The sequence below is a fragment of the Monomorium pharaonis genome, chromosome 5, assembly GCF_013373865.1.
Source record: "Monomorium pharaonis isolate MP-MQ-018 chromosome 5, ASM1337386v2, whole genome shotgun sequence".
Classification (NCBI taxonomy): Eukaryota; Metazoa; Arthropoda; class Insecta; order Hymenoptera; family Formicidae; genus Monomorium; species Monomorium pharaonis.
In genome coordinates, this window is record NC_050471.1 from 13,237,977 (window position 1) to 13,310,065 (window position 72,089).

At 35.1% G+C, this 72,089-nt stretch overlaps 3 protein-coding genes across 4 annotated transcripts in view; all 3 read right to left on the reverse strand.

Moving 5' to 3' along the window:
• LOC105832420 (dynein heavy chain 12, axonemal-like) overlaps positions 1-17,967 on the reverse strand; it is a 111,367-nt gene extending 93,400 nt beyond the window's left edge. Inside the window, exon 1 of one of the 2 annotated variants that reach the window (XM_036287042.1) lies at positions 17,243-17,964. In XM_036287042.1, coding sequence (XP_036142935.1) covers positions 17,243-17,664 — 422 coding nt within the window. In that variant the 5' untranslated portion in view covers positions 17,665-17,964. Of the gene's footprint in view, positions 1-17,242 lie in introns of both variants that reach the window. The other variant, XM_036287043.1, reaches the window with a different exon arrangement.
• Positions 17,968-35,380: 17,413 nt separating this feature from the next.
• LOC105830035 lies at positions 35,381-35,884 on the reverse strand. The gene is made up of 3 exons (XM_028192957.1): positions 35,719-35,884; positions 35,523-35,649; positions 35,381-35,441 (listed from the first exon to the last, which is right to left on the reverse strand). Exons 1-3 carry the CDS (start codon positions 35,882-35,884, stop codon positions 35,381-35,383), a joined length of 354 nt encoding a protein of 117 aa, XP_028048758.1.
• A 6,548-nt stretch (positions 35,885-42,432) lies between these two features.
• Positions 42,433-56,992, reverse strand: LOC118645721 (dynein heavy chain 12, axonemal-like). The gene is made up of 2 exons (XM_036287415.1): positions 54,344-56,992; positions 42,433-43,153 (listed from the first exon to the last, which is right to left on the reverse strand). Exons 1-2 carry the CDS (start codon positions 54,534-54,536, stop codon positions 42,825-42,827), a joined length of 522 nt encoding a protein of 173 aa, XP_036143308.1. The 5' UTR covers positions 54,537-56,992; the 3' UTR covers positions 42,433-42,824.
• Between the last annotated feature and the right edge of the window lie 15,097 nt (positions 56,993-72,089).

Here is a 72,089-nt window from a genome sequence, read left to right on the forward strand (position 1 = left end):
TGGATATAAGAACAATACTGAATTTATTAATTTATATTTATTTATTTATATTTTCATTTTTTCTAACTTTAACCCATCAATTTTATGTCGCTATTTGGTTAATGTGAAAACATTGGAAACAAACAGCATGGAAAGTCGCAACCCATGTGGTACAGTATAAGCGTGGACATAGTTTAATCAAATACAATTGAAAAATTGAATATTCGAGCTCAGAATTTTTCTTAGTTTTTGCCCTTTTATCAACTTTCTACACGAAGCAAACCCATTAGGCACTTTTACTGCAGTATTAATAAACTTGAATGTAAACGACGTCCACGCTTGTACTGTACCACATGGGTTTACGACTATCCACGCTGTTCGTTTTCAATGTTTTCACATTAACCAAATAGCGACATAAAATTGGTGGGTTAGAGTTAGGAAAAATTACGTGGAGGGGGTGCAGGGGGAGGGGCAAAGCCCCTTCCCCGCCCACGCGTTTTCTGAGAATACATTTTCTTTCCACACCAAATTTTGTGTGGAAAGTTTGTGTGACATACTTATTTCTCAAAAAAGTATCATACTTTTGCATATTTCTGTACAAGGCACTTTTATCAACGGAGTGGGTGCAGGAGGAGAAGGTTGAAGGCTCCTTCACTTGCACTCCCCCTGTGTGTGTGTGTGTGTATGTGTGTGTGTGTGTGTTGTTCTATTTTACATGAATATTTTTCAAACTCTTTTTGTTAATGACTCTTTAACGAACAATGACCGACGATTAAATTATGAGGAAAAGTTACTCAGGATCGTGTCTCTGATAACATATGTGAAGGACATTAAAATCGGAGGTGGCTCCGTATAAGTAAATAATTACCTAATTTTTTCCCCTTTCTTCTACTGTGACACTGAAGGAAATTATTTAAGAACACAAGACGTACCACATATTTAATATATTATAGATACAGTAGAATCATTTTAAGATAGTTAACATTTATGTAAGTAGTCATAGACCAAAGTTTGGTAATACGGCGGAATGTTAGTATACAATAAAAATAAATATAGACATATTACTATTAAACGAAAATTTATCAGAAAAGCGTAAAATCGTATATCATTCAACAAATTAGCCGCTATGTTTAAACTTAATAAATAATTTTGTTAATCGTAAAATTGTATATCATTCAACAAATTAGCCGGTATGTTTAAACTTAATAAATAATTTTGTTAATAGTAAAATCGTATATCATTCAACAAGTTAACCGCTATGTTTAAACTCAATAAATAATTTTGTTAATAGTAGATGAATCGATAGTTGTTTTAATTTCAATGACACCCTCGTTCCTGATTAAGACTGCATCGGGTCTTAATCCCGAGTCCAATCCCGAGTTATAACAATTTAATTTAAATTAGGACCAACGGACGCACAGCTCGGAGATCGGGGTTATAGTGAGCCTTCCGGTACACTAACCCACATTTCTAGCCATAAGTGCGTTCGCCCCTAAGGCACTTGACTTTCCCTTGAGCCGATGCCTTCGGGAGTAGTGTTTCGTTACGTCCTTCCTTGCGTTATTCCCCATTCATAAGATACTTATAAAATCACCCGATCCTACCCAACATTCCCATGAACTTGGACGTAACAACACATTAAAATACTTAAAATACTTATATTAAAATACTTTGGTACTTATCACAACAAGCAAAATGACAACAAGCGCCATGAACATTATTTAATATATCCTTTCACAACTGCTAACATATCCACGACACATGACACTTGTTCTTTTTCAGGCACCTTACTAAGCGCAACGGCTATAGAACCTAACATTGCTTCTACATCTGAAGACATATCGGGACGATTAGGACGGGGTGCTGGCTGCACTAGCTGTGATTGCCCGAACCTTTCAAGGGCCGTACTTAGAGATGTAGCTAGTATCGAAACATTTTTTGATGACTGAGAAAGTATATCATCTGTCTTCTCAGAATCCCGTTTCCTCTTTTTAATAGGATCCGTTGGAGGCACTGTTTTAGCCGGCTTAATAGAAGTCGCCATATATATAATAGTTTTCAAATTTTCTGCTGAGGTAGTATTCTTTGATTCCTCAATTGTACATTCCTGTCCTTCTGACTTACTTGCAAAATTACGGGTTAAAGTGAGGAAAAAGCAGTTTTTTGCTTGCGCCTCGTAAACTAAAAACGGAATCGAAAAAAGTTTTAAATAAAAGTTGTAAATATTAAGTAGACCTACAATAATAAGTTTGGTACATTAAGATCGATCGATTAGTTTGATTGTAAAGTAGAAAAAAACCATAAAAAATGGTCATTTCTTTAATTGTTTATAACTTTCTTAAAAATTAACTCAAGCATTTGAAATTGTAGCAAAATATAGCTTTTGTGACGATAAAAAAGTGTACCAAATTTCATAAAAAGATATTAACAACTTTTCGAGTAATGTCAATTGTTTAACCAAAACGCGCTCCACTAAAATTTAATTTCTACATTTTTGAGACCATGCACGAACATGAATTTATGTTTTTTCTCTTTTTAAAAAGTTGCAGTATTATATATCGGTATTGCGAAATGTGTGCAACGCAATTAAGTGCCTCAAATAAACGTGTAAAAAATAAGCTTAATTAACAATAAAATGATTTTTAAAATATTAACGCTATCAAAATGGGGTAAAATGCATTTAAAAGGTGCGATTTTTCTTTAAATTAAAAAAAAAAGAACATTGTCCTAGATTGCTCAGAAGCCGAGATAATTTTTTTTTTTTAAATCACTGTTGCTGCAGTTATGAATATTAAGAGCTGAAATTTTGACAGTGTCTTATTAAATAGTTAAAGTAGCTTTTCCCAAAATTTCGAAGCGATTCATAAAGATTAACCACTGTAAACGTGTTAACAAAGATAGTATCGAGAGCGGCGGCCGAAGGCGCGCGCGCGCGTGCACGTTGTCTGCTAGCGCGTGGCCAGGCGAGCGCGTACAAAATTGATCTAGCGCGTTCAAATTATTTCAATCGTTAATATCTCGGGAACTAAGCGTCCTAGAAAGATGATCTTTTTTTTAAACTGGGCTATCTCGTCGAGACAAGATTAATGAGCTAAACTATTTTCTTATATCTTTTCAAATAAACGGTCTAATTAATTTTTATCTTTCTTTAATTATTTATTTCACGCGTTAAATACGTATAAATAATTTATTTACTTATGCGGCGTGTGCATATGCTCTTTGTTATTATAACTTAATTTTTTTATTACTCTTATTACAAGGAATCTACGCTTTTTATTTCTTTTTTTGCGTAATTTAGTACAATTAACGAACATTTATATCTAAAAAAAAACTAATGTTATATTACTAATATTTAATTGTAGGTTAAGGTTAATTTAATAATAACATAAATGCAAAAATTATACTAAATTATGCAAAGAAATAAAAAACGTACACATTCCTTGCAATGAAAGTAATAAAAATTAAATTATAATACGAGTTAGTGTAATAGAAATGCTGATAGAGCCAAAGCTGGTTGGTATTTGCTATACAATATGTTTCTTCTACAGGAAAATCTTATTACAAACGTTTTGGCACATTTTCTTCGGCCATCCTCAGTGTATAATAATATTCATCTCATACGTGATTAAAATTTCAGTCCTATGCTTAAAATCTAGCGAGACATTTGTTGTTCCTTCTCATTTTACAATATTGTTAAAACCAGGGAGTATAAAAATTCGAGTCAACATTATTCAAGTTAATGGAATACATTATAGGTAAATTGTGAGAGTAATTCCTATGTATCTGTGGAAGTCCTTGGTTTACCTTCTTTATGTATGTCTGTCATTGTTCGTCTTCGTATTGTTATGAATATATTTAGATTAAGGGTTGCCTGATAAATATTAAAAGTAAAATTGTATAATTGTATTTGTTAATAATTAAAATAATAAATTAAAAAAATATAAATAAATAAATAAATAAAAAACTAAAGGAATACCAAATACAATATAAATTAAAAAGTAAAAGAAATATGATAATGATCTTGTCAAATTGTTAAAATTGTATTAGAAAGGAAAAAGAATTAAAATAATAAATTAAAAAATAAATCAATAAATAAAAAACTAAAGGAATACCAAATAAAATATAAATTAAAAAGTAAAAGAAATATGATAATGATCTTGTCAAATTGTTAAAATTGTATTAGAAAAGAAAAAAAGAAACAATAAGTGAAAAATAATTTATACGTTAAGAATTGAATTGAAATAAATAAGATATGATCAGATTTGTCAATAATTAAAAACTTTGTATAAACTAATTGCTACGAAATAATTCTTACTTTATGACTTGTCAGTATTCCTACTTCTTACATATTTATGTCTTTACGGATAACTGTCGACTGATGTGTGATCGTTTAAATATTCGGGAAGGAGTCAAAGATAGACATTGTTTCGTGGGAAATGAAAGATTAGTTTCATTCCGTGTTTTCGCGTTACTCAGTTTATTATAAAACTCACCTTAGTTACAATTTTACTTTTATTCTACTATCGAGCAAATTGCAGTTTGCGCAGATTATTATTCTGGAAGTCTTGACTTCTGATGCAAGCGCGTCTGTCAGGTAAACCGAAAATATTCGTAGCTCGATTTGACGGTTACTATCAAAATTATGTGTGAAGAACGAACGTTCCTTTTTGTTATTATTAGATTATCAAATGTTTCGAGACGTCGTCAAGCTTCAGTTAGTCGAACATGTTCGCACCTGAATGACGCGCCTACGTTCCCCCGCCGAACCTCCGCAGTATCGTATGTTCGTTACAGTTTAGATTCTAAACGAAATCTCAGATCTCAGGACGCGCGCCGGTTTCCACGCAACAAGCATATAAACACTTTCTAAGTGTTCTGTATCGTTGTGTATGTTGAGACCATCTTCTGTTTTTTTTATATGCAACATTTTAGATGTTAATCTTTTGATATAATTCGGTTTTTTATCTAAGATTCTAACCGTGTCCCAATTGAAGTCATGATCAAATTCCATTCTATGACATGAAATGGGAGATTTACATGTTCTTTTTATGTCGCTTTTATGCTCTTTGACTCTTGTTAGAGCGCACACACAGTGTTGCGCTTAGTTACTTAAAATTATCTAGATAAAAATAAGATAAATTACATGTATATGTAATTTATCTTATTTTTATGAATTTTTCTGCATATACATAAAAGTATTAAGTTAAAGTTAAAAAAAATAAATCACGAGATATTTTATATTTTATTATGTTGTTTTACTAGAAATATAAAATATTTCGTAAGCTATTCATTTTTTTTTGATAACCTAAATAAATCCATATCTAAATACATATTTTTATATGTAAAATGATTATAGAAATCATGTTTTATGTAAAAAAATCATATAATTCCATTCAACAAATGACAATAATCTTTATATAACTTTAAAGAGAGGGTTTAAAAAAAAATTATTTATTTATTTATTAATCTTTTAACATTGGCTATATTCAGTAAAAAAACAACTTTGCAATTGTTGTAAGATTTTTTAATGTGATTGGTTCTTGCCCTTAATTTCTCACTGAATTTAAAATTATAATAAAATTTTAAATTCAGAGATAAAATTTAAATTAAATGTCTAAACCACCCAGTGAACACAGTAATATAGTAGCAATGTAACAGCAATGTAACCGAATATAACAGGTTACATTACTCTGAAATTACACGTAATTTACATGTAAGTTACAATTTCCGACTCATCAATATAATATGTTATATAATATGTTATCTAACCGTCACACAACCGTTACAAAGAAAAATAAAATTTAAAAAAAATTTCATTTTTTTTAAATTATTTTTATCAACAGCACATACTAAATTTAGGATAAATTTTTATTAATTAATTAAATTTAAATTGTGATTTTTTATTTTATTCTTACTTGCCGCTGGTAGGTTTGAACCCGGGACCTTAGGATGACGAACCTTGTACTCTACCTGCTACGCCAATTTGACTCATCGATATGGGTATTTGTTATTGTCTACATATATCTATATGTTATAAACTGACGCAACTATATTATTTTTTATAAAAGCAATTAAATTTTGCAGAACATATAAAAAATAAATAGCATTAATTTATTTACTTATTAATTTTATTGTTAAATTTATCTTTTTCCATAACCTTAATAATTTGATGGAAATTGCGATCTATTTAGCATTAATCTTTGAAGCGTTCAAATGATTAATTAGATGGTTAACTATATAGATCGTAATTCTAAGAAAAATTGAATAGTATACATTTATTATTCTGTTTTTGTTCAGCACATGATGAATTTAGATTTTGTGCATTTTTTGTGCGCAGTAATTGTTGACAAACCGTTATTTTTGAAAACATTATCTTTATGATAATTTTTTTCATTATCAAATAGATCTGTCATTCAGGATGTTATAATGTTGTCTGATTTCTGAGTCAACTACGACGCATCGTTCCGTAATAACATTGATACAAGCGTGTTATGTTATGATTATACAATTTTTGTTGAATAACTGTAACGCCAAAACGATGTATAACAGCTATATCACTTGCGTATAACAAATGTTACGTAACAGGTTATTTCCATGTCATATAGCACCTACATATCACAAGAATAACAATGTTAAATTACATGTAACTTCCATGTTATATTGCCGCTATAAAATGTGTTCACTGGGCAACATTAAAAAATCGTTACAAGAGTTGCAAAGTAACTTTTTTTGCTAAACGTAGCCGTTATTTTACATCTCCAGACACAACTTACAATTTTTGCCTAAATATATTTTTTATTCTTCTTTACCTTGCAAAGACAAAAAGGATAACAGAGTTAAATGAGACATCTTGTATATGTCCGTATACATGATAGTATAGTTTAAATATTAAACAGTTCATAAGTGCGTTTTAATTTTACTTGTTTTTTTTAACAAACTACGGTACATTATATTATATTACAATAGTTATAATTTTAATAATCTTATTATTTGTTAAATTAAAAACATTAATGGTGATATAATTTTTTTTGTTTCAGGAACCCGAAGATAGTACAAGAACTTTAGTTTAGGAAGATCTTCTGTTAAATTATTATTATTATTGTAAATTAATATTATATAATAATATTATATTATATAATAATAATGATAGTTATTTGTGTTTAAATTATTGTGTTATTTATTATTACTATTAATATAAAATATTATATATTATAACATTAAATAAATTAATTATTATATAAATTTAATAATTGTATATATTAATATTATTTAAATAGTCTTATGCATATATTAGAATATAATATTGTATTAATAATATGTGTTTAAAAATAAATATTTAAAGAATTATATTTATGATTAATGTTGATGATGATAATGTTGATGATAATAATGATGATAATGATGATGTTGACGATGATGATGATAATGATGATGATGATTATTATTTAAACTAGCATTTAAATTAAATATAAATATATTGTTTTAAATAATAATAATAATAATAGCAATAATATATCGTATATTAACGATATATTAAAGTTTAAAAAGTAAAATATAAAAATTGTATTTTAACAACTGAATTATATTTATTTTTTAATTATTGTATGTCTATATTTTTGTAAAATGTCAAAACGTAAAGTAGAGCGTACCTTAGAAGAGAAAGAGGAGTTTCAGCAACGACGTTGTGAAAAACATGCGGAGCATCAACGTCGTCGTCGTTAGAATATGTCAAAAATAAATAATTGTAGAAATCATGTTTGTATCGCTGGTACAATACATAATAATCGTATAATAGAGTTGAATGATGAAGTTGGAGAAAATTCCTCAGATGTTACCTTAGCACACAAACGAGTTATTTGTACTTCCGATACAATACATGATAATCATGTTATAAAATTGAATGAAGAAATAATTGGCGAAAATTCTACAAATATTATACCATTAGATCGACCACTTGCAGAATATCAATTCCATTATCGATCACGACAAAAACAACAGTCTCGTTTAAATATTAATAGTGCAACATTAATTAATGAGATAGTTGAATATTATATTGGTCCTATGGACGTGTCTTGTGTTCATTGTAACGCAAAACATTTTGCATCTGAAAAAATATTTAACAAAGGAAATTTATTTCATGATTGTTGTAATCATGGTGCGGTGTATTTAGAACCTTTGTCTCAATTTCCACAATTCTTCGTTGTTTGTTTGACAACAGTCATGAAAAATCAAATAATTTTTTCCAACATATTCGTAGTTACAGCAGTTCATTTTCATTCGCGTCATTTAACGCTAATTTGATTAATTTTGGAAATAGGAGACCTGGTCTATATTGTTTCAAAATACATGGCCAAATTTATTATTAAATTAATACAGTATTGTATGCTGATCAAAATGAAAATCCTACTTACGGTCAACTTTTTATTATAGATTCTAATGAAGCAATAAATTATTGTCTTAATGAAAATTCAAATTTAGATTTTGAAATCATACAAAATCTTGAATATATAATGCGAAAATTGAATATATTTGCTCACTCTTATCAAATGATGAGTGAAGAATTAGAAAATCAACAACAATTAGTAATAGAATCTGGAGAATCGTTGCCAGAATTACAATTATTATTTATGTTAAAACTAGGTATGGATCGACGCCGATATAATGCTCAAAGAATTAATGAAGTTGCTGCTGTACAATTGCTGATGGAGAAATTCCAGAATCATACGTAACAGTACGCAATAGAAATACCAAAACTGCAAAATATTAGTAGTATGGATCCAAACATTAAACCATAAATATATCTATTCCCACAAAACATAAAAATATACTCAGTACATACATTGTACATACATTTATGTATATTACATATTCCAGGTATATACTTTCTTCATGTAATTTATATACATTGGATGTGAAAAGTATGTGCAAATGAAACCGGGTTAATGTACATAAAAGATCCATAGTATATACATATGTATATAATATGTATATTGTATGTATGTATATTCTGTATATACATTTTTATATGTAATATGTATATATTATGTATATACATAAAAATATACTCAGTACATACATTGTACATACATTTATGTATATTACATAATCCAGGTATATACTTTCTTAATGTAATGTATATACATTGAATGTGAAATGTATGTGCAAATAAAACCGGATGTGTATCTAAATATACCCCACAAAACAATTTGATATACAATGTATATATTATGTATATACATTTATGTGTGTTGTATATACTATGGTTCTGTATTACACCGTACATCCATTGCATATGAAATGTTACAAGGAAAATATCCATTGCAGATCGGAAGTATATACACATGTATATGATTCGTATATTACATGTATATACATAATGTATGTCCATTTATCATTCATTTTATATACATAACATGAACATAGAATGTACATAATACATGCATAATATTATACATATGTCCATAGTATATATACATAAGATGTACATAGAATATACATGATACAAATTTGTGGAGATTGTGTGTTGGTACGGTACCGTACTCGAGGCACGGTAGCTAATAAAAATGAGATTCGAGATCTGATTGCGGAATTGCAAGTAACCTCCTTATATATGCAAGAGAGAATCACTTGACTCCGGAGAAAGGGCTAAGTTGCACCGTCTAGCGGTGATTGCGAGAATTACTCCTTACACGTGAGCGTACAAGTTCATGTTATAAAGGAAAAATATCTTGCATATGAAATGTATATACATTTAACATTGTGCGCTGTATATACATACTAAATACATTAATGGATATGCACTTTATATACCATAATGTATATTCGAATCATGTATGTGAGATGTATATACATTTAACATTGTACGCTGTATATACATATCAAATACATTAATGGATATACACTTTATATACCATAATGTATATTCGAATCATGTATGTGAGATGTATATACATTTAACATTGTATGCTGTACATACATATCAAATACATTAATAGATATACACTTTATATACCATAATGTATATTCGAATCATGTATGTGAGATGTATATACATTTAACATTGTACGCTGTATATACATATCAAATACATTAATGGATATGCACTTTATATACCATAATGTATATTCGAATCATGTATGTAAGATGTATATACATTTAACATTGTGCGCTGTACATACATATCAAATACATTAATGGATATACACTTTATATACTATAATGTATATTCGAATCATGTATGTGAAATGTATATACATTTAACATTGTGCGCTGTATATACATATCAAATACATTAATGGATATACACTTTATATACTATAATGTATATTCGAATCATGTATGTGAGATGTATATACATTTAACATTGTGCGCTGTATATACATATCAAATACATTAATGGATATACACTTTATATACCATAATGTATATTCGAATCATGTATGTGAGATGTATATACGTTTAACATACAAGATATTTTTTTCACAATATGGAAAAAAATGCATATACATAGAATATCCGATGTTATATGGGTTGTTTTATCCATATAATACTCAAGAATGGCATCGTCATTTAACAAAATGAAATAATAATAAACGAATAACTCGGGGACAGTATATTAAATATCGCATGGCTATTCGTGATGAATTTAATGTTTTTTTATTAGGACGTCGTCTATTTCAACAGTAGCTTGTAGATAGTCATGTAAAAATTGAAAAGGATAGAACAGATTATTGCAAAGCTCATCAAAAGGAATTGCGCACTGAAACATATCAAGGATTAAGAGATTATATGCAAACTATGGCGAATAATTTAAATGGACGTATTGGGAAAATGGTTATACTTTTATCCACTCGTGGATAAAAGTCGGTGGCACTGTGCTGAGAGCAAAGTGGAGCGAGAGCAAAGAGCGGCAAATAAAGCACGAGACAGATAATCGTGCCATTTAAACAGCGGTGCTCATCCCGCCCTCCTCCGAATGCCAGGTAGCGCGCGAACGCCGCGCCAAGGGGGATAAACCTTTCATTCGCCTCGTAATCCGACTCGAGCGCGAATTACGACCGTGTCGTTTCGTAAGTCGAGTGGATGGTAGTACGCCATTTTATGAGGAATAAAAGAAAACCCTAATGTACCAATAATTAGACATTCCACGTACGCGGTGTGAAGCCGAAATTCGAATATCGCATTGCGTTAATTTGCGATTAATCAATTTTCCAGGTTTTCTTTTCAATTATAATTACAATAATAACTTTATTGGATCACCACGAAATATGTTACAAAATTATCAATGGCAATTGTTGATTTTGGAAAACCAGATCTTTTTATTACAATGACTTGCAATCCAAAATGGCGTGAAATCGAAGAAAATCTTTTGCATGGTCAACAAGTTTTAGATAGACCTGACATTTGTGCACGTGTATTTAACATTAAAAAAGATTATTTAATTGATTTGATTGTAAAACAAAAATTTTTTTGTGAAATAGCAGCTTTTGTATATGTCATTGAATTTTAAAAACGCGGTTTGCTACATGTCCACATGTTGATTACTTTAAAACACAATTTCAAAATAACAATTCCACAGATTGTTGACAAATATATCTTTGCTGAAATTCCTGATCCTTATGAAAATGTACTTTACATGACATAGTTATGAGACACGTAATTCATAGACCTTGTGGCGATTGGTGTTTGATAGATGGAAAATGTTCGAAACATTATCCAAAATCCTATTGCGAAGAAACCAGAATGGATGAAGATGCTTATCCCTATTATCGTCGACGAAACAACGGTAGAAGTTTTGAACGCCCTGGTGGATATATAGTTGATAATCGTTATGTAGTTCCATATTGCCCTATCTTATCGATTATATTTAATTGTCATATTAATGTTGAAGTTGTTTCAAGTATCAAATCGGTTAAATATCTGTATAAATATATTTATAAAGGACATAATACTGCTGCTATTACAATTAAACCAGTAACAGAAAATATAATTATAGATCATGATGAAATACGTGATTTTATAGAAGCTCGTTATGTTGGACCTGTAGAAGCGAGCTGGCGTATTCTTGAAAAAAAATTACAAGATAAAAGTCATACTATAATGCGTTTACTTGTCCATCTTCTTAATGAACAAAATATTATAATTGAAAATGGATTCGATGAAGATACAATAACTTCTGCTTTAGATTAAGCTACTATGTTAATAGATTATTTTGCATTGAATTCTCGTGATGAAGAAACTGTAACGAACCCGTCCACCGGCTTCCATCGTCCGCGCACGGCCCGACCGAACACCGCTATATGGGCACCGGCCCGTCATAAAGAGCTACACGTCGTTGAGATGAAAAGCATCTCCGACGATCCGCGCACCCTTCCCGCTGCTCGCTCGATCAGCGGAGGGGATCGAGTGCGGAGGGACCCGAGCGTTCTCGGAACCTTACGAACCTCCACCCGGACGGGTATAAAAGGCCGTCCCGGTGGAGGAATAAGTCACTTCTCGACCGACCGTATTCCGGCAATCTTTTCCGCCCGATACGACGAGAAGCCCTGCGATCAAGAGACAGAGTGGAGAGTCTCCGCTTTCGTCAAGTGCTCTTGGCCACTCATCTCCTTATCCTGAGCTCATCAGTTGAGAGTAGAGTGTTCTCCGCCTTCGCCGAGGCAGTCTCGGCCGCAGCTCACACTATCCCAGCACACGGCCCGGATACACGAGATCGAGAGTTCTCCGTCTCTTCCGAGCATTCTCGGGACCGATGCCGTTCCTAAACACCCGTCTATCCAGCATCACCGACGCGAGACGGGAAATCTTACACCGCGCGGACCAGCGATCACCCAAACACCGCGTGAACACGGCTTAGTGCCCACCGCGTCGCGCGCTCCCGCACCCAAGAACTCAAGCTCGGCACAGCGGGATACCACCCGACCTCGCGCCGCGTACCCCGCCGGCTTCATCGAACGCCGCACGCGGGACAACGAAAACAGCTGACGCCGAAACGTCACGCAATCCTGTACATAGTATTGTAAATACACCTGTATATATTAGAATATAATTGTAATAGTCAAAGATACCACCGGTTACGATTCATTGCCTCAGGACTCTTCCTATCCTAGATCCCGGCGAGCTACGTCCGTGGAGGAAAACGGTCGTTACAAAAGAAAACAATATTTGTATATTGAAATTCCATGCCATTATACTTTTAAAAAAGAAAATATTAACAATAGAAATGTATCGCGTTGGAGCAAACGCAAGAGTCATTATAATTGTACAGAACGAATGTATTCCATTAGTCTAACACAAACTGAATTATATCATTTACGACTATTATTACTCATCGTAAAGGAAGCTACGAGTTTTGAGAATTTAAGAACTGTACATGGAGAAATTTGTCAATCGTTTTCAGCAGCATGTTTGGCTTTAGGTTTGATTGAAGATGATGATGAATGGAAATGAAGCTGTTGGATGGATGATGCCAAGACAACTTCGTAGATTATTTGTACGTATATTATTACATTGTCAACCGTTGCATCTCGAAGAGCTTTGGGAAAGTTTTAAAGTAGCAATGTCTGAAGATTATATTCGACATTTTGGAATGATACAAGGACAAAAGAAAGCATATGCGCAAATCAATGCCATGCTGTGTGCTGAAGGCAAAAGTCTTGCTGATTTTCTACAAATGGAACAATTGCAAGAAAATAACGAAGAAGATGATTTTATGACACTTGAACAAGTTATGGAAATTGGTACCAGACAATATAATCAATTAAATAAAAAGCAAAAAGAAATAATAGATTTAATATTAAACAAATTAGACAATAATAGTCATAACAATAATTGTTTTTATATTGATGGTCCAGGTGGTTCAGGTAAAACGTTTATATACACAACTATTTATTATTTAGCCAAAATTCAAAATAAACATGTATGTACGATAGCTTTTACGGGCATTGCAGCGACGTTACTGCCTGCAGGAAAAACAGTTCATAAGAATTTGGATTGTTAGTTCCATTATTTGCGGATTCATCATCCAGCATTAAAATACAATCAAAAGAAGCTCAATATTTAAAAGAAACAAATATTTATATTTGAGATGAAGCGCCAATGGCACCCAGATATGCTTTAAAGATTATAGATCGAACGTTGCGTGACATTATGAATAACGACTTACCTTTTGAAGGAAAAATTATCGTACTGGGTAGTGATTTCAGGCAACTTCTTTCTATTAAGATACATAGTATCCGATGTGAAATCGTGAATCTTTCTATAAAGTTTAGTTATACTTGGAAAAATTTTGTAAGTTTTTCTTTAACGGAAAATATGCAAGTTCTTCCAAAGGAAACTGATTTTGCAAAGTTTTTATTAGATATGGGAGATGGCTTATTAAATGATTCAAATGATAATATACAACTTCCAGATTGTTGTATTGCAACCATTAATGCTGATATTGTAGAGGATATATATGGTGATCTAATACAAAATAAAGAATTTAATAAAATGGCTAAGTGCGCGATACTTTCTGCAAGAAATATTAAATGCTGCTGATGTAGATGAAATTAATAAACGAGTTGTCGAATTATTAGATATATCTGAAGAACGAATTTATACAAGTATAGATAGTACTGAAAATTGTGGTGATAACGGTGACATTGGAAAAGATTTATTACCAGAATATTTAAATACTTTGTCTCCGTCATCTCTTCCTCCTTACGAATTGCGTTTAAGACCGAATTGTGTCATTATTTTGATTAGAAATCTTAGTAATCAATGAAGGTCTTTGCAACGTCACTAGATTAATGATTATAGAACTTGCAGATCATTTATTAAAATGCAAAATCTTAACAGGTGATAAAGTAGGATATCGTTTTCTTAAATCGTATAACGTTGTATTGCGAAAATGTCTATCCTTTTACTTTTAAAAGAAGACAGTTTCCGATAAAATTAGCTTCTGCTATGACAATTAATAAATCACAGGGTCAGACATTTTATAGAGTAGGAATAGATCTTCGCAAAGAAGTTTTTAATCATGGACAACTTTATGTTACTTTTTCACGAGTTAGATCTTGGGAAGCATTAAAAGTTTATCTTGGTAGTCAGAAAAATAATAAACAAGTTAAAAACTATGTATATAAAGAAATATATGTGTAATTTCTCTTTCTTTAAATTTTTACACATTTATTATAGTCTTTGATATAATTATTATATGTGCGTATATCATTAAAAATGTAGTGTAAGAGAATAAATGGCGCGCGCGAAGCGCGCGCTTTGTATTGTTCTAGTTATGCATAAGATCCAAGATGCATATACAGTGTCAGAAACGAAAATCGCTCCAAGTCCATACGATGACAAAAAATACCTCATAACCGATTCGGTTGAAACGTTACCGTGGGGACATTATCGAATACCGTTATAATATATTTATATTTATATTTCATGAGTATTTTACATTATTTTTAAAATATATTAAAATAAGAATGTATTACGGATGATGGAAGAATAATAATAAACCTCACATAATATAAAATTAATATAAAATGTATTTAATATAAAACATATTTTATCTTTATATGGTTACGTAGTACTTTTATGTGAATATAATAAAATCAATTTTATATAGAATAAATAACAGTGTCTTTATGTGTCTTTATGTATCCATAAATTGTATGTTCGATCAAATCCCAACCACTTGACATAAACTTCATCTCCTTTTCTGCGTAATATTTTTTCAACAAGATACACATCATGATTGGCAACATGTTGCAGGTCATATTCGTAGAATGCTTCAGCAATAGATTTTCCACAGGAATCTTCCAGTAGATATGTCACAGGATTGGTACGCTGTATTTTAATAATTTTAGATATCTCCGTAGTCCAATTTGGTGTATAGACCTTCTCAAAAACAGTTTTGAATTTTCTGACGCGTACCGAATCACCTACTTTAAATCACGCGGGTGCCGCAATTTTTACGTGACTATACACTGTGGTTAAGAGTTTTTTTTTAGAGATTGCATGCTTAACATTAATGGGTCGCATGCCGATAGTTCAATGCTTTCGTGCGCTGTACTCTGACACGAGACGTGGTAGCAGAACGATCTATTTATCATTTCCATTGAGTGTAAATTGTTTCCACATAACGTTCTTTAATGTGCGGTTAAAACGTTTGACAATTGATGCTTTCATTATAGAATACGTAGAATAATGATTGATATTATGTTTTTTTAATAGTTTCTGCACGTTTGCGTTATAAAATACCTTTCCTTCGTCTGTTTGCAAATTTTTCGGACATTTTCCATCTTTCCGAATTATCTTTGCAATCGCAATAGCAACTTCGCTACCACTCTCCCAGCGAGAAACGATAATGAATTCGACATCAATTCGACGTCGAATCGACATCGAAATGATGATTTCGATGTCGAATCAATGTCGATTCGATGTACTATTTCTCACTGGGCTTGGTCTTGAGCGGAACGGCCGATGCATGTTTGCTGAACACGTCGATAACAGTGAATATGTAGTTATAACCTCAATTAAATCGCGTGTAAGGACGCATCTCAACCACATCCGCCTGCTATAGGTCATCGTATCCATGAACTATGACATAGTTGGTTCTCAACAAAATATGCACCGTACTTTTGTGCACTTCTGTCCAGGGTACACTTACTTACGGAATGAGTGTGGGAGAGAGGGGCCGAAGGCTCCACTTGTACCCCCCCCGTGTGTGTGTGTGTGTGTGTGGCCACGATTACGGTGTAGAAATGTACGGTGTACATTATTTTGTGTTTATTTGAAATGTGTCCATTTGCACTGTATCCGAGTAAAGGCCACTCGAGAATTCTCCCGTGTTCGAGAGATTAGATTCCGAGCAATCGCCTATTCGTCGCGCGCGTGAATTGTGGTCGCCGCTCGACCGAGCGTTAAGAGCCTGTAATTATTTGAGTCGTTAAATATACTTGTTATTCCTGTTTGTTTAATTAATATTGTTAAATACGACTAAAATGTAGTTTTTATAACAATACAAAAAACATTCACGACTAATAACCATGTTATAACTTCTAAACAGTATATAAAGAAGCAGTTTAAACGGTTATTCCCAAACATTGAACACAAAGTATGTACAAAATATCGTGAATCCCATGACTCCACATGGGACTCTAGTCCATAATCACCTTCTCTCCCCTATTGTTAAATACTTTTGTAAAAAAATCAATTTTAAGTTTTTCTTAATATTTATAAATAAAAAGTGATTTGTTAAATTGTAACATTTTATTACCTGTAGGGATAGTTAATTGCAAGTTGCAGCTTGATTCTTGTCTTATACTGCTTACTGATTTTGGCGAAATCAATTAGATATTCATTCAATTTGTTTTCAATGTGCTGAACATCAAGATATTCGAAAGGACCATCTAACCAAATTTTGCGATCTCTTTGCCACTGATAGCCTCGATAAATGAGAATGTAAAACGGTAAAATGAGTTCTTTCAATTCCTTGATACGGGGATACAAAGTTAATGGAAATTGAAACAACGTTTCTTCAGCATTAATCCATTTCGCTTTCTGCTCCATACGTTCCAATTGTCGTACCATTTTTCGCATATCCTCTATATATTCTTTTATACGCTTGGCGTCATCCATAGCGTTCATTATAATTAATCTGTAAATTAATAATGAACAAATATTATTACACAAGTACATTCATTTTATTACATACATAAATATCTTTTTATAAAAAAGATAAAATTACAAAATAAAATTAACTTTATAAAATTCTCAATTATCAAGAAAGTTGAGCAAGTTAGTGAAGGATCCCTGTCAAGCTAGCCCTCCCCCCCATGTAAAAATAAAAAATCAATAACGCAAAATTATGAACTATTTATTAGCTCTTACATGCCACAAATAAAAATTTTTGAGCTTATTATTCTGAGTAGGAATTTAACATTTTTTGTGGGAGGGGGGCTGAGTCGATGTTGGTTTTTTTTTTATTTTTGCATGGTGGGAGAGCCAGCTCGACAGGGGTATAACGCGTTACAATTTTTACAGCACATATTTTGTAGACAATATTATTCCTTAGATTTATGTCGATTATATTCTGCACGTCAATAAACATGTTTAATTTGTTGAGGCAACGAAAACCAACCATGAACAAATTTTTATTAACAAAAAAGAAGGCGGTTTCAGATATTTGCTTAATATAAGGTAGTACGAAATATTTTTTCTTTATGTGTTGACTTTTAGTTGTACCCTGATTAGTTTAGGAGTCTGTGAGTTTTACTTGATTATTGAAATGTTTCTTAAGTCTGTTATTAATTTCATGAAAAATAAGATCCAATGGATAACCGTTGTCTAGTAATATAATGATGCAAATTTCGTGGTTTTTTTTGACAAAAAGATGGATCCGACAACAAAACTGCTCTATCTATTAAGCTATAGATCGTTCCTATTTTGTGGCAGTAAGGATGATGCGAGAAAAACGACAATCTTCCTAAAAACGTATCTTTATGGAACCAATTAATTATAATCTTGTTGTCCTCCACTCTCAACAAAAGATTTAAAAAACTGAGACAAGGATCTTTTTCAAGTTCTAAAGTGAACTGAAGTCTACAATAGAAGCTGTTAAACATGTTGACAATTTCAGTGGTTTGTGTCAGCGGTACAGATAATCGAATATCATCTACATATCGATAATAAATCGGAATTTCAATTTTTAATGCTTTTAACCTGCTTTTGTCCTGCAACATTAAATCATAATAAGTGACAGAAATAAGGCCATCGGAGTTCCAAATGTTTGCTTATATATTTTATTATTAAACGTAAAAAAGGTCGAAAGAATGAAATTAATGTATAGAATTGTCTAACGGAATGGGGATAGTAGCATGCTTTTACGACGTTTATTCGGTAAATATACTTCGCTGAACTAAGTTTTGAAACATTTAGATGTAAGTTTTCCTGATTTTGAAGCTTGGATGTAAATATTAACTGGAGTAAATATGAAAGAGTTTCTTTTAAAATTATGTACAGTGGTGAAAGCGTCTGCTTGCCGAAATAATCGGCATTATAGTTTAACTATGTCGCAGAAGATATTAATTGAACCGTTGCTTCAACTATTTTTGCACCTAATTACGTTAATGTTTGTCCAGAATGTATTTCAAGGTTGAAGCCACTCTCATCTGCATTATAAACTTCTTTAACTCCGATGGTTGAGATGTTAGATCTTACGTTTGAAACAAACGATTCTGCAATATCTTGTAGATTATTAATATTTTCAAGCATAAATCGCGTTCTGAATGTTGTTATTTTGTGGGAAACAATTCCATGCACATTCTTGAATTTCCAAATCCAATATTTACTTAAATTTCCTTAAATTCAGATAGATCTATTTGGCTTTTTGCTTCCAAAGCCCATGATCTTAAATTCGTGTCATGAACAATAGATCTTTTTTTCACGAGCTTCTTCGAATTTTTGCAGTACGTATTCCGTAATAAATACAACTTTATCTGCATTTGTTCCACCTTTCTTTATACTCGCTTCCTACCTGTATAGTTGATGTATGGATTTAACCTTACGAAAACGGTTTCGTACAGTAGTTAAAGGTCGACTTGCTTTCTTTCCGGTTTTCCAAAACTCCACAGCTTTTCTCTTATAATTAAAATTGACCTTCCCACCTTCATCATCAACAATGCATTCTTCAGGTTCAAAACTGTCTTCTTCTTTTTCTGCAGGCATAATATATTCTTGTGGTTCACAACTTGTGGTTCATGCGGTTCTGATAAATCATCAAAATCAAATACATAATCATGTTTAAATAATGATACCGATCGTACGTCTTGACATTTTTCTAGAATATCGCGAATTTCATTATGCACTTCAATTTCAAACGATGTTATAGGTGTCTGTGTTATACTTGCAATTTAAAACGTAGTCGCACATGTTTATTACGTTTGCGACATTTAACGGCGTTATTTTGAAAAGAATTATATGAAGATTATATGAATCACAAAGTCTTGGAAGAGGTTTAGTAGCGCACAGTACAATTGGAGACGTTGCAATTGCCCACTGTGCTATTAGACACGAAACATTGCGTACCGTTCAATTGGACACCGGTCGATTGGACACCGTTCGATTGGACATCGTTCTATTGGACACAGTTCGATTGGACGCTGTTCGATTGCGGACCGTTCAATTGCGCACCGTGCAGTTGCACACCGTTCAATTGCACACCGTTCAGTTGCACACCGTTCCAAAGTCTTCACTAAAATAATTGATTGCCGCCGTAAGTAAAACCGAAAATAATATTTTCTCGAGCATATTTGTATGAATAAAAAGACGCAATTACATATTATTTTATTTTTTTGCAATAGTAGTTTAATTTATCACTTATAAAACATTAATCTTATCTTATTTTTCGTATAATAAATAAATAAAGTAATATATACAATTCTATTTTGATGTTAAATGATGCAAAATCACATGTTGCGCCGATAATCTTGTCGACTTTTTTAATTGATATAAAGCGGATGTGTCCTATTTTTGCAATAATATTTGTTAAATAATTTTAAACGGCACAATAAATAAGATATTAGATAAAACTTTATTTTTATATTAAATGACGCAAAATCACATGTTGCGCCAATAATTTTATCAACCTTTTCTATTTATATATAAAATGAATCCGATTTATATGTGTCTAATAGTTTCTAACGGATAAACAAAAATTATTCCTAATGGACACATTTCTAATAAAAAAAAGATAACGCGAGTGTGAGAGAAAGAACGCTGGATCCCTTTATCAAGGAACCAGAAAAGGTATTTTCTTTTAAAATTAAAATTATTGTTAACAAATTTTAATTTAATTGTTTTAAAAGATGAAACTACTAACTGACAACGAGGAAAGGACGAAGGAGTGGTAAATGGAAAACTGCAGACCCATCGATGGAGTATGACCCATCGATTGCCCGGAGACATATTATATAAAATACTCTTGAGGAGTATTTGTGTAAAAATTCTGGAAATATGTTGGACAGAAATTATATATCCTTGGCACCGCCAGTGTATGAGGTGTCGCCCAGGAAGATTTTCAAGTGACCTTAAGAATATTGAATCTCACGCTTTCTGGAGTTATTTAACTGAAGACGAAGGATTCGAGACTGGTAGAATGCTTTTTATGCAACAAAGAAATCACGTGGTTGCGACCGACCAAAGATTGTCGAGTTTATGTGGAAGAATTTATTTCATCAAAAGATAAAATTGTTGAGGAGATAGAGGATTTGAAAAGCATCGAAATATTTGGACCGATTCGTAGTTATGAGTAGACTAGTGTTAGTGCAATAAAAAAATAAATTTTTAATTATAAGTTTTTTGTTGTTGATTAAATACACTTTTAACATAAAATAAACATGTTACTACCTTATAACATCTATGGCTATTCTATTCACAGCTCATCTTATTTAAAATACATAACTCTATTTTGTTCGAATATGGCAATATATGTATATAGGGTGTTACAAAAGCATCGAATTTGCTTAGCACCATGCGATAGAAAATGAAAATGTAAGAAGAAATGTCTAATACTATTTTTCGATGCGGTAAATACACTTCTCGCAAAAATTAAAGGAACAAAAAAATTTTCTAAATTTTTTGCCAATTTTCAACAGGCTGTATTTTAGTGAAAAATGGTCGTACAGGAAATAAAAAAACATAGCTTTTGAAGCTTGAAGACTCTAGTTTTAGAATTTTTTGGTTAAAAATTTTTCTGAGCACCGGTAGCCATGCAATTCTTGGATAAAGCACGAAGAAAAAATTTTCAAAATTTTTTACATTTTTTTTTCGCTCTACGGGCATGAAAAAAATTTTTCGAGCCAAACCAATGCATAGGTCGCATAGCCTGTTCATTCAGCTTCAATTTGCTTTTTTCGGAAGTCAGATACGACTATTTGTCTTCGAGATATCGAATTTTGAATGCAAAAGGACCCTTTTTCACTCAACTGCCGATATCTCTGAAACTACTGGTCGCCTAGCGAGCTGACGAGCGGTTTCGTTTTCTGCAGAAAATTTCCTACAAAAATCTGTCATGGTTGATTGAAAAAAAAATTTTGTCCTACCTCAAACGGTAACGTGAAAAAAGAGCAAAAAAATGCCATTTTCCCCTTTTTTGGTAAATCGACTGTGTCTTCGACAAGTCCAAGTCATATCCAAAAATTTTTTGGAAATTTTCGAAATTTTTGAAAAAATTTTTTTGGATTTTTTTTTGTTACTCAATCTTCAAAAAACTCAAAATTGAGTAAAAAGTAAAAAAAAATGAAATTATTGAATTTTAAAAAGATTAAGTCAAATTTAAGGAACAAAGTCTTGTTCCCTTAATTTTTTCAAAATTTCAATCAATCGGTCCGGGGAAACCGCTGAACCGATCGATCTAAAAATTTAGGGGGGTCTTTGGGGTACATTAGACTGTAAAATTTTCTTCTAACCTAAGCTTTTGCCCCAATATTGTCGAAGACACAGTCGATTTACCAAAAAAGGGGAAAATGGCATTTTTTTGCTCTTTTTTCACGTTACCGTTTCAGGTGGGACAAAATTTTTTTTTCAATCAACCATGACAGATTTTTGTAGGAAATTTTCTGCAGAAAACGAAACCGCTCGTCAGCTCGCTAGGCGACCAGTAGTTTCAGAGATATCGGCAGTTGAGTGAAAAAGGGTCCTTTTGCATTCAAAATTCGATATCTCGAAGACAAATAGTCGTATCTGACTTCCGAAAAAAGCAAATTGAAGCTGAATGAACAGGCTATGCGACCTATGCATTGGTTTAGCTCGAAAAATTGTTTTCATGCCCGTAGAGCGAAAAAAAGATGTAAAAAATTTTGAAAATTTTTTCTTCGTGCTTTATCCAAGAATTGCATGGCTACCGGTGCTCAGAAAAATTTTTAACCAAAAAATTCTAAAACTAGAGTCTTCAAGCTTCAAAAGCTATGTTTTTTTATTTCCTGTATGACCATTTTTCACTAAAATACAGCCTGTTGAAAATTGGCAAAAAATTTAGAAAATTTTTTTGTTCCTTTAATTTTTGCGAGAAGTGTAGTACATAAAGCCATAAAAAAACGATGGATAGATATCTCCAATGTAAAACTTATCCTATGTAAAATTTGATCTTTCTCAATTTTTACATGCGATAGACCTCGTCTTGAGCAACACAAGTTTCAGTTTTGATGGGGTGTTTCACGAGCAGATTGTCGGCAGTCTCATGGAGTCACCACTGTCTCCGATATTAGCGGACATAGTACTGGACGATCTCGAAACAGAATGTTTAAGCAAACTCAACTTTAATGTATCACTGTATGTCAGATATGTGGATGATATTTTTACTATTTTACCAAGAGAATACATAGATCAGGTTCTTGACATTTTTATTAACTATCACCGAGACTAAAATTTACATGTGAACGAGAATCATCTGGTTCGATTTGTTTTTTAAATATGACTATTATAAAAGATAATAATAAGTTAATCACAAATTGGTTTAATAAACCGACGTTCTGCGGACGTTATGTAAATTTCTATTCTAGTCATCCTGCAAAGTACAAAACTAATATTATTATCAGTTTAGTCGATCACGCGATACTGTTGTCCGACGATAGATTTTATGAAGCGAATATTAAAAAAGTCAAAAACATCCTATTGAACAATTGCTTCCCCTCGGACTTAATACGCCGTCATGTCAAAAATAGACTAAAATTTTTAAAACAGCGGAAGAATAATTTGCCTAACGTTTCGAGAACAAAATTTGACTTTAAAAAATGCATAGTACTATCATATGTCAAGGGCAGTAGTGAAAATGTCAGCCACTTTTTAAATAAGTTCGGTTTATATTTAAACAGTATTCTGTATATATAGTTCCAAAAAGCTCAACGAAATAATCAGACGCGGAAAATACAAAATCGAACTTAAAGAAAACAAACGTAGTGTATCGCATTAAATGTAAAAATTATTCGGCGTCTTACATTGGACAAACTAAACGTCATTTAGGAAAACGCATTAATGAACATATGAACAACATTAAAAAACATGAAAGTAGTCAGTCCGTTGTAAGCCTACATCAATGTTCCAAAGATCATGACTTTAATTGGTCGACATCTACATTACTACATAACGAAAAACATACTCAGAAAAGAGAAATCGCTGAAATGTTTCTCATAAAAAAAAACGACTGATACTTTAAATTTGCAAAAAGACACTGAAAACTTAAATCCGATTTACAACAGAGTCATTAGACACACATGAATGTTTGTCTTTGCTTGCGCCTTGATATTTTTGTTTTTGTCTACCAATTCAGTCTGACGGTTACTGCTCACCAGTAAAGACTTATATTATCAACTTTAATAATCATGTTATTATCTCTATAATTTAAACACGCAGTGGTTTCATTAACTGTAGTATTATTAATTGACACGAATGTTTAATATAAAAACACGTAAGTTTTTTGGTCGTTTTTCTTTATTATTATATGTTTAATTTAATTATAATTCTGTACTAAAAAAGTTTTTATACAATATTCTTTTATACAATTCACAGCTGTAATCATGATTCGCTGACACGACTCACAAATTTATGTGTGATTGTATTACTTGATAAGGGCCCAAAACTGGGGTCGAAACGTTGTATCTGTAATTATCTAATAAAATTTGCCAGTTGTGTCAACTTAAAGAAGAAATTAGTCTCACTTTTTAAAAAAGGTAAAAAAAAGCGCCAAGTGTTTCGTTTTTTCTTTAAGCAAAAAAATTATTGGATAGTTCAACCTAAGTAATATAAGAAAAAAAACAAATTTAAGATAAAACTTTTAATCAAATTCAACCTAAGTGCTATATACTTTTAGATAATTCAACCTAAGTATTATATACTAAGTGTGTCAAATTCAACCTAAGTAATATATACTAAGTGTGTCAAATTTAACCTAAATAATATATATTCCTGAAATTTTATACTCACACACACAAATTAACTTCTCTACAAAAATAGTGATATCTAAATATTTTACGCCAATTATAAGAACAAATATTTTTATAGAAACTAAATCATTATTACTATTCTTTAGCCAGTTTTTATAATACAAAACAATTTTTTAGATTTGACACTATAAAATGAAAGTATTACGTTTTTTTTCTCTACAAAAATAATGATATATATACACTACTCAAAAAAATTATGGCATCACTAAATTTCGGCCAAAAATTGGCAAAATTTGAAAAAGTATAACTTAGCGAAAAATCATCATAGGATCATGAACTTTTTTCCAAATTAAAGCCTGAAATCTCTACTTTAAGAAACTATTGTTCAATTTTAGATATAATGCATCCCTACCACTGTAAACCCTAAAAATTTGAGAACATGTTTGACATATTGAAAATTGCAAAGTTTGGCGGACTGCACGGATTTCCTAGAATTTTTCTCGCGGTTTCCACTTGCAGGGAAATAAAGTTTGAACTTTTCCCTACAATTAAAAAAAAAAAAAGTTTCTGCAATTTTTTTTCCGCGAAGTTACGGCGTTTCAAAGATACCAGTGCATTTTTGATCTACCGTCAGCATTAGCATTATCCGATGTACACCACGGGGAGGTTGCTGATCGTGCATTTTGCACATCGTGTGTGTGTGTGTGTGTGTGTGTGTGTGTGCGTGCGCGCGTGTGTACCTGTGTGTGTGGTGTGTGGGTCAGCAGAGATAAAGACCCCATGGTTCGTCACTCCCACGGTATTTAACAACTCCAAACCCTCTTTGCTCTATGTGTGTGTGTGTATGTGTGTGCGCGCGCGCGCGCGCGTGTGTGTGTGTGTGTGTGATGTGTGGGTCAGCAGAGATAAGGACCCCATGGTTCGTCACTTCCACGGTATTTAACGACTCCAAACCCTCTCTGCTGTGTGTGTGTGTGTGTGTGTGTGTGTGCGCGCGCGCGCGCGTGTATGTGGTGTGTGGGTCAGCAGAGATAAGGACCCCATGGTTCGTCACTCCCACGGTATTTAACGACTCCAAACCCTCTCTGCTGTGTGTGTGTGTGTGTGTGTGTGTGTGTGTGTGTGCGTGCGCGCGCGCACGTGTGTGTGTGGTGTGTGTGTGCGTGCGCGCGCGCATGTACATGTGTATTGGTGTATGTATTGTAGCACTAAAAAGAAATTTAGAAACTCGTATTACCTCCTCTTCGTGCGATCACTTCTCGCAGCTGCGTGCGCATGTTTATGCATGCTATAATTTCCTCTTGAGGAATTTCATTCCAAATTCTGATTAGAGCTTCTGATAAATTTTGAAGATTAGTTGGTGGTCGGACCAAACTTTTTAACCTACGATCCATAATGTCCCAGATATGCTCTATGGGGTTTAAATCTGGACTGACCGCAGGATGTGGTAGCACTTGGATTTCATTTTCTCGTAAAAACTCGCGAGTAACTGCTGCGGTGTGAGGTCTCGCGTTGTCGTGCATAAGTGTTTAGTACAACACGATGCAAAGACAAATTGGAAAATGTGTCTCGGATTTAATTTGGGATCATTCTCGGGATTATTTTCCACTGTCTTTGCATCGTGGAATCGTTAAATACCGTGGGAGTAACGAACCATGGGGTCCTTATCTCTGCTGACCCACACACCACACACACACACACACGCACACATACACAGCTCTAATCAGAATTTGGAATGAAATTCCTCAAGAGGAAATTATAGCATGCATAAACATGCGCACGCGGCTGCGAGAATTGATCGCACGAAGAGGAGGTAATACAAGTTTCTAAATTTCTTTTTAGTGCTACAATACATACACCAATACACATGTACATGCGCGCGCGCACGCACACACACCACACACACACACGTACACACGCGCGCGCACACACACACACACACACATACATACACGATGTGCAAAATCCGATCAGCAATCTCCCCGTGGTGTACATCGGATAATGCTAATGCTGGCGGTAGATCAAAAATGCACTGGTATCTTTGAAACGCCGTAACTTCGTTTAAAAAAATTGCAGAAACTTTTTTTTTTTAATTGTAGGGAAAAGTTCAAACTTTATATCCCTGCAAGTGGAAACCGCGAGAAAAATTCTAGGAAATCCGTGCAGTCCGCCAAACTTTGCAATTTTCAATATGTCAAACATGTCCTCAAATTTTAAGTGTTTACAGTGGTAGGGATGCATTATTCCTAAAATTGAACAATAGTTTCTTAAAGTAGAGATTTCAGGCTTTAATTTGGAAAAAAGTTCATGATCCTACGATAATTTTTCGCTGAGTTATACTTTTTCAAATTTTGCCAATTTTTGGCCGAAATTTAGTGATGCCATAATTTTTTTGAGTAGTGTAGAACATGCGCCAACTATAAAGTAGATGTTTATACGAATTGGAACATCTACTTTGTTATTCTTCGGTTGGCATTTATAGTTTGATTTTTCATTAAGTCCGTATCAGACTAGAGATTGATATTGAGATTGAATTGAAATGTAACCAATTAGTTGATCAAATTCTAATTTAATCTCAATCTCAATCTCTAGTCTGATATGGCTTTGATTGTTTTAAGTTTGTCTTTAGATACAATTTCGTTAATTACGAAGTATTTTAACGATATTTTAATAAACTTAAGAAGATTCTTAAATATAAGATTAAACTATAAATATTACCGTTTTGTATTAAATTATTGGCTGCTGTGCGCCTGCAAAAAACAATTGTCAGGAAGGATATTGGCAAGAAATAAAGGAGATAATATTGAGCTGGCAAATAAGTTTTACTACAAATAAATTGTAACGGACCGTATTTCCTACGCGGACTTTAGCTCGCCGGGATCAGGTGTTGGAAAGGTAGGTCCCTGAGACAATAGACACGATTCAGTAGATTTTAATAAAACGTTATAATATAATTTATTTTTAAGAATGTATATACAAGTATTTACAGATGATATATACGTCGCTCAGCTAAAACAACTGTTCTCCGTGGATATTTTGCTGGGAGTCGCGGTGTGCGGAGACGAGCCGGCGGGCAATGTCCTGAGACGAGAAGCGGAACTTCGTGACGCGGTGAAACGAGCGGCGCGGTGGACGGTAATCGCCGGATAGTCCAGTAGAATTAGCGTTTTTTCAAAGAAAAATTGATAACTCAGGTTTGTCTCTGCGTAAAGCACAATTAATATGTGTAGATTAAGATAGGTACGTTTGCAACTCGCAAAAAGCTGGGGGTTATTGCAAAATTACGGGTTAAGTGAGGAAAAAGCAGTTTTTTGCTTGCGCCTCGTAAATTAAAATCGGAATCGAAAAAAGTTTCAAATAAAAGTTGCAGATATTAAGTAGACCTACAATAATAAGTTTGGTACATTAAGATCGGTCGATTAGTTTGATTGTAAAGTAGAAAAAACCATAAAAAATTGTCATTTCTTTAATTATTTATAACTTTCTCAAAAATTAACTCAAGCATTTGAAATTGCAGGAAAATATAGCTTTTATGACGATAAAAAAGTGTACCAAATTTCATAAAAAAATATTAACAACTTTTCGAATAATATGAATTGTTTAACCAAAACGCGCTACACAAAAATTTAATTTCTACATTTTTGAGATCATGCACGAACATGAACCAAAGTTTTTTCTCTTCTTAAAAAGTTGCAGTATTATATATCGGTATTGCGAAATGTGTGCAATGCAACTAAGTGCCTCAAATAAACGTGTAAAAAATAAGCCTAATTAACAATAAAATGATTTTTAAAATATTAACGCTATCAAAATGGGGTAAAATGCATTTAAAAGGTGCAATTTTTCTTAAAATTTTGAAAAAAAGAACATTGTCCTCGGTTGCTCAGAAGCCAAGATAATTTTTTTTCTTTGAAAAATCACTGTTGCTACAGTTATTAATATTAAGAGTTGAAATTTTGACAGCGTTTTATCAAATAATTAAAGTAGCCTTTCCCAAAATTTCGAAGCGATTTATGAAGATTAGCCGCTGTAAACGTATTAACAAAGGCAGTATCACTCGAGAGCGGCGGCCAAAGGCGCACGCGCGCGCGCGCACGTTGTCTGCTAGCGCATGGCCAGGCAAGCGCGTACATGTTCTTTTTTTCAAAATTTAAAGAAAAATCGCACCTTTTAAATGCATTTTACCCCATTTTGATAGGGTTAATATTTTAAAAATTATTTTATTGTAAATTAGACTTATTTTTACACGTTTATTTGAGGCACTTAGTTGCATTGCACACATTTCGCAATACCGATATATAATACTGCAACTTTTTAAGAAGAGAAAAAACTTTGGTTCATGTTCGTGCATGATCTCAAAAATGTAGAAATTAAATTTTTGTGTAGCGCGTTTTAGTTAAACAATTCATATTACTCGAAAAGTTGTTAATATTTTTTTATGAAATTTGGTACACTTTTTTATCGTCATAAAAGCTATATTTTCCTGCAATTTTAAATGCTTGAGTTAATTTTTGAGAAAGTTATAAACAATTAAAAAAATGGCCATTTTTTATGGTTTTTTCTACTTTACAGCCAAACTAATCGACCGATCTTAATGAACCAAACTTATTATTGTAGGTCTACTTAATATCTACAATTTTTATTTGAAACTTTTTTTGATTCCGTTTTTAGTTTACGAGGCGCAAGCAAAAAACTGCTTTTTCCTTACTTAACCCGTAATTTTGCAATAACCCCCATTTTTTTGCGAGTTGCAAACGTACCTATCTTAATCTACACATATTAATTGTGCTTTACGCATAATCAAACCTGAGTTATCAATTTTTTCTACAAAACGGCTCTTTTTAAAGCTAATTCTACTGGACTAGGAACCTCGAGGTCGGTGGCGAGCGGTATGAGGCGTGAAGCGCGGGGTATTTTGACGTCTCGCGCGGTGATTTTGAATCGTTGCGGTGATCGAGGAAACGCCGGTATCGATCTCGAGAATTCTCGAGGGAGACGGAGAACACTCCACCCCCGTTGTGTTCGAGTCGGGTAGTCGGGCGCTGAGGATCCGTAGCCGAAATCTCTCGGCGAAGGCGGAGACGCTCTACCCTCGGATACGGATTAGTTATCAAGAGTTTTAGATGCGAGCGACGCTAAGAGCGCTTGGCTAAAGCAGAGAACACTCTACCCAAATTGCCGTGTCGCAGCAAGCTTTTCTTGATATCGATGTGAACTTAGCACCCAAATAAATAAATAAAAATCCGACAATACAGTTCGTTTGTACCTTGTTTGTACCTGTTCGTACCGCCTTCATTCCGTTTGTACCTTAAAGGAAAAAAAATGCAGGTTAATTAAAAATGGTCAGCACCCAACATTAAGATATTTTAATTTCACTAATGCCATTTGAAAGAGATTCGTTTGTACCCGTTTGTACCTCCGTTAAAATCCTTTGTACCTCAAAGGAACCGGAAGTACAACCTTTTCAAAATTCGCTCAAGAGGTAATTTTGACATTTCTTGAGATATCGCAAAGCGGCCAACGCCATTTGAAAGAGTTCACATAGCACCCGTTTGTACCTCCTTCGTTTTCGTTTGTCAAAGGGACCCCTCGTCCTCCTCCCGTGGAGGCTGAGAGAGTGCGGGGAAATACGCGGAGCGGAGACGATAGTCTCGACGCTCTTTTTAGGTGGTGATTAGGACGGGCCGGTGGCCGTTTGGCGGCCCGGCGGGTGTTCGGCCGGGCCGTGCGCGATCGATAATGCCGGCGGACGGGAGGTTCGTTACAAAATTATAAGTATTACGAATAAATACTTTAATACAAGTAAATATTTTACTACAAAAACTTGGCGCTGCTAAACCGAATAATTTGTCAACTCTTTCTTTTTTTTGTATGTGCATCTGAATGTGTGTGTGTGTGTGTGTGTGTGTGTGTGTGTGTGTGTGTGTGTGTGTGTGCGCGCGCGCGCGCGCGCGCGTGTTTAGTATGTAACTTGTTAGTTTATAACAGTGCTTGAACCTAGTTGCCCTTTTCGAGCCGATTCCCGAACGCGCCGCCTCCTATGCCCCCACTACCGCGCGCGGCCTTGACGGTCGAGCCGCCGATCTCGCCCGTACGCTTTGTCTCAGGAGCAGCTCTGTATAAGAAATGGTGCCCTGCACCACAAAATTCATTAAAATTACTCTAAGTAAATAATTTTTGTTTTTATAAACAAAAAAGTACTAATTTTTTTATTTCTAATTTATTTTATATGTAGTATAACAATATGTAAAAACATAATATATAAATTAGAATTTTGACAATAGTTTAATTTTTACATCACCCGTGAGGTATTATTATTGATGCTTTTTTTTAAGTGGTTTTCTCAGTAGGCCTAATCCACTAAAAGATGAAATATAATGTATAGCTTGGCATTCTTCTAATTTTCCTGTCGTTTTTATATATCTTACAATATATAAAATTTTGTTTTCCTGCCAAGCTGTATATTATATTTCATCTTTTAGTGAATTAGGCCTACTGGGGAAACCACTTAAAAAAGAAAGCATCAATAATAATACCTCACGGGTGATGTAAAAATTAAACTATTGTCAAAATTCTAATTTATATTATATGTTTTTACATATTGTTATACTACATATAAAATAAATTAGAAATAAAAAAATTAGTACTTTTTTGTTTATAAAAACAAAAATTATTTACTTAAAGTAATTTTAATGAATTTTGTGGTGCAGGGCACCATTTCTTATACAGAGCTGCTCCTGAGACAAAGCGTACGGGCGAGATCGGCGGCTCGGCCGTCAAGGCCGCGCGCGGTAGTGGGGGCATAGGAGGCGGCGCGTTCGGGAATCGGCTCGAAAAGGGCAACTAGGCTCAAGCACTGGTTTATAAGGAAGCGATTTACTTAAGTTTAGTATATAAACTTAATTTATAAGTAAGCGATTTATCTTTAAGGAAGCGGTTAATATCTGTCTCTTAAGCCCGTGTCACACTACGTATTGCGGACGCGGATTGGATTGGGATTGCGGATCGCGGATCGAAATTCAACCAATCAAGGCGAGGCAGCCTCGGATCCGAATTGCAGATCACAGAATAGGTAGCTCTCTATTTTTGCGATCTATAATCTGCAATCCGAACCAATAAAATGCCGAGTTTCAATCACGTGACCAGTTGTTTATGGATGGGTGAGCAGAAAACATACCGATCGTCTGTCGTGACAACCTGTAGCTGCCTGAAATTCATAATGGGTCTAAAAAGTGATCTTTTTACCAAAGATATAGAGTGTATAATAATTCAAATGGTGAGGGACCGTCCTTTGTTGTGGGATACAACTAAAGAAGCATATCGCCGAACAGACTTAAAGCGAATGCATTGGGATCAAATAGCCCAAGCTCTAGGTCCTAAATTTACAGTATATATCAGATTTATTTATTTATTTAATGTGTTTTTTATTTCATTGTGTTTTATGTTAGTGCTTTTAAAATAAAAATACAAATAATTAGGTTATCTAATTCTAAAAAAAATTAGTAATTTGAACATATATTACACATTATTAGTTACTGAATAAGAGGTTATGCAATATTGTTGCAAAATATTGTTAAATGAAAATCATATTATCAATTAACATTTTTGTTTTCTTTATTAATTGCAGGAGATATGGTTCACAAGCGGTTTCAAAATATGGAAAGCACTTTCCGTGCGAACGAGAGGAAAATAAGAGAATCGAAATCTCGATGCAGTGGCAAAGGAACCGACGAAATTTACAAATCAAAATGGGAATATTATATGTTCTTATTTAAAAAAAAAACTTGCGCACAGATTAACAGTATTGATAGCCTTTCCTTACAAAGTCATATTTCTCCCCAAGTAGCAAGCTCACGTCATTTTGACGTCCCAAAATGGTCATTTACTGACTATTCTTGACGTCACGAAATGACGCCCTTATGACGTTAAAATGACGGTCAAATGTCACAAATTTCTGACGTCATGAAATGTACCGTATTTTGACGTCATGGAATGACGTGAACAATATGTTGTCAAAAAGATCTCTAAAAGATATCCTGTTTCTGAAAATAATAACATAAAGAGACTTTTAAAAGATAACATATAATGTCAGAATGTTAACCAATGCGTCGTTTTTTTGAGAACAGAAAGATATCATGAAACTGATATCTAAAAGATTTCTTAAATCGGATATCTTTAAACTGCAAGTAGAGAAAAATAAAATAAAATAAAAATTTCATTTTTTTTTAATTATTTTTATCAACAGCACATACTAAATTTAGGACAAATTTTTATTAATTAATTAAATTTAAATTATATTATTTTATTTTATTCTTACTTGCCGCTGGTAGATTTGAACCCGGGACCTTAGGATTACGAACCTTGTACTCTAGCTGCTACGCCAATTTGACTCATCGATATGGGTACTTGTTATTGTCTACATATACCTATATGTTATAAACTGACGCAATTATATTATTTTTTATAAAAGCAATTAAATTTTGCAAAACATATTAAAAATAAATAGCATTAATTTATTTACTTATTAATTTCATTGTTAAATTTATCTTTTTCCATAACCTTAATAATAAAGGATAACATTTTCAAGAAACTTAAATGAAATTCTTCAATGAGATATCTCAAAGACCGCTCTTAGTAGACGTCTCTGATAAATGTTACCATTTTGACATCATTTCCAAGATATCTAATGTTTTCTTAAAAACGTTCTCTTAAAGTTAAATATAATATGCTTATATAATATGCTTATGCCTTACGCCTTAAATCTCATTGTAGACACTGCTTTAGACCGTGTCTAAAATATGTCTTAATGACGTCTTTATGTCCCGATTTTGGATGCGTGCTGTCTGGGAAAATAATCGTCAGATCATGACTGAAATATGACTACGAAATGACGTCACATCATGACGTCAATTTTAGGTCATGTAAAAAAATGGTCATTTTGACGACATATGACCAGATATGACCATTTTAGAACGTCAAAATGACGTAGGCTTGTTACCTGGGTCTATTCAACCAAGAGATGGTGAATTCACCTGTTCCTGTTCCTCATCCTTGTAGCGATGTGCAAAATTCATCAATGACTATAAATATTTATTATAATAAAAATACAGAAGTAAGTAAAACTTTAATTGTTTAATTTTTATGTTATTCTATTGATTTGTTTTTTAATACTATATATTTCAATAACTTTTATTTATCTATTGAATATCTGTGTTCAATATAAGAATGCTTTCCTTTTACAAGCATTTAATGTACTTTTATTTTTAGTTTTAGAAATTCATGCTTATTCCACCTGATTTAAATGAATCCAATAGTATAGCAAATACAAACATCACAACAAATGATCAAACATCACCAATGTATGATTCAGAATGTACATCTGTATGTACATTTGAAAAATCTGAATCATACATCTAATTTGAATCTAATCCAGATTCTGCTTCAATTGTAACTACATCCGCCAGCACCACTCAACACCAATTGACAATAAATGATACGTCAGGTTCTTCATCTCGAATAGTTACCTGTTCACCTAAATCCGTATCTGCTCCATTAAATAATAAACACTCGACTGAGAATTCATTGTACGTAAAACGAGGAAGTGTAAAAAAATTTAAAATAATGGAAGAAGCTCTGAATACTATAAAAAATATATCCCAAGAAAATGTACCTCCTCCAACAATGGATGCTTTTGATATGCTTGGTTCTTACATTGCATCTAGGCTTCGATCGATGGTTCCTAAAGATCGAGAATATTATAAAAGAGAAATTTTAAAATATTGTCTTAACCAACACTATAAGCAATAATTTGGTATCTTACTAAAATTAATTATATACTATTATTGTCACATATATATTATGTATTCAGCGTTTGTGATATTAATTTAATATTTGTATTAGAGTAATATTTAGGAAGCACTCAAGTATAAGAACATTTTAACTTGTAATAAGTTATTGAATTACGTTATTACGTTTATTTTTATTTGTTGACAAAGAAAAGAGTATATATGTTGATTTCAATTTATTTTATTACATATATTAGGTCGACAAACTTATTTTATACAGGAATCCGTCTTTTTGGAAGACTGTATTTGCAATAAGAAAAAAACAAAATAATGAATAAATAAATTACAGTTGCATTGATTCTATTATAAACAGTTCACTGTACCATTCTCTCTTGCCAGGAAACTGCACCAACAGTATTAAAATAGTCACACCACCTGTCCCTAAGTGCAATAGCTCGATTTGCGTGACGATTGCCGCCTTGATGAGTTGAATTTACATGCCTCTTGCGTTTTCGATTCTCCAATCTCCACGATGAAATTCACCTAAGATTTCATTTTCTTGATCAAGAAATGAAGGTGGTGTATACATGGCCCGTCCAATAGACTTTGTAGCATGTTATGTAAACAACATATAGCTAAGATGATTTTGCTTGCGTCATCAGGATCATAGCGCATTGCGGAACGAAAAATTTAAAAACGCGCAGCCATCACACCAAAAGCGTTCTCCGAACAAGGCCGAGCTCTAGACAATCTACAACACACAAGTAAACAAGTATTTTAGTACTGTCATTTTAACACAAAATTTAAAAAATGATATAAATAGTTCACATACCTGTAATTAAATATTCTCCGGCTTATCATTTCACTACACTGAGGTCCTGGATAAGGGATTAAAAGTTTTTCTGATAATGGAAATCCCTCAGCTCTAATAATCACAAACGGAAAATTTTCTTGTGTATCTGGCAATGGAGCAAGAAAAGGAATGTTCAAAGTATTTCTATTTAGGTGATTTTTGAGAGAGCACTTACTCCAGACGCCAGAGTTGCTGACTCTGCCACTTATGCCCACATTAACATAAATAAAACGTAATTGAGCATCCACTAAAGCCAAAGCTACACTATAATCTCCTTTATAATTGTAAAACATAGACCCAGATTGTAATGAAGGATCAATAACGCAATGTTTTCCATCCATTGCTCCTATTACATGATGGAAATTTCATCGTTCTCCAAAGTCACTGCTAACCACACGCCATTCATCCTCAGTGTGGGGAAAGCGAAGAAATTCTTCTTTTAAAACTGTAATTATTGCTGCTGTTACCTTTTTTATAATTTTCGAAATAGTACTTCTACCAATTCTGAATGTGAGGGCTAACGATTCTTGAGTTTCTCCTTTGGAATAACATATACAAAAGAAAGATTTAAGAAAGAAAAATTACAAAATACATAACTATTATTAATTGATTTTATTCTAATTTTTTACCTGTTGCTAAATGTCGCAAAGTAACCGAGAGTCTCTCATTAGGTGGAATTGCTTTTTCGTAAATGAATATTTTGCTTTTTAATAAGAGGCGTAACTTTTTTCAAGAGAAATTCTAAAGTGTCTGCATCCATTCTAAGACACCTAAATAATAAATTTCTTTGAAATAAAAATTTTAAGTTGTAAATTATATTTTTTAATTTATTATTTGTATTTATAACAAACCTTTTGAACCGATCAGGGTCTTCCAATGAAAGTTCCAAAAAAAGGTTATGATGGAAACCTTTTTCTTTTCTTCTTCCTATCCATTTATGAACCCATATTCTGCGTTTACGCGATTCATACTCAGCCATTATTAATAATAAAAGGCATGAACACAATTTTTCTTCATATACTGATTAAAATTATAATTTTGTAGCTTGAACATATTGTCACACAGCAGACGAATAAATGCGCTCACAGCAAAGTGAATCTGTAGTGTGAACGCGGAATCCAAATCCGGTGATCAGCAATTCCAATCCAATCCGCGTCCGCAATACGTAGTGTGACACGAGCTTTATGCCTCTCCCTCCCTCCATCCTCCCTCCCTCCCTCCCACCCTCCCTCCCTCCCACCCTCCCTCCCTCCCACCCTCCCTCCTCCCTCCCTCCCTCCCTCCCTCCCTCCCTCCCTCCCTCCCTCCTCCCTCTCACCTCCCTCCCTCCCTCCCTCCTTCTCTCTCTCTCTCTTTCTCTCTCTCTCTCTCTCTCTCTCTCTCTCTCTCTCTCTCTCTCTCTCTCTCTCTCTCTCTCTCTCTCTCTCTCTCTCTCTCTCTGTAAGAGACGATATCAAGTATGAAATAGTAGTATTGAAAAAATTAGAAAGGATTGTGTTGTGCGTTGATAAAACAGAAGTAAAAGAAAAATTGTTTAAAGGAGTGTTAATGGTAATATATCATTCACCGAGTGCGTCACATGGAGAGTTTATAGGATTCTTAGAGGAGATAGTAGAAGAATTAACGATAAAAGAAGAGTGTATAATATTAGGAGACTTTAATATAGATTGTATGACAGACTCTTATTATACAAATAAACTACTAACGACTATGCAAAGTCTAGGTATGAAGTAATATGTGGATAAACCAACGAGAGTTACCGAAAATAGTAAAACAATTATAGATCTAGTATTTGCGAATAAAGATATAAATGTAGAAGTCAAGTACGAACCTAAGATATACGAACGGATCATGCGTGGATAAAAGTCGTGATAAATACGAACAAGATTGTAAATAAATATAAAGGATTCAGTGGCAGGGATTATAGTAGATATAATGCAGATGTGTTTGTTAAGCTAGTGGAGAGTAATTTAGAAAAAGGATATGATTTAGATATTAATGAGTTAGATATTAATGTAAGGGCAAAGAATTTAATTAATAGTATTGTAGATGCGCTAAACATATTAGCACCTAAGGAAATTTTTAGAATACCGAAAATATGGGAAGGAAAAAAATGGTATTCAAAGGAAATAGAAGAGCTAGCGACTAGAAGAGAGAGGCTTATAGAAAAGCGCTGTATGATAGCACGGAACAAAACTGGCAACAATTTAAAATAAAAATAAATGCAGTAGTTAATTTAATTAGAATAAAGAAAAAAGAATATTATGAAAACATGATCGATCATAATAGTAACAATCCCACAACTATGTGGAAATCATTAAAAGAAATTATTAGAGGAGGACCAATAGGCGCGAAAGTTGTAGGAAAAATAGATTTTGAAATATTAGACAATAATATAGAGTGTGATATAGCTGATAAATTTAACTTATATTATATACAAAGTATTAAAGACATAATAAAATCTATAGATAAAAATTATACAACGAGCACAAATAAGAGAACTATTTATTGTATTGAAAAGAAGGGAGAGCTAGAAAAATTTGAGTCAATTACGACAGAACAAGTAAGAAAAATCATTAGGGAATTACCAAAAAAGAAGGAACAGAAGAAGGAATAACTAGCGATATATTAAAAACGGTGTTTTGTATTATGGAAGAGGAATATTGTGATATAATAAATAAGTCATTGAGTGAGGGTTGTTTTCTGAAAGAATAGAAAACATCCACGATAATTCCAATACCAAAAGTAGAGAAACCTAAGAGGGCAAGTGATTATAGGCCTATTAATATATTACCAATATATGAAAAAGTATTAGAGATAATAGTTAAAAAGCAAATTGAGGTCTACCTAGAAAGTAATAATATTATAACGGAACATCAGTCGGGCTTTAGGAAAAATTATTCGTGTGAAACAGCAATTCAAACAGTTATAGATGAATGGAAATTGATTATTAGTGAGAGACAAATAGTAGGAATTATTTTTGTAGATCTTAAACGGGCCTTCGAGACAATTGATAGAAGAAGATTATTAGAGAAATTATACCAGTATGGTATTACAGGAACAGTTCTAGAATGATTTAGGTACTTAAAAGATAGAATGCAACAAGTTCAATTTAATGATAGATGGTCTAAGATACTGACTATGGAATACGGAGTGCCACAGGGTTCGGTATTGAGCCCATTGTTGTTTATAATATATATGAATGATATTGTTAACGTTTGCTCGGATGTGTGTAATATAAAAATGTTTGCGGACGATACCTTAATATATGTAACAGGTGAGAGTAGTGTGGAGGTAGAGAGGAAATTGAATATTGTATTTAACGTAGTGGAGGAATGGATGAATATTAATAAACTGGAGATGAATGCGGGGAAAACAAAATATATGTTAGTTAGAAGTATAAGGAAAGAATTGAGAGTCAATACTATTGTGAGATGTTTGGATGGAAATAAGATTGAGCGCGTAGAAATAATAAAGTACTTGGGCATAATTATTGATGATAGACTTAGATTCAGCGGTCACTGTGATTACATGCTAAAGAAAATAGGGAAGAAAATAAGTTTTTTAAATAGAATAGGGAACTTTATTTCGGCTTACACTATAGATGTACGATATACAAGACAATTATAGCACCTCACTTTGAGTATTGTGCGACGCTACTAATAGATATGGGAGATACACAGTTAATTAGGCTCCAAATAGCGCAAAATAGAGCTATGAGAGTCATATTGCAATGTGACAAACGTACCAAAGTTAAATGTATGCACCAAGCGTTGCAATTTATGACCATAAGACAAAGGCTGTATTACAATATGTGCATGTTTATTTTTAAGATCTTAAATAATATGATGCCGGAGCAATTTAGTAATAGACTTAGAATAGTAGAGAGAGAACGCGAAACTAGGCAGACAGGGGATATTGTTATTGAATTTCGAAAAACAAGCGCGCAAAATAGTTTATTTTATGAGGGTGTGTTAATGTACAACGCATTACCACCCGAAGTTAAACATTGTAATCGTTTAGAAATGTTTAAACGAATGCTAAAAGAGTTTGTTTTTAATGATGTAGCATAAAATTGTATATATATGTATTGAAAATAGCTGAGAAAGCTAATAAAAGATCAATCAAAAAAAATCTCTCATGAGTGCGTGTGTTATATATATTAATTTAGTATGTAAGTTAGATTGTAAGAAAATGATTTTATATTAAAACAAATTATTCGGTTTAGCAGCGCCAAGTTTTTGTAGTAAAATATTTATTTGTATTAAAGTATTTATTTGTAATATTTATAATTTATTTATATTAAAACTTATTTGCCAGCTCAATATTATCTCCTTTACTTCTTGCCAATATGCTTCCTGACAATTGTTTTTTGCAGGCGCACAGCAGTCTCGTATCAGCGCATAGCAGCCAATAATTTAATACAAAAGGCTAATATTTATAGTTTAATCTTATATTTAAGAATCTTCTTAAATTTATTAAAATATCGTTAAAATACTTCGTAATTAACGAAATTGTATCTAAAGACAAATTTAAAACAATCAAAGCCATATCAGACTAGAGATTGAGATTGAGATTAAATTAGAATTTGACCAACTAATTGGTTACATTTCAATTCAATCTCAATATCAATCTCTAGTCTGATACGAACTTAATGAAAAATCAAACTATAAATGCCAGCCAAAGAATAACAAAGTAGATGTTCCAATTTGTATAAACATCTACTTTATAGTTGGTACATGTTTTATATATATCATTACTTTTGTAGAGAAAGAAACGTAATACTCTCATTTTATAGAGTCAAATCTAAAAAATTGTTTTGTATTGTAAAAACTGGCTAAAGAATAGTAATAATGTTTTAGTTACTATAAAAATATTTGTTCTTATAATTGGCGCAAAATATTTAGATATCACTATTTTGTAGAAAAGTTAATTTGTGTGTGTGAGTATAAACTTTAAAAATTTCAGGAATATATATTACTTAGGTTAAATTTGACACACTTCCCAAATAGCACTGGATGCTCCAAGGACGTCCAATTTAAGTCCAATTCAGGTTCGCATGTCCATGGACATAAAATAGACATTCATAGGATGTCCATTATTGGAATTGAAACGGATATTCTATTGAGAACACTTGGATCTTACTTTTATATAATTTATCTTTATTATTTTTATTATAAATGTACATATATTATTTACAATATTTATAATTAACATTAACTTATAAATAATAATAAATTATATTATTTTTAATTTTTAAAAGGTTCATTTTAATTGTTCTACTTTTAGATATAATATAAAATAATGTAAAATAATACGTATTATTTTTTTATTTATTATTAACATAATTAATTATTGGTATTTTTTAAAATGTTTGTTGTAATATATTATTGTTTCTTTTTTGTTTTTTATCGTTTCGTTTTTTATTTTTGTTTCTTTTTCTTTTTCGTTTTTTTAGTTTCTTTTTCCAACCAAAAGAGGGACAAAACAATTGGTCCGGGTCAAGCGCTGTCTCTGTCTAACCAGTAGCATAATGGGCGCTAGACAGAGAAAGAAACCCGGATCACGTCTCCTCTTTGTCTTTTTGCCGGACACTTTTCAAGAGCTTTTTGCAGGAAATGCGCAGTTCATGCTTTATGTCGATGGTTTTTACAAAATGTGGATTAACCCACTATTGCAACAAGCCCTTTAATTGAAAAAGGCCTAAAAGAAATAATCAAACCATAATAGGTCCAAAATTTGGTTTATTTCAGACTTTCTATGAATATCCGAAATTGTGACAAATGTATATCTCATGGACGTCCATTATAGGACTTTCTATGAATGTACAAAGTTGTGCCAAACGTATATCCTATGGACGTCCATCGAATGGACGGACCTTATTTGGACTCTTAATGGACGCCCGAATGTCCAGAAGCGGATATCCATTGGACGTACAGTGGATGTCCTTGTACTATCTGGGTTAGTATATATTACTTAGGTTGATATATATTACTTAGGTTGAATTTGACATACTTAGTATATAATACTTAGGTTGAACCATACAAAAGTATATACTACTTAAGTTGAATTTTTGGGGTTGCTGATTACGAATCCAAAATCAGATTTTAAAAATTTAAGATGGCGCATTTAATGTGGCAAACAAAAATTCAAAAATTTATTTAACTTAAGCGAAAATTTGTAATAAAAGGTTTTCGGGATCGCTAATTACAAATCTAAAATCAGAGTTTAAAAATTTAAGTGGCGGATTCAATATGGCAGATAAAAATTACAAAATTCGTAATTTTCGTAATTTCATAAATTTTTAAAATCTGACTTCGGATTTGTAATTAACGACTCCAAAAACTTCTTTTTACAAATTCTCGCTTAAATTGAACAAATTTTTGAATTTTTGTTCGCTATATTGAATCCGCCATTTTTAATTTTTAAAATTTGATTTCGGATTCGTAATCAGCGACTCCAAAAACCCCTTATTACAAATTCTCGCTTAAATTGAACGAATTTTTGAATTTTCGTTCGCTATATTAGATCCACTATCTTAAACTTTGAAAATTTGACTTCAGATTCATAATCAGCGACATGTAAAGACAACATTAAAAAAAGAAGTGAATCTCGAACAATAATGCGCCATATAAAAAGTTAATGATAAACTGGAAATTCTTGCTGTGACACAATGTAATATTTCAAAAACTTTAAACGCGTTTTTATCCGAACTGCATTTTCCGAAACGGTGGGTCTGATAACTCAAAAAGTTTTCATCCGATTAATTTTAAATTTCAACTGAATATTTTTAGCAACATTTTTTGTCGGTTCACTAAGATTTTTGTAAAATATTTTGTAGTTCTTTTTAATCAACAAAAAGACGATTTTTAAAAATGTAACTTTTTTTAAACTATCGCGATTTCAAGAGAAATTAATATTTAAAAAAATTCCTATGTGACCCGATAACTACAACACTGGAAATAATGACATTTTTTTGTATTTGCCTAGGTTAAATTGTTCTGTTGAAATCAGTTCTACCGCTTGAGCCCGGCTTACGAAAGGTGTTCCCATAATTGGAGCACGAAGCCGCCATTTTGTGGTTCAAATGTAATAAAAAAGAATATTTTTTGCATTAGAAAAGATGTAAAATAAAACCCTTAAATTGATTTGTTTAATCAAGGTATTCACTTTCCCCTTAAAAATTCACAAACTTAGGACTGATTTCTGAGTCCTAGTGGTGGGTCCCTTCTTAAATCGGAATTGAATTGGGCTGGGATGTTTTATACCCCACAATGCCAGTTAAGAATTATACATGTCGTTTATACACAGCTTACGTACATACGTAAACACATACCTAGGGAACATTTTTTCGACACGTACATTCAAGATAGCAACTTCCTCTTGAAGTTTTTCTTCTAACTCAAACTTCATTTGTTCATATAATGCAAAACTGCGCTGCAAGACTGGTTTGATACGTCTTAACCATTGAATTGTTGTATTGTTTAATTCGATATGATGCTTTCCCAAAGTAGTCATTTCAGTTAATGAACTCATCATACGAACTGAAAAAATTATCTTGTCTTGTAGTTCTCTCATTAATGTAGATGTCGCTGTCAACATATATTGACCTGCATCAAAGTGCACAATTATTAGTTCAATTTTGCTTAACAAATATAAGGAAAATTTAAAAAATATTTTTAAGTGATAAAAAAAATATATTAAGTTTTAAATTTTTATTTAGAAATTTTTATTTAGAAATCAAAAGAAGAATGGGTAAAATCATTGCATTTTAGTCTCCAATAGAACCTTTTTTTATGCATGTTTCTTATATTTTCTCATATTTTCAGATATATGCTGAACCTAGATCAAACATTATTTTCAAAACAGTAACATGGGAAAGTATTAAAAATCGCATTTAAATCTTTAATATTTAAATAAAAACTCAAGAGTACATATTTTTTTATACTACAGAATTTGTCACAAACCATAAGCACTGAGGAGAGGGGGATTATATTTCGCGTAGAAAGTCGAATACTTATGTGGAACAATTACAGGCTTTGAAACAACCTGACATCTGAGCACGGATAAGCTCGTGAGTCCGGGATCGGAAGAGATTCGAGCAAGAGGGAGAAAGATTAATTATACTAGCCGATTCTCTTTTATGTTAACAGAGATACTAAAGAGTAACTTTATTACTAATCTAATTTATGTCGGTTATACAAATAACATTTAATATTTAACATTGGACTATATACATTGTCAATGCTTGATCCTTTGAGTGTCGAGCGCTTCACGTGGGTATCAAGTGGACGAATCGGCTACTAGAAACGAGTGAGTCTCAGATGCGAACAGTAATAAACAGACACAGCAGGCTGAGTGAAACGGACACAGACCAAATGCGCACAGTCGCAAACCCATGTGGTGCTGAGAATGCTTTGCGCGCGCGCGCACGCACACACACACACACACACACACACGGGGGTGCAAGGGGGGCTTGGCCCCCCTCCCGCAACCACCCCGTCGGTAGAGGTGCCCGAAAAGTTGCAACCCATGTGGTAAGTCTGTTGGTATTGTGTCCGTTTGGTCTGTGCGCATTTGGTCCGTGCGCATTTGGTCTGTGTCCGTTTTACTCAGCCTGCTGTGTCCGTTTGTTACTGTGCGCATCTAGGACGCTCCTCTAGAAACACTTTGCAGAGGCCAGACGCTTGACCTCAATTTCGATACCGTTGGGCAAATGGGAAAGGTCCCGTTACCGCACAGTGCAATAGCGCACATCCCGATAGCACTTATAAAGTTTTAATTAATTTCCAATAGCTCCGATATCGCATAATGAAAAAGGCATATTATCTTAATAGTGCACAGAGTAAAAACCGTATTATCTCAATAGCTCACATCCCGGTAGTGCACATCCCGATAGCGCACATCCCAATAGCGTACATTCCGATGGCGTACATCATGTGTCCGCGTCATGCGTGTGGGGAGAAGGTCGGAGAGAGAGGGTGTCTGGGCGTGTGCTCTAAAGGAGCTGGGAGATGTGATTAGGAGATTGAGGAACAGTATATTGATATATCGAAGATAAACGGATCGATGGTGAGGAAAAAGCAAGGAGGAAGACGACGAGCCGGGAGAGGGCAGCAATACGTGGTGATAGTGAAAATCGGAGCACGTGCGATTAATCAATATGTCGATAGGAGATCGATGGTCGTGTAAAAAGTAAGGGAGCGTGGGCACAGCGGATCATTGGTTATAACTGCACTACTATTAGTTCCAGAAACATCGCTCTTAAAGTACATAGGTTATAATTCATGTCACTACTTGTCAAACTAATGACCGATACGCTATCGACGGATGTATATGTGTGACAAAGTTCCTGTAGTAAAGTAAATAAAAAACCTTTTTTCGATATGGTTTGTTTTGTACTTTTATATTATTTTTGTGTGAATTCTGATGTAGTTTAGCATTTTTAGTGTCTTTACATATTTGTTTACAAATATGTGTATGTAACTTTGCTAGATGTTTCATGTTTTCGTATTTTTATTTATAAATTCTGTAAGTATTTTTATTTATAAGTTCTGTAACTAATGGGGCACATTGGATCAACAATCGATGGGGCTTAGTAAATCACGATCCATTGCTCCACCTATGAACCAATGTAAATTTGTACATTTTATATCGATTTGGAGTTAAGATTAATGCTTTCTTTTACTTTTTAGGAGAGATGCTACAGAATAGAGTTATTCAGTAGAGAGATCTTTTACGTTTTCAAGTACTTAAAATGCTATTAATAAATAATTAATAAAACTATTTTTTATATTAGATGTATTCATCTTTATTCAAAATCATATGATTACGGTATCCCGTAATGATTCACTATAATCCATGCCCTGATCCACTGTGACCCATGCCGGGGGATCATTTGACATAGTTTCGAAAAAATATATATAGTAAAAAGTAGCTGAGGTAGTAGATGAGGTATTGGTTGAGCTAAGAGTGATAAGGAGGTGCATGAAAGAGTTAAAACAGATAAGGAGGTATATGGAGGAGGTGGTGATGATGGTGAGAGAAAGGAACGTGAAGGTTGGAAGTGAAAGAGGGAGTGAAGATGAAGATAGAAGAGGAAGGAAAGGAGAGAGGAGAGAAGAAAGAGGAGAGGAAGACAAGGATTGGGAACGGACTCATGCCCATCATCATTGACGTCAGCTCGCCAATATGGCGAAACAAGACCGGCTCGTAAATACGCGTAACATATGTGTGCTCATTAAGTTTTGTCGATAAAATTGAAAAAAAACAACATAAATCAGTGTAACAAAAGTGAATCATGTTTCTAACGTTGTTAAAAATCTGCAGGTATGCATGCTCAACTTTGTCATCTCGGAATATCGTGGAAAGAGAGAAATTACTACAAGTTGGACATCTTTTGTGGTTATTTACCGCAAGACAAAGAAGGAACAATACAATTAATTGCAAGATGTTTGCAAACATCTAACTTGAAAAGTGAAATTTCTCACAAAATTAAAGCAAGTATCTCAACGAATGAAGAAATCGTTGAAATGCGCTGTTCCTGAAAAGCGGGAAACAGCGGACAATGTAAACATTTTATAGCATCACTCATATGTTTTATCAAAAGTATGTATGTTTTTTATGTAAGTTGAATCCCATACTTTTTTTATAATAATAAGCTTTTGTATAGATGTAGTGCAAGTAAAGTTCATAGTATACTTATGACTTTGACAATTAATATTTTTTCTAACCTCAATAAACATAAAGTTTTAAAATATAATCAGTTTATTGCATATATAACTGTCAATTCGCATGAAATATAAAAAATTATTCTAAGACAATTAATTAATGCATAATTAAGTTTTTTCTATTCTAATGTTACATTTCTTTTGATATTTTAAAAGTCAAACTTTCGAAGCTTGACGAACTGTCATGCACTGATATCGAGTGCTTCTGGAAAAAGAAAACTAAAGAAGCATTACAACAGTATGAACCGGTGCCTTAGTGGATCACTCTTGCATGCAAAAAATAAAAGCAAATGTAGTTAATGTATCTGCAAAAGAAAGGGAGGAGATTAATCAAAATTGGCTTTCACTCTCATTAAGTGCAATCAAAAAACATTTGTAAGTACGTCTAGAGTTGTTATCATAATGTTTTACACAATTTTTTTATCAATTTGTTTTTATACATTTGATTATACGAATGAATTTACAAAATGAATATATATGCAAATGAATTTCAATTAATCATGACTACAATTACAAAATAATTCTCACGTAATTATACACATTTTTAAAACTTTTATAAATTTAAGAACTGCTACTATTTACTTTTATTGTAGAATAAAACTAATTAATAATTTTTACAATAGTCTTATGTTTTATTATTATTATTTTTATTATTTAATCTTATGTTTTTATTATTATTATTTTTATTATTATTTTAATTTATTTATAAATATCATGTGCTTAATAGTGTCGCGCGTCACGCGTCACGCCAGATGCATTTCTGAAGCGCCAGTCAGTTAACGGTCTGATCATTATTATCGATCGGCCAGTTGCCGGAAGAGATTTGTAATAAATAACACAGGCACACAAAAAAATGGTTGGTCCGGCGGACCAGACTAGTCAATTCATATATATTTTGACACGCTGAATCCGAATTCAAGGTCAGAATTGCAAAGTTAACTCATATTTTCTAACCTAAAAAAAATTGTTTTTTATGTTGGTTCGGCGGATCAGACTATCCTTATGTATTTTGACCCGCTGAATCCAAATTCAAGGTCAGAATTGCTGAATTGGCTCATTTTTTCCAAACCTCAAAAGAACACCTTATAAAAGCAGTTTCACAAATGTATAATCCAGAGGGTGCAGCCTTACGTAATCATATTACCGTGGAAAAATTCAATACGTATGACAAATCTGAGCTTCTGTGAACGAGTAGCGTAGAAAATTCATTTCTTTTTTCTATTATATCTAACTCTTTTATTCTCGAATATTCTGTACAATGGCTTTCTCTTACGTTTTTTTCCTTTCACAGGGACATTTTGTTTAAGCGTCCAGCAGAAATTAGCCATCATGTTCACATCCAATTTGCCTTGATATCGATGCTCCTTGATGTCCTGATGAAATCTTGCAGCCTGCTGTTATCGGCGCTGCCTAGGTCCGCGATTTCGCCGTGTTCGTCACGAGGATGGAGCCCGACAAACAGCAGACCTGATCGACACTGAGCGAGACGGCAAAGGAAAAGGACGATCAACTACCGATGCAAGCGGCGCCGAAACAAAGCGCCATGATAGCGCCGACGCCGATGACACCGATGCCAACGGCACCAACAGCGAATCAGCCGAGCATGCAGTATCCGACTACGATACACGAACCGCCCATCATCAACGACGAGGACGGCGGCGAGGAGATGGCGGATCCCGTCGCGTCACAACAATATGACATTATGTAAACGTGAGACAAGACTGTACGTGGCGAATGCACGATTAAGTTAGACTGGCAAAGCCGCAAAAAGATTCGTTTATTTTATTGTAGTCTATTACTTTATTTTATTATATTTTATTTTATTTTATTGTATAAATACTAACAATTTATTTTATAATTTAAGGAGCGACTCTTTCACGCGAAACATCGATACCTGACACGCGAGATGAGCCTGTACAGAAGTGTGTGTGAATGAGCGTATGTGTTTGTCTATTGCGAGAAATTAATTATGGAGTTTATAGAATTTATAAGATATTATCAATATGTGTTATAATAAATATATTCAATTAAAATGTAACATATGTATAAAAATAATATTTTCCTGAGATATAAAATAATAAAAGCAACAAGACACCTGACAGGTAGTAGCCGGAGGACACCGAGTCACTGAGTGGCTTCACTTGGACACAGTACAATTGGACACGTTGCAAATGGACACAAAATAATGTACACCGTACATTTCTACATCGTAAAGTTGTACACCGCAAAGTTGTACACCGTAACATTTCTACACCGTAACCGTGGACACACACACACATACACACACGAGGTAGGGTGCAAGAGAGGCCTTTGGCCCTCCTCCCGCACCCACCCCGTCGGTAGGGGTGCCCTAAACAGAAGGGTATAGAAAGGTACGGTGTACAACTTTGCGGTGTACAAAATTCCTGTGTCCAAATAAACTGTGTTTATTTGAACCGTGTACATTAGTTTGTGTCCATTTGCAACGTGTCCACCTGCACTGTGTCCAATTGTACTGTGTCCAAGTGAGCCACTCCCGAGTCACCGAGAGGGAAATTAGCCGAGACCAACAGCCGGCCGAGCCGAGCTATTGACAGGTGGAGATTAGGGCGTCCAGGGACACAATAGAAACAAGATGAATCGTGAGCGGCGATACACTTGGCGTATAAACGAGCGCGTCGCGATAAAAACTACTTACTATCGTACTGTTTTAATATCCAATAGATAAATACCATATTTTCGTTTATTTTTCTTGTAAATACTGGTAGCATTCACTTTTTTTATTTAGAGCTTTCACCCATTGTTTCATGAGTCCTAATTTGATATGAAAAATGGAAGAAGAATTTTTGAAGGCTCAATTAACGGTTTATTTATGATGTCTTTAGACACAAATTGCAAAGACGTCCTTGTCAGCCATTCTTTTTTTATGTAATGGTTCTTTCGATCTCTACTATCCCATTCACATAGAAAATACGAATTTTTTCTGTAACCTGATTGTTGACCCAATAATATGGTAAAAGTTTTCAGATCCCCACAAAGGACCCGCACAATTTATGTGAAAAAAAAGCTCGGTCAATTTCCTTGAATTTTTCACGTATTGTAGTACTTATAGCCCTAATAAAAAATTACAATTTGTGCGACTTTTCTATGTTTAGCTTCGGAGATAAAAATTTTTGAAAATTGCTACTTTAAGGTTTACTGCGTGCCCTTGTCAAATTGCTCGCATATGTATACATACACATATATCTACATGTATAAATGTCGTGACACTCTGTGTGCGTGCGTGCGTGCGCGCGCGCGCGTTACAGCAGATACAAGGACCCCACGGTTTGTCACTCCCGTAGCATTTTTTACTCCAAACCTCTCTTGCTGTGCGTGTGTGTGTGTGCGTGTGTGTGTGTGTGTGTGTGTGTGTGTGTGGTGTGTGTGTAAAGGGGGGTGTTAATTAATATTACTATTCATTAATGAGTATTAAATCGTTTGGATTTGGCTTATCTCTGCTGTAACACACACACACACACACACACACACACACACACACACACACACACACACACACACACACGGGATCATATATTTGCCACGTCACGCCGTTAATTCTGAGTAACGCCAAGAGCAGCTAGTTTTCTCCGAAACTAGGCATAGAAAGGTCGCACAAATTGTAATTTTTCATTAGGGTTATAAATACTACAATGTATAAAAAATTCAAGGAAATTGACCGAGTTTTTTTTTCATATTAATTGCGCGGCGTCCTTTATCCAATAAATTCGACAATACATTCATACAATTTTGATAAATTTTTATTTTATGAATTAAAAATTGTTTTAATTTAATATTTTTACTGAAATTTCTCTCCAAATAATCTGAATACCGAAATTATACTGCTACAGTGAGCATAGAAACACTATAATTTCAGGCAATCGTTTTTAAGTTGAAAAAAAACTTTTCCAAGAATTCACAACTTTCATGCAAGCATGACAATGCATTTTCGATACATGTCATGTGTCTCCAATATCCTGCAGAATTAAATACGTTTGAAATGATATAGCGATATTACTTGAAAATCCACTCTGATCAAGGATATAAATCAACTAAAAATAAAAATAGAGTTACCATAAAAGTAATAAAATTAATAATAAAACGAAATAAGTAAGAGAGTTTTTTACTCATTCTCTTATTAATTTTTTCTCTATTATATATATTTTATCGTTTTTATTTAAAAAAACGTTTTTTTGTATATATTATAAATAATTAGTTTTGTTGAATTAGTGTATATTTGATTTTTTATTAGGAAAAAGTTTTTCATTTTTTACGATAATTTTAAATTCTCTTTAAGTTTATATTACTTTAATCAGAGTTTTTTTTATTTAAAAATTGACAAAAATCAATATCTTGATAATCTGAACTGCAATATTATTACTTTCTATTATTAGAGTGAGCATGCCACTCTTTTCCAGGAAGATCTTATAATTGCTCTTAAAATTCGAGAAATATTTTACTCTAACATGACACGAACTTCAACGGCTTCAATACCCGACTGCTCAGCTCCGAAATTAGTAGAGAGGAAGGTTCAGTACGGGTGGTTGTGATAAGGGAAGGCGAGAGAATCATCAACGCCACAGTTAACAATAAAAAAATTATCAATTATATTTCGCTGATCAGTGCTTTACATGGTATCACTTATTCATGGTATAAAATTGTAACGTTTTTTGAGATCGGGATTACCGCCGATCTTTTTATTAAGTTGTACAATTTACGATGCATCGGGAAGTGCAATTGCAAGCAAATTTTAATTGACATTAATGTGGTCTGTTGAGAAAACTATTTGGCGCACTGAATGACAACACGCAGAGTGGGTGGCACTCACTTGGACATGGTTTAAGTGGACACGGTGCATTTGGACACGGTGCTTTTGGACACAATATCTTGCGCACGGTTTAAATAGCCACGGTGCATTCGGACACAAAAGAAATTTTATTAAAAACGTACATCAGTTATATGCACACGTTAAATTTGACCACCGGATATTTGCACACGAAAAAATGTCCACCGTTCACTTGAACATGTAAAAATTGCACACCATTCATTTGCACACCGCTCACTTGCACACCGTTCACTTGCCCACTACTCATTTGCACACTAAGAAATGCGCATCGATCATTTGCACACGGAAAGATGCACACCGATCATTTGCACACGGAAAGATGCACACCGATCATTTGGACACGGTGCTTTTGGACATCGTTTATTTGCACACCATTCAATTGCACACCATTTAAGTCGCAAACTCATATGGTGCAGTAAATGCTTTACACACACACACACACACACACACACACACACACACACACACACACACACACACACACACACACACACACACACACACACACACACAAACACACACACGGGGAGGAGGGGGTGGTGGCATCGGCCCCCCTCCCGCATTCACGCCGTCCATGTCGCTAATCCATGTACACATTGCAAACACAGCCATAATATGAATATTTAATATGCGTTTGATTGAACGGTGTGCAATTGAACGGTGTACAAATAAACGGTGTGCAAATGTACGGTGTGCAAATGATTGGTGCACATCTTTCAGTATGTAAATGATCAGTGTGCATCTTTGCGTGTGCAAATGATCAGTGCGCAACTTTCCGTGTGCAAATGATCGGTGCGCATTTCATGGTGTGCAAATGAGTGGTGGGCAAATGAACGATGCGCAAATGAATGGTGCGGAAGTGAGCAGTGCGCAAGTGAGCGGTGTGCAAATGAATGGTGTGCAACTTTTACATGTCCAAGTGAACGGTGGGAATTTTTTTGTGTACAAATATTTGGTGGCCAAATTTTACGTATGCATGTAACTTGTGTTTTTTAATAAAATTTCTTTTGTGTCCAAATGCAGTGTGCAAATGAACCATGTACAAATGCACCGTGTCATTTGAACCGTGCGCAAAATATCGCGTCCAAAAGCACCGTGTCCAAATGCATCGTGTCCATTTGAACCGCGTGCAAGTGCATCGCTTCCGTGAGGACGACTGCCAAGAACGGTCGGAATATACGGAACGTTATAATATGCACAACGTTTGCTAAGTTCTCGTTCTTTTACTCGTAGAATATTGTAGGGAACGTACGCTGTACGTTAAATAATAAGTCACAGATAGCGCGTTACGTGCTATCCAAACACGTAATTGACAAAATCTAGTACGAAGTACTTGTAATTTACGGTGAACATAAAAGGAACACACACCTGGTTGCGACGTAAAGCGCACGCGTAACGGAAACACGAAGGATGAATTAACACTCTGCAGGCGGGATCGGGTAAGGCGACGGTATATATTACAAGACACTCGAAACTTTTATTACAATAAAATCTTGAGTCTCCCAATAATAACTTGTTGGTGTTAGGCTCGCGATTGACACACGACTCACCCGATCATGAAATCGAGGACTTAACAATTAACGTGACGCTCGTCTCATCAACTCTGCTGTGCACTCGCCTCTTTGGGATTCCCTCGCCAGTTCCTGTGTCCTCTCACAATGGACTTCGAGATTACTTACAATCCGCAGCCAGAGTCCGGATCGATCGTCGATCCTGCGTGGATCACGCCGTGATGTGCTCCACTTAGATCGCACCTCCGTTGGTTGCGATCCTGTGGCCTGATTTGCATGCGATGCGTTACGTACGCGCTCAACGTACGTAGATTTTAGACGCGAGACTTAAACTCTTTCGTCCGTCTTGACAGAATTTCTCCTGACTCCGCCAGCCACGGGTCTGCTAAATCCTGAGCGGCCGTATCGCTGTTTTCCAGAATGTCGTCGTCTGATCTTAGTGGATAAAGGGATACAATTTCTCTTAACTTCGCTTCTCTTTCCGGAATTCTTAAAGTGTTCAGAGATGTCGTCTTGTTCTCGCGCTGACCGGTCAGCAGGAGACATTTTCTCAAAGCCTGGAAATTATTCTCGCCACAATGTCGAGATCGCTACAAATAATAATGATAATATCAGGCAAAGAAGAGGGCGATATGACCTGCGTGTCGCCGCTCTCAAGGGGGTCTCGATGATTCCTCAGCGGCAGTCAGCTTTCTGGCGTTCTCAGCATCAGTATTGTTGCGAACGCGAGAGCTTTGTGCGCGTTGTGGGCGCAAACTTAACGCGGAAGATCAATAAATCGATCGCCTTAGTCAGCTGAGTCAAACGGCCGCACGTTGCTAAGTTATCGACAAATGGTTTTGTTGAGAACATCCTGAGACGTCAACTCGTGCGGACGTGTTCGGGATCCCTGTTCTGTAACGCGAACTTCAATAAAGTTATTGTTCACGGAAAATTGTGTATTTATTTCACGCGTGGCCGTGGGAGCTGTGTTGGTGAAAGTGCAAGTGCTTCGGGTAGCGCAACAGTATCATACAAAATTCTAGATCTCATAGAGAATCATCAACGTCGATCTCCGCTGCATGCGTGATTCTTAAAATAACACAATTAAACGACAAGACGATACATTAGACAGCACACAAACGCAGACAAAACGCGCCGCGCCAACGCACCTATTCCCGAAGCGAAAGGATGCAATATCTGCGTAAAATCTCGCCCTTGTGACAGACGGCAGCCCGCAAACGTCACATCACATTACATATGCGATGTATCATCGCACACCGGATGCAAACTGGATATTATGTAGGTATTTTTATATCTTGCTTGTAGAAGCAGAGTGAACACCTTTGTTCTTTTTAAGAGTAATATGATTTTTAAAAAACATCTATATTTTATTGTGAGCAAGTCGACATTTGGTATACATGAGATCAGCGAACCTGCCGAACATGTATTGGCTATCCGCTATCATGTTATTCCGCTTGATGCGTTGTTATCTGTAATTAAGATTCCAAACTACCATTAGAAGAGTCCGCCAATTTCAAAAATGCTTAAAAGATATTTGTGACCAAAGTGGAAGCATGGTGGTATCACGTTGACTCATATTACAATATAATATCGGGTACACCGAAGATTAAAAAAGGATTCAAGAACTGTCAATATATCTTACATAATTGTAGCAAAATAATAATATTAGAGGTAATTGATTAATAAGCTCACTTAATGCCAGTAACTCTTTCGTAGTCTGTGGAACATTTAAAACACGTTCCTTCATCATTTCAAATGTAGCACATATTTCAAGATTATAATTCCAATGATGCTCAACAAGTTTGTCGATGACAAGTTCTCGCAACTGATTGACGTAAGCAACGAGATTAGATTTCGCAGCTATTTGTTGCAGTTTTATTGTCATTAGATACTCATTATTTGGCTGCAAATAATTTTTGTATTATTGTATATAGTTCTTGTTTAACCAGTAAAGAACGACCGACGTTATATGGCGTTACTACTTTAATTTAAATCTATTTGATAAAAAAATTACTAAAAGTTAACAGAGAATACTATTTAGGACCGTATTCATAGTCGTGATTCAACCTGAGTATCAGATTTCAGCTATGTTCAAGTCAATCTTTCATTCCAAAAACGTTTTTCAAATCATGGTCAAATAAATCTGATTCACTTGAACGTAGTTTAAAGAAACGTTTGCCTGATATACGATTTAAGTTATTTATACACGATTCTTAAACCTTAGTTCAATATTTCTGTATTCATAGAAATAATTTATATTTCGATCGTGATTTAAACCAAAGTTCAAAACGCAGTTCTGTCAGACCATCTCTAGAGTTGTCTTGAGATGTAGTTTAACCTTTTATTACTAGACTTTTGCAGTGATCTTTGCATATCGTAACCAACTTAAAATTGCTTTAATATCCCGCAGAGCTTTAATATCCTGTAAAGCTTTAATATCCCGCAAAATAAATAAATTTAGTGATTTTGATATCGATAAAGATTTTTACGAATTCATAGATTACGTTCTCTGTCGAAATGGGGAGCCAAAGCGTTATGTTATGTGCGTGATGCGCACAATTCGCTTAAATGATGGATAAAATAAAACTTAAAAGAAGATATCGGTTTAATAAAAATACAGCAATAAATTTCAAATCTCTTGTTGCTGAAACTTTGCACAAAGATTCATAACGAAGTCTACTTATACGGCCATTATTGCAAGTTTTGTGTTGCTTACGCTTCTATGCAACAGGAAATTTTCAAGTAAGACCTATACTTTTTGAATAATATATACACTCAGTCCCCCAAAAAGCGATTCACTAAAAATTTGGGAGAAATTTACCAAATTTCAAATAAACATAACATAATTAGTAAACAATGAAAATAGAAATAAATGCCAAAGTGGAAAATAAAGCTCCGAATATCCACTTTAATAATATTTAAATGATATGCTCGGCTATTTTCTTAAAATAGCGAATGATAAAATGAGAGGATGAAAAATTGATAATTAAAGATCCGAGTTTGGGACGGTGCATGCCGTAAATCAGACATTGTAATCTAATGAGACAAAACGCACATGAAAGTATAAAGTGTTAGCTTTAAAATGTTTTTTTACAGAGGTCGATGCGATAATTTTTCGCTGAGTTATGCAATTTTAAAGAAAAAAAACAATTGTTTTCTTTAAATTAGCATATAACTCAGTGAAAAATGATCGCATCGACCTCGGTAAAAAAGCATTTCAAAGCTAACACTGTACTTTCACGTGCGTTTTGTCCCATTGGTCTGCGATGTTTGATTCACGTCATGCACCGTCGCAAACTCGAAGCTTTATTTATCAACTTTGCATGGTATATTTTCGTCATCCGTCATTTTGAAAAAATTGTCGCGCACAATCTTAATTTAAATTCCGAAAAGTAGGATTTAAAAATTTTTTAATTGTTTTTGAAATTTTATGCTGGAGTATTTAGGTATTCGATTTTGAGATATTCAATTTTGAATTTGCAATAAGATTGATTCAGTCAAATTATGGTCGTAATTTCTTCGAATATGAATCGCATGGAGTTTTACTGATCAGGTATTTCATTGTGTGTGTGTGTGTGTGTGTGTGTGTGTGTGTGTGTGTGTGTGTGTGTGTGTGTGTGTGTGTGTGTGTGTGTGTGTGTGTGTGTCACAAGGATAAGGACTCCGTGATTTGTCATCTCTGCAGTATTTTTAGACTCCACACCCTCCTTGTGGTGTGTGTGTGTGTGTGTGTGTGTGTGTGTGTGTGTGTGTGTGTGTGTGTGTCACAAGGATAAGGACTCCGTGATTTGTCATCTCTGCAGTATTTTTAGACTCCACACCCTCCTTGTGGTGTGTGTGTGTGTGTGTGTGTTTGCCCACGTACGCGTATTATCTCATTCATGCAATCAGGCATACTCCTTATTAGCCTATCAATTTTGTCCTGCGTATTTGCATTCCATTCATTGTTAGTAACTCTTTAAGTTCTCGCAGTGACTGAGAAGCAGATACGTGATTTCGTACTTTCCTGCTGAGATACTTTGTACTACAGCTAGATTTCAAAAATTAATTCTTCGGCGTAACACTGTACCAATCATTTCTTTCTCGAAAGTATCACAGTCGATTACATTTGATATCTCGACTATAAGATGTTGTACAGCACCAACAACTAACAGATCAATTAGTACATCAGGCTATCCTTGTGCGCCACCGACCAATGTCTTACTAATGTTTTACTGTGGCCTATATATAAAATAATAATTAAAAAAGTAAAATAATGTACATCACAGAAATAAATAAATTGTATTTGTCTATTAAAAAATATCTAATAACGTACTTTTTGGATTATACTAGAGCATTGATTATATTCTTCCGAAATTTTATCCCACATTTGACTTTTTCACTTATTGCTACCCCAATGAAAGAGTACGTGATATCTACGTTAATTCTACGTGAATCGGCATCGTGAAATCTACGTGAATATTTAAGTGGACATTCGCACAAAAACTAGAATCTATGTGGATACGATCATAGATTCGACGTAGAAACCACATAAAAATTTTACGAATTTTAGAAACACCCTTGTAATATACACGTACTCTCTAAATTTCTCAGAGTAAAATGTCATTCCAAATAGAATTTCACTTTAAGCGATAGTGAAAATGTTAAAGAAAGTCGATGTAAAGACCAGACACAGAAGCGTTTTGTAAAGCAAGCTATACGAAATCTAGACGCTGTTAAAAAAAACAAAAGAGAGTAGGGAGTGGGGGAAAACGTCGTGCTGCCGAATGCGAGCGGAAAAATGCAGTGCGTTAGTTAGTTCTAAGCAAGCAGCCTAAAAGGCAACTGCTCATCGTGCTATGTAAAAAACACAGTAATAAAGTTCCATATCGACTCTTTCCACAATTCGCCACCCAACTAACACTAACATTAACAGGTTATGGGCGCGACCGTGTGAGAAAGATTAATAATTGTCGTTCAGTAAATCGCGAGTTGCATCATACTTCGTGAACGTGTAAAAGAACACTAACAATAAGAGTGCAATCGGTGTTTGAACACTATACCACGTGTCAGAATAGTGCGCAGTTACGTGTCAACAAACATGGAAGTTGGCAGAATCAAGGTAGAAAAACTGCGTGATGCAGCAAATTGGCAAGAATGGTAGTTTATTATACGCACACTGATGGAAAGTGACGATATATTAAAGGTGTGTGATGGCACACTCGTCAAGCCCGCACGAGGAACACAAGAGTACAAAACAAAGTTGGCCACATGGACGAGTGCTAACAGAGCAGCAAAAAAACTCATCGTTACGACTCTTGAGACAAAACCGTTGCAGCTAATAATGAGCTGTAAAACTGCAAAGGATATGTGGGAAAAGTTGCACAGCGTATTTGACATGAAGTCAGAGGAAAGCCTGTCTCTGATACAAAAAGAATTCTTCGATTTTCGTTGGGATCCAGCTGAAAACGTGGCACAGCATATATCGAAGCTCGAAGGAATGGTGAATAAAATGAAAGCACTAGGGGGAGAGATACCGGCATCTATGTTAATTACGAGAATTCTTTCCACGCTACCGCCCAAATTCAGCCATTTCCACAGCGCGTGGGACTCTACGGACGATGCAAAGAAAACAATTGAAAATTTAACGGCGAGGCTCATGACGGAAGAAATGCGCTTGAAAGGCAAGGATGAAGAAGAAGAGACAACAGCCTTAATTTCGAAAAAGAATTTGAAGACTGACTCTTCCAAGAAAGGCAACTCAAAAGGCAAAACGAAAATACAAAAAGGAAGATGCCACACGTGTGGTAGAACGAACCACAAAACCAAGGACTGCTGGGGCTGTACAATTGTGGATCGAAAGATCATTTAAAGAAAAACTGCCCGAAGCAAGGAGAGCACAAGGAGAACGAAGATACGTCGAGTGCGTCAACAGCACAAGTATTCACGGGATCTACGGAACGAACAAAGACAGAGGACTACTGGCTACTAGATACAGGGGCGTCGGACCACATGACAAATCAACGAGACTGGTTCTTCGAGTATCATCAGTTTTCAGAGCCGCTAAAGGTCTACATTGGCAACGGAGAAAAAGTGCCAGCGCTAGGACAAGGCAACATCAAAATCGAAACAAGAATAAACGGAAAATGGTCACAAGGAATCATGTATGATGTTCTTCACACGTCTGCTATGAAACACAATTTATTCTTTGTACGAGCGTCTGCAAAAAGGGGCATAGACTTTTCAATTTGTCAAAACGGTAAAAAATGTGTTCTTACTCGCGATCATAAAATAATAGCCGTAGGAATGGAAATCGGAAATTTATATAGAATAGATTTGCGTGTTATACTACCGAATAAAGCATGTATTACGAGTAAAATCGATACATTACAATTGTGGCATGAACGACTCGGTCACCAAAATAAGCGTCATGTTAAAAATTTTCTTGAAAAAAAAAGAATCAATGTAACTATCGATAACGAGTTTTGCGATGGGTGCGCATACGGAAAGCATCATAGATTACCGTTCGGAGAAAGAACTGAACGCGCCACCGAGCCTAGAGAACTAATTCATTCCGATGTATGCGGACAGATGAATGTAGAGTCACTCGGAAAAAGTAGATATTTTGTCACCTTTAAGGACGATTACAGCGGATATCGAGTAATTTACTTCCTGCGTAACAAATTTGAAGTAAAAGACAAGATAGAGATCTTCTGCAGGGAAGTAAAAACGCGCTTCGGTAACAATGTAAAAGAACTGCGTACGGATGGGGGTCGAGAATATATTGACAAAAACGTCCGTGATTTTCTTAATAAATCAGGTATTAAGCATACGGTTACTGTTCCGTATACGCCAGAATTGAATGGTACGGCCGAACGCGAAATCGCATCATAGTAGAAGCGGCACGTTCAATGCTGTATTCGAGACCCGACCTACCGCAGTTCTTATGGGCAGAAGCGATTAATTGCGCTGTACACGTATTAAATAGAACAGGGCCCACTAAGTCAGGTAATAAGACTCCGTACGAATTATGGTTTAACAAAGAGGCTAGCGTAGATTATTTTAGAGTTTTCGGCACCGAATGCTTAGTGCACGTACCTAAAGAGAAGAAAAAGAAATTAGACCGAAAAGCATATAAGGGCTATTTTGTAGGATACACTGAAGGTATGCGAGGATATCGTGTGTGGATCCCGGAACTTCGCAATATCATAGTAAGTCGAGACGTTTTATTTAAGGATGAAAAATTGGTCAAAACTGAGACTGAAATTGAAATAAAGAACAATCACATAGAGTCTCAAGTAAATGACTGCGGACCGCGAGAAATAGTGTCATTAAAAACTCGTGAAATAGAGCCACGCGAAACCGAACGAGAAAACGAAAACGCGTATGACAGAAAATTGAGAGATCGGTCTAAACTTAAACAACTTGAATTCTACGGCAATCCAGTTGCAAATTTAGCTAACGCTGAACCGATAGACTATGAGGAAGCAATAAAATCGAAAGACGCGAAAAATTGGAAAATTGCAATGGAAGAAGAAATAAAGTCGCTGCGTGAAAACAATACGTATGCTCTAGTAGAAAAGCCAAACAACGCGCGCATTATTCAAAATCGATGGATATTTCCGCGTAAAGACGGATTAGAATCGAAAGATAATTATAAAGCGCGGCTTGTAATCAAAGGTTGCTCTCAAAAGGAGGGAATTGATTACTTCGAGACCTTCAATCCGGTAGTACGCTTTGATACAATAAGAATCGTGTTAAGCATTGCTGCATGCGAAAAATTACATTTGCGACAATTTGATATAAAAACCGCGTTTTTATACGGAACCGTAAACGAAGAAATTTACATGCAACAACCAAAAGAATTCGAAGACGCCATGCGCGTATGTAAACTATTAAAAAGTTTATATGGTCTAAAGCAAAGTCCGAGGCAATGGTCAGAACTTTTCACAGAATTTATTACAAATTGCGACTTGAGGGAGAGCAATGCCAATCCGTGTATGTTTTATAGAATAAAAAACAAAGGGATATTTCTTTTAGTTTTATGGGTAGACGACGGATTAATAGCGGCGACGTGTGAAAAGGACATTGATCTTTTCTTGTCAAAATTACAGAAAAATTTCAAAGCAAAAATAACCGTTGACGTTAAAGTTTTCTTAGGTATAGAGATACTTCGTCTAAACGATGGATCAATATTCTTGAGTCAAGAAAGCTATATAAAGAAAATTTTAGAGCGCTTCAAATTAAACGTTGCAAAGCCCGTGTCAACACCAATAGATAGTGGATGGGACGAAAAAGATCTTGTCACAATCAAATTGGAGGTGCCATATCGTGAAGCAGTAGGCCATTTTACTGCAAATGTATCTGCAGGTAGTCACTAGGCCCGACATAGCGTTCGCCATTAATGTAGCTTCGAGAGCATTAGAAAATCCAACGAATGCACACTGGCGCTTAGTAAAACGAATAATGAGATATTTAAAGAATACAAGCGATGTAGGTTTACACTATAAGACGCGGATTTCGCGGGCGATAAGGTAACGAGAAAATCGACAACCGGTGTTCTGTGTAAATTTAGCGATGCTGCAGTAACTTGGCAGAGTAAAAAACAACAAAATGTTGCACTGTCAACTACTGAGGCTGAATATGTAAGTGCAGCCCAGGCAGCAAAAGAAATAGTATGGATTACGCGACTGTTAAGTGAAATCGGTATGAACAATGAGAAAAATGTTTTGTACGTCGACAATATCAGTGCGATCAAACTTGCAAAGAATCCCGAATTTCACCAACGAAGTAAGCATATAGATATTAAATATCACTTTGTGATCTTGTGAGATCTATATGAAAAGGGCAAAATTGATATAATATATATAGAAAGCGAAAAACAGTGCGCAGATATTCTAACGAAACCACTTGCGAGGCCTAAGTTTGAATCAATGCGACAGATGTTAGGACTCGCAGATAAAAAACGTTTATTGCGCTAAGTAATCTTCTCTCGTTTTTGTGCATGGTCTTAGGGAGAGTGTTAAAGAAAGTCGGTGTAAAGACCAGACACAGAAGCGTTTTGTAAAGCAAGCTATACGAAATCTAGACGCTGTTAAAAAAAACAAAAGAGAGTAGGGAGTGGGGGAAAACGTCGTGCTGCCGAATGCGAGCGGAAAAATACAGTGCGTTAGTTAGTTCTAAGCAAGCAGCCTAAAAGGCAACTGCTCATCGTGCTATGTAAAAAACACAGTAATAAAGTTAATCTTTCCATATCGACTCTTTCCACAATTCGCCACCCAACTAACACTAACATTAAAAAAAAATATAGCCACTCAAAATGAGATGACATCTCGCTTCTTATAAGAATGAATTTTTCGCTCGATAAGTGATGTTTTCATTCGACTGGAGCAAAGGTTTCACTTTTCTTGTAGCAAATCGTTTACTCAATTAAAATGAGTAAATCATAAAAGTGTCCTCCTCTCCCCCGTCCTCTCTACCTTCGCTTTCCGTGCTGCGAAACTCCCTCAGCTTTAATTTCGCTAGCATCGTGCCACCGGTGGTGACCTTGTATTGTCTCTTCTCCGCCGTGGCCTCATCAACGTCAACCACCTTCTATATTACCGAACAGATTATTTCCGGGCTTAATATAATACACAGATCTCTCTTTCCACCTGACGAGAGGTGGTAACGCGAGATCTTTCTGTCTTAGCGTGTAGCCGCAGGTGTGCTTTTCGCGGACGGTCCCTCTAACGTTTTTTCACACGTGTGTCGCAAAACGTTCCGGCGGGCGGCGGAATTTTTAGGGTTACATAGGGTTATGTAGCGGTCCTCTTTCACATCGAGCAGGAAGCTAATTATGTTTGCCTTAATCGTGCTGTGGGTCTTTATGTCGCGCGTCGGCTGCACCTTACTTCCGAGAGAGTTACGCCGCCTGTCGACGGCGCCGTGCATTAACTGGCGACGTTCCTCGGAATATCCATGTAAATTCCCTATAAATATTTCTCAACAGATATATTCACAGAAAATCTAATAGATATTTCGAAGATAAAAGAATTCGATGCAATGCTAAAAAAAGAACATTGCATCCACGTACATAACTTGCATCCACGTAATCCACGTAAATCACGTAAAATCCACGTGGATGCACGTAACTGTTTTATTGGGATAATGCTATCAGTATTTTTATTTCCGATAATATGACTGTATTTGAGAACAAGTTCTTTAAGTAATGTTTTCTCAGTTTTAAAGTAAATTGGTCTCTTTTTGTCACTTTTTGTCATTTTATATTTGCGAGTTCTCTTTTATGACATAACCCAAAATATTTGTAACTTAAAACAATGTTGATATACCTTAGAATTCGTAATGTACGAATACAAATCTCAGTTAAATCCTGTATCAATCGTAAATTGTGATTTAGTTTGCAGTTCGATTGAACGATGAATCCATGTTTTGGCTAAAACGCGATTTATATAAGCTGCTTTTAAGAAAGGTTTATAATTGTAACTGTGGCTTGAGACGAGAACTTTGGTTCAAACTTAGCTCGCTTGAAATGAGGATCAATCGCGGAACGATCTACGACAATGAATGCGGCCCTTAGAGGTTTTTGACATCCGCTAATTACGAATCTACTACCAAATTTTGAAGATACAAAATAGCGGATCCAATATAGTAGACACAAGTAGTGTACTTTTATGTTTTTCAATCAACTACCTTAAAACCTCGTTTTTTTAACATTCTTGAGAGTCGCAGATTATAAATTTGTTAAATTTTCAAAATTAAAAATGCCAGATTCAATGTGACGTAAAAATATTAAACATTAATATTTTTTAATTGTTTTTAAAATCTAATTTTTTATGCATTTGGAGTTATTGATTACAAAGCTGCAGAATTTTGAAATTTAAAATAATGGATAAAAAGCAAAGTAAAAAATTTGTAACCGTGAATCTGATTTACTGCGGATAGCTGTGGGGATTCAGGGCTCGGCGGCGGACTCGATTAAATAAGTAGGCGTCGTGTTCAACTAATGCTAGGTTTATTCAAAGTAAACGTGAGTTCCTAAGCTAATATGTACAAGGTCCCTACGCTAAGTATGTACAAAAATTCCTCTGTTGTGAGGTGGTACGCTCGGTATAGCTGGCGGCGTATGTCGCTATCGCATTGGTACGTGGGATCGCTCGGCGGGCGCGTGGATTCGCTGGCGGCGCTGGTAGCGCGCTGATTCGCTGGCGGCGCTGGTAGCGCGCTGATTCGCTGGCGGCGCTGGTAGCGCGCTGATTCGCTGGCGGCGCTTGGTCGGCGCGAGGCGGTGCGCGGATTTGTCGGCAGCGCTCGGTTCTGCGCGGCAGGCGCGGATAGCGTGCATTGGTCGGCGGTGTGTGGTGGTTCTGCGACTCGGTAGCGGCGCGTACGCGGTGACGTCCGGTACTCGGCGCGGCATCAGCTGTTCGCCGATCAGCTGTTTTCCTCGGTCGCGGTTCCCGGTGGCGAGCGTCTCCGGCTTCCTCTCATTACGAGGGAGTCGGAGGCCAACGGAATAGCCTACTCAGTGCGCGTTCGAAACGAGACTGAGGTGTAGGATTGGCGTTCAATGCACGCTCTGAGGATACCTGATTCACTCCATCAGAAGGATACGACCGTCTCAATGCGTCGGTCGGGACTAGATACCAAGTGTTCGCGCTCGCCGGCTTTTATACTGTCGAGAGCGGAGGCGCAAAATGGAGGAGCGAAAGAGAGGGGGTCGCGCGAGGAAGGGGGTAACGGCCCTGTACCGATGTATATGCGTAACGGCTGATGCGGCTCGTTACAAACTATATCTTTCCACATGCTTTTTATCATTTTGCAGAAAAAACTTCTCTCAGCTAAAACCAGAATCATGATAGGGACTTGGTAATAGTTTTTGTTTTTGTTTTTTTTTTTTGTATTTTTTCCATAGACATTTTTATTTTTTATTTTTATTTTTTTCATTTTGAATTTCAAAATAATAATTATAAATTTGAATAAAAAAAAAAAAAACAAATAGATAAAATTTCGAAACTACTGAAATATATCAAAATTTATCATTTTTGTATGCTATATTGGATCTGCCAGTTCTAATTTTAAAAATCTAACAATAGATTCGTAATCAACAATCCTAACATCCTTATAATTAAAGTTTTACAAATTTTTATTAAAATAATATTTCTTTTATGCTTTAGATAATGCTTTGGATAAATTATTGTAATCAATTTATTATTAATTTAAAGACGATATATTAAATAATATTGAAATAACAAAACTTTCATATTCTTGTAAAGAAAGGAAACGGACGGAAACGTACGCCTCTGATTTTATTTTGCATGAAATATTTATTTTAATGTGTTATACTCTAGAGCAAAATAAACAATACGTATTTTTTATTTATGTTTTTTCGCATATTCAGAAATGAATATCTCTTTGAAAAACATATTTTTTCTAAAAACAAATATTATCAAAATTATAAAAAGATATAAAAAGGTACAAGAAAAATAAGTATTTTAAATAAAAGTTGCTTTGTTTTAAAAGAATGCTTTTTAATAATGATTTTATATTAATTTAGCAATAGCGTTTAACAGAATCGATAATTAGTACAAATAAGTTGCGTCACGTTCGGCCATTGATACGCCTCGCGATAAGTTTATCTTCTTTCTCCGCGCCTTTTCCTCTATTCGCATGTACACGCAATGTATATAGGGCGTTCAATTTTTGCTGTACATCTTTTTGAGAATATTATATCGCGATTGCTGTCAGCGTAGTTACGGATTCCCTAGTGATTTACAAGGATAGCATGCTTACTAATGGACGCGATAACTATATGTATATGAAGACGTCAACCTTATTGTTTCTATTCAAACTTGAAGATTGTGTCCACTATGTATGTCATCAAATGCATCAAAATACGTATAGCGCGAGTGTGAGATACAAGAATATAAAAAATTTATTACTATTTTACGTCAAAATCACTAATATTTACGTCAATATCACTAATAAAAGCGATTCTGTAAAATTATTGCGCGAAAAATATGATAAAATTTTTTTCGTAGAATGCTAGCTAATTGCTTACACTTTGGATAATATTGTATATAATGCTTTAAATGACAAATAAAATGTGTAAAGAAATGATAAAAACCAGTCTCGTAAATGCAAACTAATTACGTACGCTATAAATCATATTATATATCATGCTTTATATAACAAATAAATGTGTGAAAAAAATTATATTGTTAGAATGATTTTTTTTCTAATTATAGTTCTAAGTTAAAAAAATTATTTAAATAAACGAGATGGGAAAAAAGGGAAAATACGAGAGGATAAAAGAACGTAAAACAATGGACGCGATAAATATGTTTATTTTTTATTCTTAAACTATCAATTAAACAGTTTAAATACATTTTGTACAATTGTACAAGCGCAATTGTTCATATGATTCTGACATCGTAAGGTGTGTCCAACCTTTTTAGAGGTTCCATGTCTTCATAATGCGTCTTGATATTTTCGACGTAACCTTCTCACCTCGTCCAGGAGCAAATCCCGCAGGCATTCCCGTTTCTCACGTTCCTTGATGTATACGACAATTTTATCAGTCATCGTTGCACCCATCACCGTTTTTGTAATCAAACCTCCTAGCCATGGTGTGTGGAACCATTCCATCCTCTCATGGTATTCCGTGATGATTCTTATTCAATCATATCACCTAATGTCTTTCCGCCTTGGTGACACTATACCATGATGTGGAACATTTAAAAACGTAGTGGGTTTGAATCCATCTTTGAAAGAGGCAAATTCCTTCACAACAAAACTTCTTCCAACGAGGAAATCTTGCAAGTCTACAAACGTTGGTACAGACATGACTGGTGTTTTTTTTTAGAAGACTTGTCACAGAATTGACTTTGATGCGTCGTAGAGTTATACATTGTCTCATTCTCACTCCCTCTCCTTTAATGTTAGGTGCGAGACAACGTTGTTAGGTGATTTTGCACACAACGGATTTGTCAACGAGTTGTACTGAACCACGCGATCGTGTATGATGAGACAGTAGGCGGTATTCGTCGGCACATTCTTTTTGCATTCAAACTCTATGCGCACGTCCACGGTTGCACTCTTGACCGATTCGTTCTGTCAAGAGCAATCAATGATCATGAACGGACCGTTAAGTAGAAAAGTCAAGATGGTGAGGTTCGGTTCTAGATACCGTACCCACACACACACACACACACACACACACACACACACACACACACACACACACACACACACACACACACACACACACACGCACACGCACACGCACACGCACACGCACACGCACACGCACACGCACACACACACACACACACACACACTTAACATAGAGCGTAAGCTGCACTCACCCACCTATAAATAGGGCGTTCGATTCCGGTATATAGACTGCATTCGGAAACATCACCTGAGTGCTCTCAGGTATCATTCTAGTGATTTGTTGAATGTGAGACAAGGATATAATGATACCCAAGAGCACTCGACGTTTCCAAACGCAGCCATAGTCAGATTCCGAAAACATGAGATTTGTGCCACAGCCGTTGACGATATGCATTACGAATTACGATGACAAGTTACGACTAATGGGGGACAACGGAGAGAGACGCAAGTATGCGATGCTGCCTACCATACTACCATACTACCATACGCGCGATCATTTGCGGCCCGTCGAATTGCGGTAAAACCAATATTATGATAAACTTGTTGGATTGCTCGCACGGTGGACGTTTCGAGAACGTATATCTCAAAATCTTTGCAATGGCCGAAATATCGGTATTTGAAAAATTTGTAATAGGTCGATGAACGAGATCAGCTATTTTACGTTCTCTAATAACTGTGATGTCATTCCGCCAAGCGAAATGCGCCAAACTTAATCTTCGTCTTCGACGACATTACGTGCGACAAGCAGGATGCCGTGAGAGAATATTTTACGATGGGCCGGCACTCAAACGCAAGGATCGCAGATTCCGGCCTGGGTAGCATACGGTCGCATAGGGAGGAGATGAATAATTACCCAGTGAGAAATGGTAAATCGAATTAACGTCGAATCGATGTCGAATTGATCAAATTTCACCGATTACGATTTTACCAATTGCTGAACATCGAAATTTTAAATATTTCGAGATTATGTCAATTTCGTGATAAATGTGCAAACAATATTTATTGATAACAGTAGCAATACATTGTAATTTTCTTTCAAGATTTTCAACATTTTTTACACGTTTTTGTTCAATATCGATTCGATGTCAATTCGACATCGATTTGACATACAACAGATAATCTAATCAAAAACCACATACGAATCCAAAAAAGGCATTTTTTAAAGTAAATATATGGCTACATTATAGTTTTTTAAAATGCAAAAAACATACTTTTGTTTTTATTATTTTTAATATTTGGAACATTATTTTACTGAAACTTAAAGTAAAAGTATGTAAAACTATCGGCATTAAAGAGATAATACTTAATAAAAATTTTTTATTATCAAAATATTGAAACATGAACATTGGCCATCTTTCACAATTTTTCAGGAAAAGATGGCCATAGTATTATAGAAAAGTTGGCTATACATATTTTGTGTACTTAACATTTATAAAATAATAAAAAAACTTATAATTTTACATATCTAGTTTTATTATCACATATTTAATTTTATTTTCAAACATCTTTAATATTAAATGTTCATATAAGTTTAGGATCAATTTAACTCATTGTTAGTGATAAAAAAAAAATATCTATGATATGTCAATTTTTAAATATTAGGTGCACAACTTAATTCTCGTCTTTTTTTATAATATATATACATAAACACTTAACTCGAAAGTCATGGGCTATCTTGCCCAAACTGTGAAAGATAATCATAGTATCTATTTAAAAAATAGAAAAGGAAAGAAAAAATATAATTACACATTACAATTTACATACTTTTGTTACGGGCCGGATTTCCCCATCTGACCTTGTAACCGACATATGTAGATTGCGACTAAGCATTTGGCGAAATATCAATCGCGCAATTCCGGGCGCGACAATAAGAAAATAGCACAACGGCCCAATTAGAGCCGAATAATCGAAAGTCAGACGCAGCAGCCTTGCCGAGTAGCAGGAACGCTGATCGGCAAGGATGCAACGTAACCCAGAAAATAGGAATAAAAAGGGAAAGCCCAACGCCAAGTCAGGCTCAGTCAATAATCAATCTGTCGCGTTATTCTGTTACGTAACACTGCTGTAAAAGTAACCTATCGAGTGAAGTTAAGTAGTGAAATACTGTGACGTGACAGCCGCAGGCTGTCTGTCGCAAGGGCCTTATTGGCCCTTACGCATTAACATCACGCGGGTCCTGCGTCCTCCCGCTCGGGAACGGACGCAAAAGCGTGTTATCTCGTGTTTCGGTGTGTGTGTGTGTGTGTGACGTCTCGGGTGTTGTCCGTTCGTTAATTATTAAGATTTTTGCGAGCGCTGTATCGCGGGTGCGGCGGAGATCGATGGCTCTGGAGATCTCTTTGTAATTTTTGGACGTCTCGTCTCGACGGAGAACCTTCCCGGAGGTCACAGAGTGAGTGGACATCGAAGGAGTAAAGAAGACCCTTTCTGAGCGGGGGTCTGCAGGTAATGCCGCCCTTATCTTGCCTACAATTTGTGCCGTCTGAGAATTCCGATACTGCCGCCGAATCACGCTTTCAGGATCCAGCGACGGCGCGCGAAGCCGGTATCCCGACGGGGCGACCGCAGACCCGAGGCCGCATGAATTCCGGCGGGAGGATCAGCTTATAATCAGCGAACGTCCTTGTCGAGGAGGAGATAACACCCTGGTGGGAGAGGATGCGCCCGGCAAAGAGAGAAGAGTCTGCCGCGGAAGGAGGCGCCAAGATTCTCGTGCACGGGGCCCCAATTTATCGACCGCCGCGCTTGGATCGATAAGCCGGCGACAGCGTGCACACCGCGCTCTGCGCGAAAATCGATTTTCGGAAAACCGGCCAATAAGGGCCCGGAGTACCGGAGGCAAGGTGGGGCGCGCCGCCGAGCGGCCCCCGCGAGATCCAGGATTCCTCACTCGTTCTGCGAACGTTAACTATACTGTGCGTGTGTTCCGGAGCCCCGAGCAGCGAATCGTGTACGAGAGGACGCAGGAGCCGGAGAATATCCCGACCCGGACGAGGCAGGCGAGAAGGAGGCAACTTGGTGAGACGAGCGTCAAAATACCGTGTAAAGCCACCGATTTCGCGGGTTGGGCGAGTCGCGAGAAAGTTGCGGAGTTATTGTTGTATTTTCCGATGTATTAAGTAAAGTCAAGAGCTCGTGGAATTATCGGAGCATCGTTGTTTCGCCCGATTGCGCCCGCCCGCGTGAATTCGCTCCGTGCTGTTCGTTCGTATTATAATTACGTTGCGTATGCGTCCCGATCCGCAACCGAGTCAATCGTAATTTCGTCCGGTAGTCGTGCCGCGAGTTATTCCCGTGTTGTGAATTGTCGCGCATTCGTAAGTTATTGTTAGTAACATTTGATTTGGTCGATCGCCTTTATATCGCGAATCCTTTGGTAATTGCGCTCTGGTAACATTTGATGTAATCGTCCTGAACCGCCTTGTTGGCGAGCGACTAATAATTATCGCGCCTATTACTCGCGAGATTCTTTAGAGCGCGGAAGAACACGAGTCCGTCGCGTGCCGCGTGGGCTCGGAGTTACTATTCGTCCCGTTCGCCCTTGGCGAAGCCGTCATCCTATCGGGAGTTTGGCGTCCACCAACGACGCCGGGTCAAGCGTAGACAAGTTGGGGAATTCCCACGTACGCACAATAACCCGCTCGTTAAGTATCCCGTTTTCGCGATATTCGATACCCAGTGGTCGTCAGCTGGTAACGCGCGCGAGCCATCGCCGCTCTACAGAGCCGTCTAATTTTGTAATACCTACGATCAAATATATTTGTTAATTTCATTGTTACATTTACGTTGTGTCAATAATTCTCTCGCCTTCCCGATTCCATCCGCCCGCGCCGAACCTCCCCCTCTGCCATTCTAAGGCTGAGCAGCTGGATATCGGAGCCGCTAACGCCCCGGTCCCCTACGAGGATTACTCTTTTCGCGACTTGAGTAATTTGAGTGCAATCTCCCGCTAATTTCGAGAAGAGTGGTACGCTTAACGTACCTGGCGCCTAACCGAATATTTTTGTGGAAAACCTTGCGAGAAACGGTCGCCCCGATACCCGGGCGGTTCAGGGCCGCGACCAGGGACGGAAGCGAAGTTGGCCGTCGCTCGCGAGCACGGTTACAGTACATATTATCCACGGCGAGAGTGCCTTATTTAAACCCCAGTCCCCGGGAGCGCGCGCTCGAACAAGCAGAGTGCAGCCAATAATAAGTGACCAGCGGTGCAAAGGGCCCCTGACGGAGGACGGACCCCGAAGTGCACGGAGCGGCACGACACTTTCGTTACGTGTGTAACGTTCGTTGCAACACAACTGTAATTTTTATTCGACATTGTGGCAATTTCTAATGAAAACGAAAACGAAAAACTTTGCAGGCAATCAAAAGTAAAAACGTGATATGACATCTAGAGTATCGTTATTTCAAATAGTATACACACATCAACTACAGTAAATATCAATTATCTTTGAAAATAATTACAAGGACACATTATTTAGCAATTATTGGAGAAATTATAGCCATTGGCCATCTTTTCCGTATGGCCATCATACTCTATATAACTTACTCTATACCCAAACGACACACAATATTTCTGATAAATATTCATACATATTTATTTCTATTTATTTTTAAAAAACATTATATAAATATTTTATACATATTTTATATACATAAAGAAAAAAGTCTTTATTCAACATATCATTAAAATATAGACTAATACATATTTTATACAATATTAATAATGAATAAAAAATAAAATTTTGTAGTAATATTTTTTAAATATTTATAAACATTTTATAAATATTACTTAAATATTTTTATAATATTTTTGATAAATCTTTATGATATGTGAAATCTAAGACCACAAAAAAAATTTGTAAAATATTCAAATAAATATTATAAATATATTGTAAATATTTTATAAATATTGTGTGCTGTTTGGGTAGTTTTTGAAGAATAATCTTTATTACTTCAAGCATATGCAATGCAAAGAAGGGACTTGGTTTACATTGCAACGAGCCATTATCCGCGACCGGGATAAGCCGGCAAAAACATATGAGGCCGTTACCGGGTGACCTCCTTTTGGACACGTAACGATTGGACACCGCTCGATTGGACACGCACGATTGGACACGCACGATTGGACACGGCTCGATTGGACACCGCACGATTGGACACCACACGATTGGACACCGCACGATTGGACACCGCACGATTGGACACCGCATTATTGGACACCGCACGATTGGACACCGCACGATTGGACACCGCATTATTGGACACCGCATTATTGGACACCGCA

Coding starts and splice junctions, on each gene's coding strand:
- LOC118645721 (XM_036287415.1), bottom strand. CDS start 54,536: ATGACAATAAAACTGCAACAAATAGCTGCGAAATCTAATCTCGTTGCT. Junction 43,154..54,343: donor GAAAGAGTTACTGGCATTAA/GTGAGCTTATTA, acceptor ACTTTGATGCAG/GTCAATATATGTTGACAGCG.
- LOC105830035 (XM_028192957.1), bottom strand. CDS start 35,884: ATGGATGGAAAACATTGCGTTATTGATCCTTCATTACAATCTGGGTCT. Junction 35,650..35,718: donor CAGCAACTCTGGCGTCTGGA/GTAAGTGCTCTC, acceptor CTCCATTGCCAG/ATACACAAGAAAATTTTCCG. Junction 35,442..35,522: donor CGGAGAATATTTAATTACAG/GTATGTGAACTA, acceptor TGTGTGTTGTAG/ATTGTCTAGAGCTCGGCCTT.